Source organism: Bidens hawaiensis, unplaced genomic scaffold (genome assembly GCF_021521415.1).
Source record: "Bidens hawaiensis isolate Kalapana, Puna unplaced genomic scaffold, B.hawaiensis_p1.1 tig00016203_1, whole genome shotgun sequence".
Lineage (NCBI taxonomy): Eukaryota > Viridiplantae > Streptophyta > Magnoliopsida > Asterales > Asteraceae > Bidens > Bidens hawaiensis.
Genome location: NW_027492477.1, coordinates 23,580 through 84,527, shown reverse-complemented (window position 1 = coordinate 84,527; position 60,948 = coordinate 23,580). Strand labels below are relative to the sequence as shown.

At 36.6% G+C, this 60,948-nt stretch overlaps 2 protein-coding genes across 2 annotated transcripts; one reads left to right on the top strand and one right to left on the bottom strand.

Annotated features, from left to right (window-relative positions):
• Window positions 1–17,854: 17,854 nt before the first annotated feature.
• Window positions 17,855–19,809, top strand: LOC143550952 (LRR receptor-like serine/threonine-protein kinase RGI3). The gene is made up of 2 exons (XM_077041499.1): window positions 17,855–18,707; window positions 19,306–19,809. Exons 1-2 carry the CDS (start codon window positions 17,855–17,857, stop codon window positions 19,758–19,760), a joined length of 1,308 nt encoding a protein of 435 aa, XP_076897614.1. The 3' UTR covers window positions 19,761–19,809.
• Window positions 19,810–20,798: 989 nt separating this feature from the next.
• LOC143550935 (kinesin-like protein KIN-14F) lies at window positions 20,799–37,287 on the bottom strand. Its single transcript, XM_077041480.1, has 17 exons — window positions 37,032–37,287; window positions 27,968–28,131; window positions 27,723–27,857; window positions 26,434–26,793; window positions 26,032–26,100; window positions 25,717–25,941; window positions 25,272–25,353; window positions 25,052–25,147; window positions 24,783–24,962; window positions 24,584–24,690; window positions 24,315–24,493; window positions 23,872–24,036; window positions 23,509–23,762; window positions 23,205–23,368; window positions 22,917–23,087; window positions 21,992–22,602; window positions 20,799–21,115 (listed from the first exon to the last, which is right to left on the bottom strand). The coding sequence occupies exons 1-17, from the start codon at window positions 37,177–37,179 to the stop codon at window positions 20,995–20,997; spliced, it is 3,231 nt and encodes a 1,076-aa protein (XP_076897595.1). The 5' UTR covers window positions 37,180–37,287; the 3' UTR covers window positions 20,799–20,994.
• Between the last annotated feature and the right edge of the window lie 23,661 nt (window positions 37,288–60,948).

The window sequence follows — 60,948 nt, the reverse complement described above, 5'->3', positions numbered from 1 at the left end:
CTTGTTAGATCCACGGAGTCCGCTTGTCTGCACCGCGCTTGATGAAAAGCAAATTTTACAAAGTATAAAATGTCCAAGAAAGTTTACACACGTGCGAAGGAAAAACCCGTTTATAACCGCAATCCGGGTATCAACACCCGCGGGTTGGCAACGCCACCCACGGATCATAGCCTCGATCCGCGTATCAACACCTGCGGGTTGGCAATGCCATCAACACCTGCGGGAAGAGAAGTTAACCTCGGACTCCGGCAGGTTAAGTTATTGATGGCGTGTTAATCCCACACACGCATATCGGTGCTCCTCCATCACCACCGGTGCAACTAAAGTTAACAGTCTCGGAAAAACTCCGCCACCACGGAAATATCCATGCTCCGCCATGATGCATGCGCTCCCGCGAGTCATCACTCCGTCGCCACGCATGCGCGCCCGCGGAAACCACCATGCGGGTCGGAAGACGACTCCATGCCTTCGGTTTTACGCAGAAGACTCCGCCTCAATGCATGCGCGCCCGCGAGTAACCGCTCCGCCGCCATGCATGCGCACCGCGGATCAAAACCCCATGCGGGTTGGAAGACGACCCCATGCGGGTCAAAAATAGTACAATATGAGCTTGGAAGACGACAACATTCATGGGCGCCGTGCTCCGACATAACAAACTCTGACCAAGGCGGGTCACCTGCAAGCTCCGCAGGTAAGCACCCGACCACCATTCATGTGCGCCGATGGGTTTCAACAATACGTCACCATGCATGCGAGCTAAGGATCATCGCGTCACCGTGCATGCATGCGTGTCCCGCTGATCAACTCTACGCCGCCATGCGTGCGCTTCCGCAGATGAACAATCCGCCGCCATGCATGCGCGCCATGCACATGTTGCACTCCACCGACATGCTTGCGCGCCGCTGCTGATAGTGCACTACGCCTTCATACATCATGCGTGCAGCTGTGGATCAACACTCCACCACCTGTGGAAGACTTCGCCACGATGCATGCATGCGTCCCCGCGGATGAGCATTTCCACCATCATGCATGCCGGGCCGCGGATAATGCACTACCCCGCCATGCATGCATGCAGCCGCGGATCAACACTCCATGCATGCGCGCTCAACCCTTCGCCATGCATGCGCGCTCAACTCCCGCCATGCATGCGCGCTCAACTCTCAGCCATGCGCGCGCGCTCAACTCTCCGCCATGCGTGCGCGCTCAACTCCCGCCATGCATGCGCGCTCAACTCTCCGCCATGCGTGCGCGCTCAACTCCCGCGGGTGACATAAGCGCTCAGATATTCCAGCCCCGGCACAGTGCCACCATGAAACACTAACGGCGTGTCATCTGGGCACTCACGAGGATCAACTAGCAACCATAAAGAGCCGCATGCGCACTCCCACAAGTTAACTTCAGCCATCATGGATGTATCGCGGGTCATTTCTGGCTCCCGCAGATCACGAGAGAGTTCCATAGCGGGTTGATTCGCGCCATTCCGCGTCCGTAAACAACTTTTGCGGGTTACTACCGGGGCTCGTCACGCTTCCGCATGGATGAAATTCACTCTACCACCATCATCGGGACTGAAGAAGCGATCTGGATGTCTTTCGTATGATGAATGAAGGTGTTTTCTTGATGTATGAGTATATAGGATTTGCATGAAATGGCACAAAAAGTGCTTATATTAATGCAAAATATATGGCTACGCGCCAAACTTAAAGGTTGGGAATCCTAATAAACCCGCTCGGCTACGCGCCGAATATTAGGTTGGGCACACCTCATAATTCGCCTAAGGATGGAAGACATCCGAATATATAGGTTGGGAATCCTTATAAACTCTTACGGCCATGCGCCAAACTTAAAGGTTGGGAATCCTCATAAACCCATAAGGCCACGCGCCAAACATAAAGGTTGGGAGCCTAATAATATCCCACATGGCCACGCGCCAAACATAAAGGTCGGGAGCCTAATAATATCCCACATGGCCACGCGCCAAACATAAAGGTCGGGAGCCTAATAATATCCCACATGGCCACGCGCCAAACTGTAGGTTCCCTGGACGGATCACACGAGATATCCCGATATACACAGGTGCGGAATCCCTGTGTAGATCGTTACGGACGTAGAACACAAACACACGAACACACGAATACGATACGAACAAACACACGTTATATTAATAACTCAACACGTGATATAATCACAGTTACAGGCTCTCGACCTCACGTCACTTGACTCACGAACAATAACTGACTTACACGAACAACTTGAACAACTTCTAAACAATAAGCCGTAACCTATATAAATACACGACAACTTCGCCTCAGGCGAAGTTGTCCATAACTTCGCTTGGTTAACAAGTTCGCCTAAGCGAACTTGTCAACAACTTCGCTTTAAACAAACAAATACATAAACAATATTACAGACTCGATTACAGACATTAGACATATGAACTACTGACATTTATGCACCAACAGACTCCCCCTTGGCAGTAGCTTCATATCTTGATCTTTCAGCTCTTGTCTCGTAATCCTGTAACTTCAAGCGTGCACTCCTTCTCTAACGCACACCGACACAACCCTTTGATATTTCCTTGCTTCATCCTTCCAAGCAGGAATATAAAAGATCTTTTTCTCGTTAAGCATCTTCAGATCAGATTGCGATAAGTTAACAAGATGCATCGGATCGTAAACTCTAAGGATCTCTTGTTCATCCTCATCTTCCATCACTGCCTCCGCTGTCTCACAATCAACGAACCACCACTTTAGGTCTTTGAGCACATCCTTGGGCATAAGCTTCATCGGTACTTCTTTAAGGCACCGGATTGGTTTATACTCCATAACCATCCAAGGCTTTTCATCAGCTCTCAAACCTCTATCCTTGTCTTCAACAAGTTTCCCTTTCTGTGGTTTCAACAGCTCAAACTTCTTTTCCTTTATGCTCTCTTTCCATACGATTTTCCCTATGACTCTAGCCATATTATCATCACTTCGATTGATCAACCCCAATCTGGCTAAGTCTTTAACCTCACATTCAGGCAGTGTGTTTAACGATCTCAACATTCTTCTAAGGTACTGAACTCCATCATACCGTTTAATCACGAAGAGCCGCAACTGCTCATCATAAATCCAGCATATAATCCCTTTCTTTGCTTCAGCATAGCCCTTAATATTGTAACTCTTTTTGAACATGGTAGGGACTGCCGGTTTCTTCGTTTTGACGAACCATTGAGCGTATCCTTCCTTCCACCTCGGCTGCTCTTCCCATTCAGTATCTTCAACTGCCGTCTGATCACCCATATCGGCCTTCTCAACCTCTGGAATGTAATGTTCGACATTTTCCTCTACTATCTCTCCTTCCTCAATCTCATTCTCAATCTCAATCTGCTCACCGATCTTCTCAATCACATCACTCGGCAGCACATCCTCATCAACAATATATCATCGCTGAACATATCATCATCTAGTTCTTTCAACGCATCAATCACGTCATCACCTATATTCTAATCATCAACCAACACCACATCATCACCACCAAAACCACCAACCGCGTCGGCAGACTCCCCCTGAGCTGTGGAAGTACCAAGAGCTAGAGTAGTTCTTGGCAACTCACCACCTGCATCTTTCGATGCATTGGGATCATCGTCTTTGTCATTCCTTCTTTTCGTCCTTAGCTCGTCGCCTTTACAGCTCATCTCCCCCTGAGATGCCAAGAACTCCTTCAACCAGGAGGGATGACTGTAGTTGATTTGCTTCTACTAGGCGTTGAATAGTCTTAGATTGCTCTGCCACGATCCGCTCTAGTGAAGCTATTCTCTCTGAGTCTGAAGTAGGCGTAGGCGAGACATCAGAAGCAGGCGTAACCGCAGGTGGTACCATACCTGATAACCCTGCAGTAGTGACGACCGTTGACTCTACAAATCGTGCAGCAACCACCGACTGAGTAAGCGTTGGAGGTGGTAGAGACACAATCTCCGGAGTCGACATCTGGATAGTAGTGGTAGATGGAATGCCAGCAGATGATGTAGCCACCACGTGAACATCCGCAGTGCTTATACTTGTAACCTGTACAGAAGTAGGAACGATAGACATACCAGACAGTGCGGCCGGAGCGAAACGTACCCTTCTTGAAGTCTCTCCAGCTCCCATACCAGCACCTGTCCTTTCCCGTCTTGATCGTCTTATCAGCTTATGTATATCTTCTTCCTCTTCTGACTCATCATCATCCTCCGTTCTCTTTCTCTTCCCAAACGTTCTCTCTCGAGACACCATCAACCGTCTCCCCTCATTCATGATCTCATCCAAATCTGAGTCAGCCATCGACGTTGCTGCTCTAGTAACACTCACACCCGAACCCTGTGCAGCAGAGACCTGCACCTCTTCCAGCGGATCAACTCGGTCCATATCAAAGTAATCTTGACCACCAAATACTTCATCAAGATCAATATTCTCCTCAGCCGTCACAACAGGCACAGCAGATGCAGCTTGAGTTGCTCTTGCCTGTCGCGGTTGAGGATCTCTGAACTCGTCCCCACCTGCAGGAACATACTCTGGGTTGATTAAAAACCCAAACAGTGGAGTATGCCTTGGACGCAACTCAGGCTTGCTCCTCGCACTCGAAGTGCGGCATTGAGCGAAGATACGCTTGCTCACAGATTCCACGTATCTGATTGGTCGTTTCTGAGGTAGATTCGGAGCCACATGGTTCAATATCATCTGGATGAAACGTGGATACATAATGAACCGCTCACGAGCCATCGCCCTCCTCTGTCTGTCAATCTCGTAAAAGACCATCTGACTAAAACTATAGCGTTTATTGTAAGTCAGTGCAGTCATTGCGGACTGCATGGTCGCACCCATACCGTCAGTGCCCGCCTTCCTCCCAGACATGCAAACTATCATAACGTGCATGAGGAAGCGCCACTGATCAAGCAGAAAACCCTTCCGTCTCTGTGTATCGCCTAATGGACCAGAATAGCCCATTCGGAGAAACGCTCCATCACGAAACGGAGCCACAAACTCAGTTGGGTCGTCCCTCGTCTCTTCTCCAAACCGTAACGCCTCCCGAATCTGTTCAGAATTGAACTGAACCTGTTGATTGTTCACAGTCGCTCGCATGACCGGGGGCTCAATACGACAATCGTATTCTACCGTCTGCCAAAAGTCTTCGATATTTGGTAAGGATATCGGCAGAGTCGTCGTGATAGCATGAAAAATCCTCGAGCGTATGAGGAAAGTAATAATCTCGCGGTAATCCTCAACGCCGCTCGCTTCCGGGTCAAGGGTGATGTACATATTGTGACCCGGGAAAAATTGCCACTGATTGTCACCGTCGTCTCCTCCTGCACCTCCAGCACCAGCTACTGCGGCCATATCTGCAACAAACGAACCATGTTAGTTAAACATTAAGATTTAGCACAAGTTCGCTTTGTTACCATGAGCGAAGTTGTGATAAACTTTTTATAGGCGAAGTTAAAGGTGGGGCGAAGTTGGGAACAACTTCGCTTCAGCTTTAAGTTCGTCTATTTAACATTCAGTAAAATTGATCTAGGCGAAGTTAATGTTAACTTCGCCTCATCACAACATCGCCTCAGGCGAAGTTAATGACAACATCGCCTCAGGCGAAGATAAGCCTCAGGCGAAGTTACGGATAACTTCGCCTAAACCTTAAGTTCCCCTGAATCTGAATCGGTTACAGTAAGGATTATGGAACAACGTGCAGTTGATGATTTCGTGAATAAGGAATCCGGAAAACATGATGTTAAGGTTATCTAGACGATCAAAGTGGTTCTTAACACGTAAAAACAAGTTTTTGAAAATCGGTTGAATGGCCGACGATTCGAGGTTAATAACCGGGTCGAAACGACCTAAGATTAATGCCCTTGTACATTGATGATATGATATAATTGCATCTCGAACCTTGAATCGGTATGAAATCTGGGAAAAAAATAACTCGGAATCGGAATAAACACAAGTTCGCCGGAAAATATTGGATAAGTTCGCCGAAAAAGATGAGTGAATAAGTTCGCTGATTTTGAATAATGAACACTGTTGACCCTTAAAATCCTTTATATAGGGGCGGAGTTATACAGGCGAAGTTACGGATAACTTCGCCTAGGCGAAGTTATTCACAACTTCGCCTGTTTAACAACATCGCCTATATTTACAAAATCAAACCTTATAATTTGAACATTTTTCAGTTAACTCTTTAAAACTTCCCTTTAAGAAATAAATGACATGATCAATTCTAAGTAACCAGTTAAAAAATCATAAAACTATCTAAGTACAAAAACTTTAAAAATTTAAAGTATAAGGGATCAAATTTCAGTCTAGTTAGGGACTACCACGTATTAGAAAAGATCCGAACAGGAATCATACTAATTACGTGACTGTCACATAGATCCGTGTTTAGCTGTATTATGACATATAGAGACAGGTTGTAAGCATGTATAACTTAAAGTGGTTTTCATCGTTTCTGTGATACGAGTTAAGTTCGATTAAGCCTCAAAATTTAAGTGGGCAACAACTCAGAAATAGTGATGCCTTCTATCTATTCTCAAAGCGTATTTGGCTTTCCCCAAGTCACCCCGAATTGACCTCAACCCATAGTGTCTGATTAAACTTGTAAGTATTCTTGATCTGTTTCCCGTTCTTCATCTTACTCTAAGATTGAGAAGTCTTGACACTTGCAGCTATAGAATGTTTCAATAACTCAATTTTTTTTTTATTTTTTTTTAATAACTCACAAATTTACATAGACTTCAGAGTAGTAAACCAACTGCAAGTCCCGAATCTGGATCACTGCAGTTTCTTGAAACGCTATCTCCACGGGAATCAGAACACTTACGGGCTCGTGTATGACTGGGTAATCGCTTTTCTGCCTATCATTCGGAAAGATATATATGAAGACAAGCAAAACTCTTAAGGAGTTTCCACGTAAAATCAAGTAAATTTAGTTTGTATCACGTCTACTTTTACGTACCATAAAAAGTTACCTTGACATACAGTGACTGTCCTAAAGCCTTTTAAGCCTAATAACTTCACTAGTTAAGCACACAAAGTTAGTATATCTATCATTTCCAAGGTTGGATCAATTTTCCGTTTAACATAGCAAACGTACTTCTTACGAAGTAGTAGACTTGAAAAATAATTTCATTTCCCACTTTTTTTTTTTTTTTTTTAAATTTAACATTAATCGCCCCGACCAAAACAAAGTCTTCAGGTAAACGGCTATCCCGAAAATCCAATGGATCAGCTGGACCGACCACATACTAGTATGTGTCCTTATAACTAAGTATGATCGACTAACTTTTCAGCGAAATAATGAAAACTCATCATAAACCGCCCCGGTCACTGTCAGTTATCTGGTTAATGGCTATCCTTATATTCTACATGTAGAAATGAGGACCAAACATATCCTAAGACATGTCCTTCAAACTGAGGTAACCGACATAATTTTAAGCGATAGTGACGTTTTTTTTTTTTTTTTTTTTTTTTTTTTTTTTTTTTTTTTTGCGAACAAAAAGCATGGTTACTCGGGATTGATCATCCCATTTAGTTCAATAAGGTTTTGAAATCTGGATTTGTCAAACGCTTTAGTATATAAATCAGCAAAATTATCAAGCGTATCCACCTTTTCAAGAACAATCAGTTTCTTCTCAGCACAATCCCGTATAAAATGATGACGTATGTCAATATGTTTAGTTTTACTGTGTTTCACGGGATTGTTAGTTACTGAGATAGCAGCTGTGTTATCAATGCAAATAGGAGTAAGTAAGAAATTCAGACCATAGTCGCGCAACTGTTGTTGAATCCAAAGAACCTGAGAGCAGCAGTTGGATGCTGCCATGTATTCTGCCTCACAGGTTGAAATTGCGACTGAAGTCTGCTTCTTGCATTGCCATGACACCAATCTGCCACCAAGAAACTGACATCCTCCAGTTGTAGACTTCCGACTCTGATTGCACCCTCCATAATCAGAATCCGTGTAAGCGACCAGCTCCAAGTCTCCTCCTCTCGGGTACCACAACCCCAGCTTCGGCTTGCCCTTAAGATACCGCAGTATCCTCTTCGCACCCTTCAAATGAGATTCTTTTGGATTTGCCTGAAAACGTGCACAAAGACAAACAACAAACATTATATCAGGCCTAGAAGCAGTTAAGTACATTAAAGAACCTATTATAGCCCGATATTGAGTTGGGTCCACATCTGCATCACCGACTGATTCAGCACCCAATTTGTGATTGACGCAGATTGGAGTTTCATATGGAGAACTGTCCTCCATCTTGAAGCGTTTGAGCACATCATGAACATACTTCGTCTGATGAATGAACATCCCGTCCTTCTTCTGATCAACCTGCAATCCTAGAAAGAAAGTTAGTTCACCCATAGCACTCATTTCAAACCTTTTCTTCATGACGGCCTCAAAATCTTGACACATGGAGACTTTTGATGCAGCAAATATAATGTCATCCACGTAGACTTGCACCAGCAGGAAGTCGCTTCCATCTCTTTTGAAGAACAACGTGCTATCAATTTTCCCTCTTTCAAAACCATTTTCGAGCAAGTAATCTGATAAAGTTGAATACCAGGCACGAGGTGCCTGATGTAATCCATATAACGCCTTGCTCAATTTGTACACGTGATCTGGAAAGTCTGGGTCAGGAAAACCCGGAGGTTGCTCAACATACACAACCTCATCAACTTTCCCATTCAAAAAAGCACTCTTCACATCTAGCTGAAATACCTTCATCTTTTCATAAGCAGCAAACGCCAAAAACAATCTTATGGCTTCCAACCTGGCGACAGGAGCGAACACTTCATTATAATCAATCCCCTCTTGTTGATTAAAACCTTTAACGACTAGCCTCGCCTTATTCCTTATAATGATCCCCTTATCATCTCTCTTGCACTTAAACACCCATTTTGTGCCTATAGCATGCACATTCTTTGGTTTTTCAACCAAAGTCCAAACTTCCATCTTCTCGAATTGAGCCAACTCTTCTTGCATGGCTTCGACCCACGAGCTGTCCTTTAAAGCCATTTGATAATTCTTCGGTTCAATCTGGCTTATAAAGCAGGTGTACAGGTATTCATTGATTATTCCTGTCTCCTTAATGCTTGTATAAACACAGGTGTGCTCATTCAAGCTACTTCTAGTTTGTACACCGGAGGACACATCACCAATCACATTCTCCAAAGGGTGATCTTTATGAATTCTCGTGGTTGGTACAGAACCGACATGCAAATTGTCTTCCAAGTTAGAAGAGAGCTCGTCAATGGTTGTTTCATGCTGAGAGTGAAATGGATTGAAAAATTCTTCTTCAGTCGAGGCAGCAGGGGTACCGATAGTGTTTGATGAGGAAGGTTGACATTTATCAATCAGCTGTCTTTGTAATAGAATGTCTTCCTCATCAAGGATCATCTTCGTTGCAACTCTCTCTTCTTCTTCAGCAATATCCAAAAACGGTACGTTAAAAGACTTGAAGAGTTTAACATAGTCGAAAAACTCAGCAGGTCCGTTGCTTGGTTTTGGCGGTTGGTAACTTGTGATGTCGGTGTTACACACCACCTCAACCTTGCTGGTCGATGTATTGAAGACACGTCTGTTAGGAGTCCCAACAACATAACCGACTAAGATTCCTTCATCGGCTACTTCACCAAATTTAGAATTTGTCTTCAAAATCGAACAAGGGGACCCGAATGGTTCAAGACCACTCAAATTGGGCTTTCTCCCATGCATAAGCTCGTAACACGTTTTATTAAGCCTCTTAACCGTTAAGACTCTGTTCAGGACATAACAGGCTGTAGCAACAGCTTCAGCCCAGAACACCACAGGAAGCCTCGAGTCAGCCAGCATTGTTCTGGCTCCTTCTATTAACGTTCTATTCTTCCTTTCAGCCACTCCATTCTGTTGCGGTGTATACGGAGCGCTGTATTGGTGTTCAATCCCTCTCTGAAGGCAGAAGATCTCCATCTCAAAATTCTTGAACTCGATTCCATTGTCACTCCTGATGAACTTAACTGTTTTACCCATGACGTTCTCAACTTTGGTAATCAAATTCTTCACCATTTGAGCCGTCTCATCTTTCGATTTCAGAAAATATACCCACGAATATCGCGAGTAGTCATCAGTGATCACCAAGCAGTAAAAAGTACCTCCTAGACTTTTTGCATATACGGGACCGAAGAGATCCATGTGAAGCAATTCTAGAGTACTGGCAATAGAGTTGACCTTCTTGGTGAGATGGGATTTCTTGTGTTGCTTTCCCTTCTTGCATGCTATACATTTGTCTTCAAAGTTAAAACTTTTCAAGGGAACGCCCATCACAAGTCCATTCCTGACAATGTGGTTCATCTTCCGAAGATGAATGTGCCCCATCCTCCTGTGCCACAGTTCGGATTCCGATTCGCTTGCTTTCGTCATTAAACATGATTCTTCCGTGGCCATTTCAGTAGACCTCATATCCATCACATAAGTATTTGTATCACGTGGAGCTTTCATCACTATCCACTCGTCTGGTATCTGAAAACCAGGCTTCAACACGATCGCCTCATTCTTCGTGAAATGAACAGTGTACTCCTTATCACAAATCTGCGACACACTCAGCAGATTGTGCTTCAACTCTTCTACAAAGTTCACATTCTCAAGAGTCATTTTTCCATTGGACACCGTTCCTCTTCCAGTAATTTTGCCTCCACTTTCACCGGCAAAGCTAACTCTCGCTCCTTGAACAGGTTTTAAGTCGTGCAACAAGTATTTGTTACCCGTCATGTGCCGGGAACAGCCGCTATCTACAATCCAAAGACTGTGGGCAACCCTGTTCAACTGTTCCTGCACAATAAAGCAAAAGATTAGAATTTTGGGACCCAAGACCAATTGGTCTTGGATCTATACATCCCGAACTTTGGCTTTTCACAGTTAGTATTCGCAAAATTTCTGTAAGCCCTATTAGGAAACCACCTTGGAGATTGAGTGTGGGACCTTCCAAACCTAAGTGAATTGAAAGAATTATATCTTGTGGTTTGGTTATTTGCATTGTAAAACTGAGGTTTGTTTCTGTGAAATCTGAATTAGTTACATTTTGAAATTTTGAATGGTTTTCATTTTTAATAGAATTAGTCTTATTCTCAGTTTTATTAGGCCTCACACCTCTGAATCGCGGCTTCAGAGGGCAATCTGCAACAAGATGTCCTAATTTATTACACCTAAAACAACACCTATGCTCCACTTTCTTTTCAAAGGTTGTTTTGAATCTCGAGGCTGTGTTACCGGCCGTTCGTTTCACATAAGGTGGGACGTACGGGTTTAGTGGAGTACTTTTCTTATTAGTTTTATCTTTTTCTCCACCATTGGGTAACACATTCTCCTCTTTTGTCTTACCTGATTCGGACGACTTCTCCGAATCTGATGAGACTGGACTTGCAACAGAAATTTTCACACTTGAAACAGGCGAACTTGTTTCGCCTTTACTAACAATTGGTTCTTTACTCGAAACCTTGATTGGAACTGTCTGAGGAACTTCAAAATCAACAGATTTCTGAACACTAGGGTTATAAGTATAATTGTGGTTATAAGGTGGTGGAACCTCGTGATAACCAATTCCTCCCCTCTTCGCAGAGGTACCTTGATCACTAACAAGGTGATCAAGAATAGCTGAGGAATTTCTGAACTGCTCAAGTTTTCGGTTCAGTTCCACCACTTTCACCTGGTGGTCAGCAATCTGTTTTTCTCGTTCAGCAATCTGTTTGGTCTTTTCTTCCAAAACCTCATAACTTAGATCTATCACTTCAATTTTTTCAGCAAGTTTTGTTTTTAAGCTTTTAACATCTTTTTCACACGCTTTTATTTTAATTTTGTAACTGTTCTCTCTTGCTTTCATAAAGTGATGATCTTCTTTAAGAGTTTTAAATTCAGCATCTAAACGAACATACTGATCAGTTATGGTAGCAAGTTGCTCAGACAAGTTCTCACATTTAGTACATATAGGTTTAGAACATACCTCGGAGGACTGGTCCTTGAGATCTGCCATGAAAGCTTTTTCCTCTCCAGTAGCTTTCACTTCTCCGGTGACCTTCTCACATTCTTCATTCTCAACCTTAGCCATATTTGCCTGCTCAAAAGTTTCATCCGAATGCAGGTTCCAGTTGTATTCACCTGCTTCTCTAGACATCATGGCACTGATATCTTTACTACTCCCATTGTACTGTGCAGGCCTGCCTTGACCACGTTCAACTCTCTCGTTTCTGCACTCTTTAGCAAAGTGGCCGTTTTGTTGACAGTTATAGCACCTCACCTTAGTCTTGTCGAACCAGGCCTGCCACCAACAAACTTTCTCCCTGTCTTCCTCATAAACCTCTTCATCCTCCTCACAATCATGGCCATCTGCCATTGTAGATCCATCTCTTCCATATCATCAGCATCTATTTGGTCATAGTCTTCATCCAGCATCGCTGGATCAACAACCTTCCCTTGGATATAGTTCTCATATGAAGCAATAAACGAAGCATAGAGGCCAAACTGCTCTTCAGCAGATTTGACGCTGTAAGGCCCCGTCACCGGTAACCCTACTTTCGTGTTGGATTTACTCATAAACACAGTTCTAAATATCAGAGTTAATTAAAACTTTACGCGAAATATAAAACTTTCATAAAACATTACATATCAATTCATAATCATGTCGTAAAACATTCCTTTTGTCTTTCCAAAATTAGAACATAACTTATAAAACATATCAGATCTTCAGATGCCAGGCTTTAGTCTTCTGCCATGTGTCCTCCACTCAAGCCAGCTGTCTCAACCTACTCACCTGCGTGCATACTAAAAGTCAGCTACGCTGAGTGAGTTCTAGTTAATCACATAATCATACAATACATTCTTGCATTTCATACTTTCTTACCTTCATACTTTTATACATTCATATATTCATACTTTTATTCATTCATACTTCTATGCATTCATGTATTCATGCTTTTATTCTTTCATACTTCTATACATTCATGTATTCATACTTTTATTCTTTCATACTTCTATACATTCATATATTCATACGTTTTAAAGAGCCTTTCGCCCTATAACCTCACAGATATTATAAGGGTCTGGTCCCTAACATCACAGATATTATAAGGGTCTGGTCCCTAACATCACAGATATTATAAGGGTCTGGTCCCTAACATCACAGATATTATAAGGGTCTGGTCCCTAACATCACAGATATTATAAGGGTCTGGTCCCTAACATCACAGATATTATAAGGGTCTGGTCCCTAACATCACAGATATTATAAGGGTCTGGTCCCTAACGTCACAGATATTATAAGGGTCTGGTCCCTAACATCACAGATATTATAAGGGTCTGGTCCCTAACATCACAGATATTATAAGGGTCTGGTCCCTAACATCACAGATATTATAAGGGTCTGGTCCCTTGTTTTCGAATATTAGAAGGGTTCGATTCCCTCTTCGTCACCATACAACCATACATCATACCTCGAGTATTAGTAGGGCTCGGTACCCTTTTCGTAACCATACATTATCATTTCTTTCTTCTATTATCTCTATCATGTTCATACACATAAACATACATATCATACTTACCTTACACATAGTGTTACAACCTGACAGTACGTGCAATATCCGAAGATCGTTCACGTACCATCAAGCAATCATTCCTATATATCATATCATTCACATAAGGCATACACTTATCTCTTAGGATAAGCGTATTAACAAACATATCGAGTATGCACACAGCCCCGAAAACATAACACATAAATGGGGCTAGAAACTCACCTGGATACTGTTACGCTCTCCGTTAATAGTTATTCCCCTCTTGAGCTGTGCACGGCTAACTGTATAATATTTACACGTATCAATTAGCTACTACTACTTATGTTGCGTTTCTATCTTTATATTACCCACAACGAACGGGGGTCCGGGGGCAGCGCCCCTGGTAGCGGGGTTCTAGGGGCGGCAGCCCCTAGCGGGGTCCAAGGGGCAGAGCCCCTGGCTGGGGTTAAGCTGCCAGGTCAGCTTGGAAAAATTTTATTTTCGATAACTGCCTTAACACATTTTCCATTAGGTTTTTAATTTATTTTCTAAGCGAACTTCACTTTAGGCGAAGTTAAACCTTAGGCGAACTTGGCTTCAGGCGAAGTTAAACCTTAGGCGAACTTGGCTTCAGGCGAAGTTAAACCTTAGGCGAACTTGGCTTTTAGGCGAAGTTAAACCTCAGGCGAACTTGGCTTTTAGGCGAAGTTAAACCTCAGGCGAACTTGGCTTTTAGGCGAAGTTAAACCTCAGGCGAACTTGGCTTTTAGGCGAAGTTAATCCTTAGGCGAAGTTACCATTTCAGCGAAGTTGCCATCAGGCGAACTTGGTTTCAGGCGAACTTATCATCAGGCGAACTTGGCTTGCAGGCGAAGTTCATCAGGCGAACTTAGCTTGCAGGCGAAGTTCATCGCTTGAAGGCGAAGTTGCCCAGATGAAGGCGAAGTTGTCGCGCTGCAGATCTGTTTGCCCATAACTCCTTCGTTTCTTAGCCAAATAACTCGATTTTGGTACCCACGGAATCGTATGATCGGCGCCTACAAATCCCAACCATCAAATCGGCCTAAAATCGACGTTTTAGGGGTCCGATTTGGGCAGTTGTGTTTCGGGTCCGATTAACCCGTCAAATCCTAACCATTTTCAGTAATATTAGCTTTGCGGGATTAGTTCTTACCTTACCAACGCAGATCTATCAACAAAACCTCGGGTCTCGGCTCCGAATCTTGATCGGTTAGGATGTGTGTGTTTTGAGGGTGTAAGGAGTGTGTGTTAGGGAGTTTGGTGAGAAATGAGATATTTTGGGATTTTGGGGGTATTTATATCCCTGAAATCCCTTTCTCATTTAACCTATCTCAATTAACCCAAGTCCATAACCCACTTCCATTACCCGACACTAGCCCGACCCATACCAACTCCTATTCTTTTATTTATTCCCTGATAACCCGAGTAATCTTTCCCTCTATTGTTAAATAATATAATTAATATTATCTCGAAATTTTGGGATGTTACAGACGCTCATTGGCATCTTAGAGTAGTTATTGCTTGAAGAACTTGAAGAGCCACTACTCTGGCTTGCTGTCTGTTTAGTACCACTTGATCCACCGGCTACAAAGCAAACATCCCCATTTGAGTTTACTGACACATGCCCCTCCTGTGAAGACTTGGCACCCGACTCGCCCTTCGTGTAGTAGGCGGCAGAATCAGTCTTTGAACTTGAATTGGAGTTTACTTTAGCACCGTACATGCCTGGATCTTGAACCTGATCCATAGATGTTTCTTTTCTTACCATATTAAGCTCAAAAGTTCTGAGCTTGTTGACAGTGGTTTCAAGATCATAAGTAGGGAAGTCCTTGTCTTCCCTCATCAGTACAGTATACATCTCCCATTTTGGTGGGAGGGCATCGAGAAGCTTCTCAACTATTTCTTCTTCTCAGTAGGAAATAGAATAGTTGCTCAGCTCAGTCATTAGATGATAATATCGGGTGATAATATCATCTAGAGATTCGTTCTTCAAAAATTTGAAGACGAAAAACTGAGTTGTGAGCAATTTGATTTTTGAAGCGCGAATTCCTACATTCCCTTCAAATCTGTTCTCAAGAGCTTCCCAAAGCTCTCTAGCTGATGTGTATTTTCTGAATGTATGGAGGATCTCCTGTGGAAGAGCCATTGTGATTGCAGCATGGGCCTTGCTCTCGGCCTCATACATTTTCTTCTCTTCCTCTTCCATCGTACTGTACTTTTTGATCTGGTCCCTACCTTCGTACTCCATTACAGGTGGAATATAGCCATCTTGGATGCACACCCACATTTTCGCATCCTGGTACTTTACATATTGGATGAACCGATCATTCCATGCGACAAAATCGGTTCCCTTCAGCAACCTTGGGGCCTTTGTAGCTGACCTCGCTTCAACTTCCATCTTTACAAGCTCCGAGATGTTGATCGACGACATCCTTCTTGAAGAGAAGAAACCTGAAAAATAAATTTTTTTTTTATTTAATAAAGTACTGTAGGCGAAGTTAAGAATAACTTCACTTAAGTAATAACTTCGCTGGATCTTTCTTAAATTTGCGTGACTGGGCGAAGTTGAGAATAACTTCGCTTAGGGTGAGCGAACTTAGGAAGTAGGCGAACTTGAAGAGAACTTCGCTGAGTTAAGCGAACTTGAAAAAGTAGGCGAAGTTGTGAATAACTTCGCCTCTCCCTATATCTTCGCCGAAACCCTACGTATCCTGACGGCAACTTCGCCTGATGAACAACAACTTCGCCTGACGAACAACACAGTTTCTGCAGATCTATAAAACGGATTTTAACGAGGTTTTTGACGGTTTAAAGGTTTGAACACACTGGTAGGAGGTTAGAATGAGCAAAAACACCGAAAACACGTCCCGCGAAAAGTCGAAACGGGACGAATTCTACACCCGCGTGAATATCCCGAACCACACAATCGAGCAAATGCTCTGATACCAATTGTAGGTTCCCTGGACGGATAACACGAGATATCCCGATATACACAGGTGCGGAATCCCTGTGTAGATCGTTACGGACGTAGAACACAAACACACGAACACACGAATACGATACGAACAAACACACGTTATATTAATAACTCAACACGTGATATAATCACAGTTACAGACTCTCGACCTCACGTCACTTGACTCACGAACAATAACTGACTTACACGAACAACTTGAACAACTTCTAAACAATAAGCCGTAACCTATATAAATACACGACAACTTCGCCTCAGGCGAAGTTGTCCATAACTTCGCTTGGTTAACAAGTTCGCCTAAGCGAACTTGTCAACAACTTCGCTTTAAACAAACAAATACATAAACAATATTACAGACTCGATTACAGACATTAGACATATGAACTACTGACATTTATGCACCAACACAAACATAAAGGTCGGGAGCCTAATAATATCCCAAACGGCCACGCGCCAACGTAGGTTAGGCACACCTCATAATTGGCCCGAGGATGGGAACCTTGTAATACATCCACTTTTAGTTGATATGTTTTTGCAGGTTCGGCTACGAGTCGCACAAGCACCTATGACATTATTATTATTATCTGGCCGTTTGTGCCTCCATTATTATTTTGAAGACAAGTCGGGATAGTCATCCTGCGTAGAAGAGGCCCTTGTGGGCCAATCATTATCATCATATTATAGCTCATAAGCCGCAACTCGCGCATGCTTCATTATTTTATAGCTCGACCCGCGCCACTATTGTTATGATGCGTGCTATATCTTATTCATGCCAGTGCACCATTATTATCATAAGGATCACAACATGTCACCATCATGGAGAAAACCTCTCAAAACTCAAAGACAATAAAGACAAGGCCGAAGAAAAGGGAAAAAACCGCCTCATATCCTAACACACCTTATGAAGTCCAGCGCTCCACCTAAACGCTTGCACGCCTAGGAGCAACACTGGACTTGGGGGGCTTGTAGGGGTATGGTACTAAACCCGGCTTACGACCTTAATTTATTATGTTTGGCTTATTTTATTATATGGACTAATACAATATTATTAGACTGAGGGGGTTTTGTGGAGGTAACCCTAACTGGGCTAGGCCCATTAGGGTACCATGATGGTGGCCATGAGGCTCCCTATATAAGGAGGTCTCCACCTCCTTATTAAGGGTTGTTGTTCTCAATAAGAGCCACCACCATAACCATTTTTGTGTCTGTAAACAAGAGATCCTCGAGATTTCTTAGCAGTCACCTCCACACCCCCAAAAGCCATTGCAGATCTGAGCGGAGGAGAGCGAGATTTTGTTACATCATCCTGTAGAAGACGATCCGAACTATGCCTGGTACGTTTCGTGCTTCTTCAACTGGGAAGTTACCGAACACCCAGTTTTTCCGGAACCTTCCAGCTTCTGACCTCGTTGGAAACAATAATCTTTATATTTCCGGCGCGGTAGTGACCTCAGCTGACAAACTGGGGTCCACTGGCCATGCCAGGTCATCAGCCAGACTGGCGATGTCAATCCTAGTCAGCATTAGCGCGGTCCTCACCCTACTTGGAATCTACATTTTGGTCCGAACCCGTTTGGAAAAAAAGAAAATACTAAACGAAAAATGGGAAGTTACATTTTACCAAAAAATGGACGTCTACATCGACGAAATCATTCATTGTCTAACGTCGTCGAACGTTATCGGGACCGGAAGCTCGAGAGTCGTGTATAAAGTTACAACGGTAAAAGGTGAAACATTTGCGGTTAAAAAAATGTGGTCAGGTGACGAATCGGTCCCATTTAGGTCTGAAATCGAGACGTTGGGCTCGATTCGACATAAGAACATTGTTAGATTGTTGGGGTGGGGTTCTAACCAAAGGGTTAAACTTTTGTTTTATGATTATTACTGTAATGGAAGCTTGAGTTCATTACTACATGGTGTTGTGAAACATAAAGTGGAATGGGATACTAGGTATGAGATTGTACTAGGTGTGGCTCATGCTCTTGCTTATTTGCACCATGATTGTGTGCCACCAATTGTGCATGGTGATGTGAAGGCTATGAATGTGTTATTGGGACAAAATATGCAACCTTTTCTTGGTGATTTTGGGCTTGCAAGACTTGTTACAAAGGATGAAAATGATGGGTTGGACCGAGACCGGAGGCCGCAGTTAGCGGGTTCATACGGATATATGGCGCCCGGTAATAAACTCTTTACTTTATTTTAGTGTGTAATATTATGATATGACACGGACCTGTTATAAATAGTGTAGGTTTGAGTTTAATCTAAATGGATACTGGACGAACCGCTTAGCTAAATGGGTTCGGATTAACCTGACGGGTTCATTATTTTGCTTAAATAAGTTGGGTGGGTTTTTTATGTCAAAATTTACATATGTAAATAGAAACTTACATCAACTTTATAATTAAAATGTATTTTTTTATATGTAAGTATTTTTTTGTTATTAATTTTTGAATTTTAAAGTATTTCTATGTGTAATTCGGGTGAAACGGGCTGTGTTTGTGTCAAACAACAAATAATTGTGATGCGTTTAGGTTCTTGTGTCTGATACGATTTTTTTGGTTGGTGTTGGATTTGACTTATGAATTCACAAACATGACCCGGTTATCACCCTTACTTTTACTTCTTGCCTTTTTCGTTTATGTCAACTTTAACCGATATTGTTACTTATATATAGGTCGATTTGAGTTATATTTTACCACATAGTGATGTATCTTACCACCTTAAGTTGTTTTAACTACTATTGCTAACCGGGTATATGTTTTGAATTTTAATCAGAACATGCGTCGGCACAACGTATTACTGAAAAGAGCGATGTATACAGTTTCGGGGTGGTCTTATTAGAGGTATTAACCGGAAGACATCCGCTAGATCCAACTCTACCAGGCGGTGCACACTTGGTTCAATGGGTACGAGACCACCTACACGCTAAAAAAGACCCAATCGACATCCTTGATCACAACCTCAAAGGACGAGCGGATCCTCAAATGCACGAAATGCTCCAAACACTCGCGGTTTCATTTCTTTGTGTAAGCCCACGACCTAATGACCGTCCAACCATGACCGATGTGATTGCAATGCTCAAAGAGATCCGACACGAGGATTTAGTTATACCAGATGCCGATAAAAAAGAGAAACTTTTGGCTAATCCTCCGCCCCCGACTCCCACTACAAAAATGGTTTTACAAGGCTCTTCGAATTGCTCATACGTGTTCTCTGATGAATCCGTCTAACTAATGTTCTAGTTTAGATGTCTGTTTTAGATAACCAACTTACTTTGTACTAGAAAAAAAAATAAAAATATATTAACTTTCAAAAAAAAAAAAAACATTTGTACTATGTTTTTAGCAGTTTATAATATGTACATATTTTAGGTTCTTCTTATCTTCTAATGTCTTTGTTCAAGTATATGTTTGGATGTATATGATATTATTATGATATTATTATTATAAGTTAATGCAAAATGATTTGGATATAATTATGATATTATTAGTCACACTTCAAGTTCAAGGCATATTGGCACATGGGCCCAAGGCTCCTATCACATGCCCATGTGACCTTTACAGGTTACAGCAATGCAATAACTAAAGTTATATACTTATACACACACATGACATATGCATATACATATACATGCATGTATATACTATATAGTTTATGATTCTTTAGCCACATGAATATGGGTTGAGTGTGGATTAATAATAACATTAATTCTTGTTTTAAGTTAAATATGATTCTTGTGTATGACTTTGGAATATCAGGATTTATTATTAACGTAAATAAAAATGTTTGTTTAGATCTTTTAAACACCTATATTGCATTTAAAAAAATAAACACTAGCAAACTAAAACAAAATTGTCATTCAATCGATTTTCTTAACGTTCGTTACGGTACCAAAACTAAAACAAAACGCATTGAGACTACATGAATTTAATCGGTTTCCGTCCCATTCGTTACGGTACCGAAACTAAAACAAAAGAACAAGAAAACAAAATTATCATTCGGTCGGCATTCGTTACGTTCGTTACAATACCTTAAGTAAAACAAAAAAAACAAAAAACTGTCTTTACTAATATGGTGCCGCCAAGTGGCCCAAAGTTCTCAATTGTACTATGTAATAATTTTAGAATTACTTTCACATGTCATTTTACTGCTTTCACTTTTACTTGACTACCATAATAGTTTATAAATACATTATACATATCATAGAAGAGTAAAACATAATTAAACTTTGTTGATGATGCATCAAAATTACAAATGTAATAATATAGGAAAATCAATTACAAATGTAGCATGTTTTATAAAACAAACAACTAGAGAGATTCTCATGCTGCAAATCTCCTCTTGGCGGGCATCCGCGATGGTAGTCGAAAAAAATCAAGCACTATGCTATACAAAAAAAAACTAAAAACAATAATGAAAATGAATGTAGAAATAAACAAGTGTGTATGTAGCGTGTTTGATCACTCAAGGTTGAACCATGAATTTTCCTCGAGGCGTAGAACGACTCCTTATAAACTTACGAACCGAGGCGTTGCTACCTTCGTTCGCATTCTTTGAGGATTTATTTTCATTTTTTCCAGGCTCCCTGTAGTAGACAAACATAGAGGTCAGGCGGGTTGAGCTGCACGTGACTTACTCGAGCTTGGAAATTGGCTCGCTACACTTGAACCAGACCAAGCTTAAACAAGCTCGAGCCCGAGGTGGAGCATTTATTGAGGCTCATCTAATAAATGGGCTCGAGTAGCTAGCAAGCCTAAACGGGCCTATTATTTATAGAAATTTTATTTAATATATTTATATAACAGCTATTATTATATATAAAACTATGATAAAACTTTTCAAATAATATATATTATATTATATATATAAAATTTATAATTGTAAATATATAAATAAAGTAACATAAAAATTAATAAATAACAAAACAGCCGACCTCGAGCTTGAGAAATAAAATATAAAACGAGCCAAGCCCAAGCCCTCTTAAGTTAAATGAGCTGAGCTCGAGCCTAAACGAACTCGGGTTCGGGTCAGCTCGTTTACACTTCTAGGTTGAACAATCTGTCAAAACAAATAATTAATATATTTATATAATAGCTATTACTATATACAAAACTATGATAAAAAATAATAAATACTATATATCTAAAATTTATAATTGTAAATATATAAATAAAGTAATATAATAAATAATAGATAATAAAAGAGCCGACCTCGAGCTTGAGAAATAATATATTAAACGAGCCGAGCTCGAGCCTAAACGCACTTGGGTTCGGGTCAGCTCGCTTACACTTCTAGGTTGAACAATATGTCAAAACAAATAACTCAAAAGTATGTCAAGTGCTTAAAAAAGTTTGACATGTTTAACTTGTTATAGATAAAACATAATAACCCGCATAATCCATTTATATAAAAACGGGTCAAAAGCGACACCTTTAAGGCTCGAGATTATTAATTAAAGTACCTGATTTCCACAGTATGCAAATTTCTTGATGAGCTTCGTTGAAGCTTTTTAGGCCCGACTGGAATATGCAACCTAACTGAACAATGCTCGTTTTCTGGCTCCGAAAAATCACTTCTTTGACCTTCTTCAACAGTTTGACCAGCATCAATATCAGATAACACTGTCTGCTTAACTGAGTGTTGACCTTTTGTTTTGACTTGACTATTCTTGACCTTAAGCATTTGCTTAAACTGCTCTTCTTCTTGCTCTTGATTATTAACTTTCCTAGAACTAACTCTTGGATAATTATGTAATGCGTCAGAAAAGTTATCCTGTGAACTTAAATACCCTTTTTTGTTATCGGTTGAGGGTAAAATCGGTAATGTGGCTAGAGACCTGTTGACGAAAGCCCGTGTAGGATATTGTGGTTTTGTGATTGGAGGATTGGCACTAGTTTCGGGCTTATTCTTGGTTTTTATGCGGGCCCCTCTATCGGTCGATATTGATCTTCTTAAAGGAGGAGATGGTGATCTTTCTTCGGCTAGTAGGGGCATTTTTGGAATATAATCTTTGTCTGTGAACTTCAAGGGAAAACGAGCTCGCCTTTGCTTACCAGATGAACAGCTTCTAACCTGCTATGAATATTTAAAAACAGATTAATATTACACAAATGAAACTGAAACATAACAATATTAACATCTAAAACTATGGGAGGTAATGTGCACAACAACAAAAATGTAGTGTATTGTGTAAAGGGTAAAACAGTCAAAAAAAAATAATATTTTGATGGTGTACACGTCAGAAACTATGATGGGTTGGATTTTGCTTCAAATGGGCCAGATAAAAAATAGCTGAAAAGGGAACGGGTCAAACGGGTTGAAAGTCAGCACGACCAGCTTGTAGCCTTGTTTCGACGCATATTGTAAAAATGACCTTTAGAACTAACCTCAGGAAGCTTATTATCATCAACAAAGCTTTGACTATTATCGGGTCTCAAATTGTTTGTATGATTAAATCTTGGCATGTGAACGGGTGAAACTGCTCGTCTTGCATTCCCGCTTCTTAACTGTTCCAGCTCAGCCTCTTTTTTCTCCAACATTAGTTTCATATTAGATATCTGAGTGAACAAACAAAACGGTCATAATAACACGATTTAGCAAGTTAAAACATGATGATCATCCCACCAACTTAAGTATGCCGATATAAAAGAATAGATTAAAAGTAAATGTTAAACCTCTTCTTTCATCTCTCTGATTTCACCGGTTTCTTTATTAGATTTAGCAGCACCTAATTCTATCGAGGCAACCCTTTCAGCAAACTTTAAGGTGCTAATTGTCTCTCCAAGTGCATTACTCTCGGGATTTATATGCACGAACATAAGCGTTTTAGCATGTCCACCTGCAAAAGAGGTATAGTATAATTAACGCGTTAACTATTATTACTAAAAAAACTTATTACATTTATAATATGAACATACTAGTATGCATAAAACTAGACTTTGGCCCGTTTAATTAAGTAGACTGAAAGTAAACTCTTACCCAAAGAATCTTGCAACACTTGAGTAAGTTTACTATTTCTGTAAGGAATGTGTGTGCTCTTTTGTGCAAGAGCCGAGATGACGTCTCCAAGTGCAGAGAGAGATTTATTAATATGTTGAGCTTCTTTTAGTCGGTCTCCAGTGGCTTCTGATTTGTCCACGCGTTCACTGCCAGCTAGATCTACTAAATGAAGGCAACCCTTTAAGGTCGATCCAGAAACTAGTTCTTTTCCTCGGATATAACCGGTTAAAACACTGTTAGGAAATTAAGAAACTTATTAAACCTGATATTTTTGAGATGCAAACAAATGAGTATAAAATGTCATCTGTGATTCTGTGAAATAGAAGAAAAAAAATGCATTACCTGTGAGAACGACTACTTCGTTCGTTTAAAGCAGTAGCACCCACCGCGCGATTTCTTTGGCCAATTTTCATTAGATCAAGAACATCTTGAGTGCATTTTACAGAAACTAAAGATGCTACAGGCACATTGAGACCGTTTAGCTGCGAATTATTTCGTATGTCTAACGTGTTAGTTGTCAAGGCGTAACAAGGGACAATTTAGTAAATTCACAAGGAGATGCACTTGCATCGGTCTAAAGAAGCATTCTATCACAAGACATGTCAAATTGGGTTACTTTATGTCAAAAAAAAAACTATCGATTTGAATAAAACTATTAGGCGTTTATGCTTTATAACTACATTTTGGGCGACTTGCAACTCATTTGACCCGTTAGAGAAAGACAACAACAACAACAACAACAACAACAACAATAATAATAATAATAATAATAATAATAAGGATATCTTCTGTTGGAGCCATCAACCACCAACAGATCTCTCACTTGTTCATTATATATTTCAATCATTTGAACTCCAACTTCATACTTTATAAAATCCTTCCTTGTTTCCGTTAACTGAAACAGATCTCGTAGGGCCCGGTAGTTCACGCCCCATGTTTCCTTTGTTGCTATGTCAGGGCCACTCTACACTAAGAAAAAGATAACATGTTAATGTATCTCAAGTAAATGCAAAAACATGAAAATGTTAGCAAACTTAACCAACTATTATCTTACCATTGTGTATGTCTTCCCTGAGCCAGTCTGACCATATGCAAAGATACAAACATTATAACCGTCCAGCACGGATCTAACCAATGGCTGTGTGTCAACATATATTTGCTCTGCATTTAAGGAAATACACTAAAAGTTATATTTGGCCACTTTTATATAAGTTGAATATACATTAGCAATTAGCATATGATGATTAACTTACCTTGAGTTGTGTTCCCTCCAAAAACCTTATCAAAAGCGAACATTTTCCTAGCATCTTTGCCTTGCTTATTACGGTTAACAATCATTATATTTCCATTTTCTCCTATATAATCAACCGTCAATTGTTCATCAGATTGCTCAGGCTGAAATGGCTTCACTCTACAGTATACTCTTATTGCTCCTGCAATTAAAAAAATTAAAGTTGACTTGTTTACTTATAAATGCTTGAGATTATAACCTCTAATGCTGACTAAGAACAAAATAACTGACCTTTTAAATCTTGAACTTGATTGTAAAGCTGTCGGTTTTCTTCCAAAACCTTGTGGTATGAAGAAGATGCCACTTCAAGATCCTTAGTGTGATGAACTGAGAAAGATAAAAATGTTAGTTTTTCCTGGTTCTAAGAATAAAAATGTAGGAGCTTTAAAATAATAATAATAATAATAATTTATAACAATAATAATAAGTAGAAAGTAGTCGAAGAACGCACCAAGTTTCTTAAGTTCTTGTTCCCAAGCTAAATGAGCTTGTTGAACTTCAATTTTGGTCAAATGAAAGCTAGCTTTTAACTCCTGTGAAACATTCAAGACATATATTTTATGGCACATAATAAGATCAAAATTCAAAATTATAACTTTAATCCTTCACTTACATCATGAAGTCCCTCCTTCATTAATATAGTTTATATCACATCATGAAGTCCCTCCTTCATTAATATTGACAGGTTTCATATTTTTTGTTATAACTAAACGAATTGAAAACGTTTTAAGGGCATTTTTGTCTTTTTGCCTTCCAACACTCGTTTTCTTCAACATCATTTTCATGTTCTTAAAGAACTAATTTTTGAAAAATATCAAAAATGAAAACCAAGACATGTTAAACGCTAACAATGACTTTTTAAACATGTCAAAATTAATACTAAGAGTGGTGTTTACCTCAAGTTGCTTTTGTTGAAAATCCAATACATTTATATTCTCACATGAGTAATCAATATTATTCCACATGCTTTTACCCTTGCCACCACATATGCAAAACTTTGAGAAATCATTTGATACAAAACCAGATCTTTGGTCTATATATTTCGAAATGGCTTCTAGAAATTCATGCTTTAGTAACGGCTTGCAGTTTCCCTTTAACATGTTCTTCAAAAAACTACCAAGCTGAAAAAAATATAAAATACATTTAGTGAATGATTAATATTTAATAATCAAAATTTTGGTTTCACTATAAATCAAATTTTTGTATGTTACCTGATTTCCTTGAGAAATAAGCAGTCCCGAAAGATCTTTAACGGCCTTCTTGAGTACTATATCGATAACCTATAATAAATTACCAAACAAATCAAACATTACCCAAGAAAAATACTACAAAGAAATAGAAAGAACCGTTTCAACTATTTGAAAGTCGCGCAAAGTGTATTAATCCGTAGAACTCCTAAACCAAATTATTTTAAAAATACTATTATTGGCATAGTATAACTTTTAGTAGACTATAACTTATGCTTCAAAATCTTGTTTATGAAAACAGGCTCTTGATTCCTAACTAGTGCCATGTCATATGCATTTTAGGTCAGCCCGAACTGACCCGTAGCAAAAGTTGACGACGTCTAAAATAAATATAGAATAAACAAATACATAATGAAGCTTACCTACCATTGAATTCAAAGGGAAATCATCAAGTTCATTAGTCTCGGTTAGATACGCTTGTAAAAGCCCGATACCAAACCGGTCAAACAGGAAACTAAATGCAGTCAACACTTTCGACTCCTCAAGAGCTACTTCACTTGATAAATGCAAATACTCGAGTAATTCTTCAAACTGTGACGACTCGGACTCGTCTAACGATTCATCAGCACTTTCACTGCCAATTAAAGAAGAAGGTGATCCTTTTGGAAAGGACGTGATTCTCACGGTCCCACCGTATTTCCATACACCAACCCCGCCTGATTCCCGCCACTCGTGATAACCTTTTAAACATAAAATGCAGTCTACAACTTTGCCAGATGAGCCACCCTACAAAAAGTTTGTTAATTTAGTTACAAAGATATCTCAAATGAGCCAAATAAACAAACTTAGCCCTGTTGTAAGAATATGTCAAATGGTTTGAAAGTCACCCAAAAATTATATTTGATGTATACAGCTATATTAGATGCATGTAAGCCTCCTTAACTCTATTTGTGCAAAGTTTAGCTTAAGATAGTAATAATTTTATTTTTGTAATCATAATTTACACATTAATTATGTCCAACATTTTTCTTTATATTGGGTAGTTTTTACCATTTTTTGCTACTTAAATTTAAAAGTTGGTTACATTTTTTTAAATTAAAGTACATTTTAAAAGTATTAAGTATAAACTACAACTGAAAAAGGAATCCTAGGCAAGTAGAGGGTGTAAACAAGCCCGGGATCAAGCTTTTATTAAGGCTCGTTAATAAACGAGCTTGAGCCAGCTTGTGAACCTAAACGAGCTTTTAATTTGATCATTTTTATCTAATATATTTATATAATAACTTTTAACTATATGCATAAACATATGATATAAAAAACACATACTATATATAAAAATTATAATTACAAGCATATACTTAATAATTATAAAAATACGTAAATCAAATAATCAAATAATAAACGAGCCCACCCCAAGCTCAAGCTATAGAATACAACTCTAAACGAGCAGATCTCGATCTTGAGATTTACAACTCCAAACGAGCTTATCTTGAGCTTTAGAAATACAACTCTAAACAAGCCAAGCTTGAGCTCGAGCCTAAACGAGCTCGGGCTCGGCTGGTTCGGCTCGTTTACACCCCCTTAAATATGATATAAATATGAAATTAAATTATAATTCATGTGTTATACTGTTATTAAATATTAATCCTCTTAGAACAAGGAAGAATTCAAGAAAATAATAAAAGACAGAAATAACAGATTAAAAGACAAACAACCTTTTCAAGATCAGAAACCTCAAAGGTAAGAAGCTTCATTCTCCCAACAGCAACTAAAAAATTCCTCATATTCTCAAAATACTGTATTGCTGTTTGGGCTGCCCCCTCTGTATCTATTCCCGGAATCTCCACCACCTTAACAAGATTTCCACAAATCATAAATAAATAATAATAATAATAACAATAATTCCTTAACTATTATCTGTTAATAATAATGTAACAAAAAAAATGAGAGAGTAACTGACCTTTGGTATTGCACCAGGGTTGACTTTGTTGAGGACATTGCAGAGGATGAGACCGTGGCGAAGTGACTGACAAAAGTGTTCCTCGGAGGGTTCGGTTGGTAACAGCTCTGCTGCACCATGGTCCATTTGTCTTAGCCATTCTGCTGCTTGGTTCCTCCTAGCAGCTGTAACAACAGATGTTTACAGATTTTGAATATAACTAGTATATAAAGATTTGCATTAACAAGTTTTATCTCTTTTAGTTGTATTTAGTTATAATTAGGGTTTTAGCCCATGTAGTTGGTTAAAGCCCATGTGCCTTTTATGGGTTGAAAGCTAGGGTTTGTTTGTGTATAATAAACATTACTTTCATTACAACCATCTTATTCTTTACATGGTATCAGAGCTAAGGCTCTCGATCCAAACCCTTGCCGTCTGACCCGAACCTGAATCTGATCAACAGCCATCAGATCTGAAACAAGCTCCGGTCTCGTTGAACCTGCTGCCCTATCACGGAATCTTTTTTCAGACACCCCCTACCATCACCGCCGCCACCATCGTAACCAGAAACCCCCGAAATATCATCTGTCAAAAATCCGTCGCCAGCCGCCGCCGCACGCGCCGCCACGCGCCGCCCGATCACCGTCACTGACGCCCACGCGCCACCGCGTGACGGCGCGTGACCCTGTTTCCGGCCACCGTCCTTTTTTTTCAGATTTATTATTTTTCTTGTCCGAAGCTCCCCGTGCTGTTAGTTTTTCGAACCGACGACTTTCTGTTTGCTGTTGTCTACCGTTATCGGTCTGCCGCTGCCAAAATCTGTTTCCAGCCACTACCTGCACTCGTTTTCTGGTTAAACACATTCTTATCTCAGAGTTACTATTCACAATCTGAAGATTACCATTTTCAGTTCGGTGTATTACTATGGGCGACAATAAATACACGTATACATTTACCAAGGAGGAGCATGATCTTATTCAACGGTTTCTTGCCTCGCAATTGCCTCATCCTCAAACCAACTCGGCACATCCAGGTAAATCTTCTAGTCTTGACTCATCATGAGTGATTGATTCTGGAGCCACACATCACATGTCTGGGAATCGGGGTATTTTCTCTAGTCTTCAAAATGTTTCCCATGCACCAGTACGTCTTGCCGATGGATCTTCATGTCCCGTTCTCGGCATAGGATCCATCAGTAACTCGGAAAACCTAAAACTGTCTTCTATCCTATTTGTTCCTAAATTTCCTACCAGTCTTTGTTCAGTGAGTCAGATTACCAAACAAAACAACTGTTCTGTGACCTTTTACCCAACTCACTGCGTTTTTCATGAACTAGGAACAAACCGGGTAATTGGTACTGGTTTTGAATCAGGAGGTCTCTATCGTATATCCCCGTTTTCGCATCCTGTAGCAAACTTATGTGATTCCGCTATCAGGGAGGCTCACTGTCGGTTAGGTCATCCCTCTACAGCGGTTCTGAGGCAAATGCGACCAGATTTACCACTTTCGTCTTTTAATTTTCATTGTGAGTCATGTCAACTTGGTAAACATACCAGGCGTCCCTATCCCCCTAGGGTGCCCAATCGAGTCAGTTCTTGTTTTGAACTGTTGCATTCTGATGTATGGGGTCCTTGCCCTATCAAATCTACGTTGGGTTTTGAATATTTTATTACCTTTATTGATGACTATTCTCGCACTACTTGGGTTTATTTGTTGAGATCTCGTAGTGAGGTATTTTCCATATTTCGAGAATTTAATGCTTATGTTCAAAACCAATTTAACACCACCATTAAAACTTTACGATCTGATAATGCTAAAGAATATTTTTCCACCGACTTTTCTTCATACTTAAAAACCAACGACATTATTTATGAATCATCGTGTGCTTATACATCTCAACAAAATGGTGTGTCCGAACGCAAAAATCGTCACATATTGGATGTTGCTCGCACAATCATGATCCAATCATGTGTTCCTCATCGTTTTTGGGGAGATGTCATTCTCTTTGCCACATATCTGATTAACCGCATGCCCTCAACCGTTCTTCATGGTAAAACACCTTTTTCTGTACTATTTCCCAACGATGATCCATTTCCTCTCGCACCTAAAGTATTTGGTTGTGTCGCCTATGTTCATGACCATCGTCCGAAAACCATCAAACTTGATCCCCGAGCCATTCGTTGTGTCTTTCTTGGTTACTCACGGGTTCAAAAAGGGTATCGATGCTATAGCCCATCACTTCACCGATACTTTACTAGTGCCGATGTCACTTTTCACGAGTCTCCTTAGTTTCCCGAGTGTTCCACTCCTGTTTCTGACCCGTTTCCCGACCTCGATATACCCACACTCCCTTCCTCCCCACCATTCCTGTGTCGATTCCCTCTACCGATCCAATCTCTGCTGATTCTGACCCACCGACAGAACCTCCGCCACTGCTTTTCACATATGCTAGGCGAGGTAAGGGTCAAATATCAGAGACACTTGATTCACATTCAGGCCACAACCCCGAAATACCCTCAGATCCTCCGTCTGCATCCGAACAATCTACACCTCTCACTGATACATCCTTACCCGATCCGACACCTTTACCAGAAGCTACCCCTGATACACCTGTTTATGATCCTCCTGGTGCACCATTACCCGATATACCTATTTCTTTTCGCAAAGAACCCCGGAAATGCACTCGTTACCCAATTCAGGACTATGTTGCCTACACCCACCTATCTCCTGAATCTCATGCGTACACCACTACTCTTGATTCCTACCCGATTCCCAAAAATGTGACGAGCGCTCTCGCTCACCCAGGATGGCGAAAGGCTATGGAAGACGAAATTGGGGCTCTAAAGTCCAATCATACATGGGATCTTGAAACACTTCCTAAAGGGAAGCGTATTGTTGGTTGTCGTTAGGTGTTTACGGTTAAACTACACCCGGACGGCTCCTTACACCACTTGAAGGCTCGGTTGGTCGCAAAAGGGTATTCTCAGGCATATGGCATTGATTATGATAAAACCTTCCCACCAGTTGCTAAAATGCCATCTGTCCGTATTTGTATTGCTCTTGCTGCCATTAATCATTGGCCGCTCCACCAGCTTGATGTCAAGAACGCCTTTCTTAATGGTGTTCTTGAGGAGGAGGTATATATGGAGTAGCCCCCAGGGTTCGTCGTTGAGGAGGAGGCCTCGAAAGTTTGTAGACTACGTCATTCTCTATATGGTCTTAAACAGTCTCCCAGAGCATGGTTTGGTCGATTCTCTAGTGTTATGGGACAGTTTGGGATGACGCGGAGTGCCTACGATCACTCTGTCTTCTTTAGACACCAGAAAGGGAAGAGGATTATCGTAGTTGTTTATGTGGATGACATTATAATCACAGGTGATGACGAGGTCGGGATTTCCGAACTCAAGCAGTTTCTTCAGTCTCAGTTTCAGGTAAGCGACTTAGGTCGACTGAGGTATTTCCTTGGCATAGAAGTATCCCGCTCTCCACAAGGAATACTTCTCTCCCAACGAAAGTATGTTCTTGATATGTTAACTGAATGTGGCTTACTGGGTTGTAAACCTGTTGATACCCCAATGCTTCCGACAAAGAAACTCCTCCCAAAGGAAGGAGATCCAATGAAAGATCCTGAGCGATACAGACGGTTGGTTGGTAAACTTAATTATTTAACCGTCACACGACCGGATATCTCCTTTACTGTTAGTGTTCTGAGCCAATTTATGGCTGCGCCATACACCGGTCACTGGGATGCTGCCATTCGTGTCTTAAGATATCTTAAGACCTCACCTGGTTTGGGTATATTATACTCTGATCAGGGTTATTGTCGTGTGCGTGCCTTCACGGAAGAAGGAGATGGTCGGATATCAGGTTCCTCAGATGCAGATTGGGCAGGTTGTCCGATTTCTCGACGATCTACCACCGGATATTGTTTGTTTGTTGGAGGAAATCTTGTATCATGGAAGAGTAAGAAGCAACACACGGTTTCCCTGTCGAGTGCCGAATCGGAGTATAGAGCCATGGCAGATGTAACATCAGAGATGACATGGGTACGTCGTCTTCTCATAGAACCCGGGGTTGTTTCTAATGACTTGATGCGGTTATACTGTGATAGTCAATCAGCCATTCACATAGCCAAGAATCAAGTTTTTCATGAGAGGACAAAACATATTGAGGTTGACTGCCATCTTATCAGAGATCGAGTAGTAGGCACACAAACTGATCCTCCATCTATTCAACCAGTTCATGTGAAGACAAATTTTCAGCTAGCAGACATTCTAACTAAACCGCTCCGGAAAGCTCAGATAGATTTTATTTGTAACAAGTTGGGCATGATTAACATCTATGCTCCAACTTGAGGAGGAGTGTTAGTTGTATTTAGTTATAATTAGGGTTTTAGCCCATGTAGTTGGTTAAAGCCCATGGGCCTTTTATAGGTTGAAAGCTAGGGTTTGTTTGTGTATAAATAGATGTAGTTGTCTTTGTATTATTCACACCTTTAAGTAATAAACAATACTTTCATTACAACCATCTTATTCTTTACAATCTCAACTAATTTAAAACTTATAACTTTTACATTAAAAACCAAGTCATAGCTGTGATAAATGTTTAACTGACTGGTAGATTTATTTTGGAATGATCAACAAAGCCCGGTCATCCGGCCATCCGGGTACACACACTCATTGGCAAAAGGCCACCCTTGTCTGTGATCGCAGACCGCGCTGATGACCCGGCCCGCCATCAATTTCAAGGGAACACACTGCCTAAAGGCTCATTTTGGTAAAACCCATGGCTCGCGCATGACAATTTGTTAACAAGACTCGAACCAACAACCTCCTTTAAAAGCCATGGGGCTACCACTGGTTACGAAAATAAAAAGGTAGAAAGGCCACGAAAGTGGTTAGTCCGTTGGTGAGTTGTTTGTTAACGGGAAGGCGTGGGTTCTAACTTCTGAGTCCGGTTTTTGTCTTTTTTTTAAAAGCCTTGTAATCTTTTTGAGTTAGCAGTTTTTTCGTCTGTTTCGTTGATAGTCTTCGGGTTCTACGTAGAAGTGATAGTTTTCGAGATATGTTTTTGTCTTCGCGTTAAGGTTTTGGTCTTTTCAAATATTTCAAGCATGTTAATATTTTTACCGATTTAATGCGTCGCAAAGGGCACGGGTGAAGATCTTTGTTTATAGTAAGTAAAAATTACATATAAGATAAAATCATGAAATAATAATATCATCATTAGTAACTCTCAAATTTTAATAAAGCTCTAAAATGTTATATTATTATGTCGTTTTTATAAATCATTAAACTGAATAAAACACTCATTATCATTTAATAATTTTGTTCCGTTTATGGTTAAATGTAGAGAAATAATCATGAAATAGTAATTTTATTTTAACGGTAATATGAAATAGTAACTAACATTTTATTTTTATTTTGTTCATATTTAGAAAAAGGAATATTGGATTTTAATAATCCCTATTAGTGAGAATTGGCCGATAATAATCCCTATTCGCTTTATCGCCACTGGCGGTCCCAAATTAAAAAAAGTTGGCCCTCAATGGCCCCCCGTTAAAAATGACTTAACGGCGTTATAGTTTTTTCTGAATTTCAACCCAATGTTTTAGGGCTTTTGATCGTTAGGAGGATACGTGTTGATTGGTATAAAACTTAGCTCGAAACAATGATCAAAACGACTCGATTTTGGTTAATTGTAAGTTCAAATACCCGAATTAAAGCATTGTTTCGTCATTTTGAAGCACTATTTCAAACTAAATTTTACACCAATCGACTCGTATACTCCTAACGATTAAAGCCCTAAAACATTGGTTTGAAATTCAGAAAAAACTATAACGCCGTTAAGTCATTTTTAACGGGGAACCATTGGGGGCCAACTTTTTTAAATTTGGGACTGCCAATAGCGATAAAATGAATATGGATTATTATCGGCCAATTCCCATTATTAAGGATTACTAAAATCCAATATATATTTTAGTAAATAAGAACTATGACACCTTTTTACCAATAACTTATATACTTTCAATATATATAATTATCCATTTATATATTTTATATTAATAATAAAACATTAATATAAAATATTTGATAATAATAATAATAATAATAATAATATATTGGCTATGTGTTTTTGGAAGAAAATATAATAAGGCTATATTTTGGTGAACGACTGAATGTTATTAATATATATATTAATAAGAGGATTTTATCTTCCTCACAAATACACTATTCAGTTTACTATTCAAATTTTAATATTTTATTAATTATTATAACTACTAAATCACTAATAATAGTTTCATAAACAAAATAAAGGTTTTTATTTTCTTTAATTATGTTTAACTAACAAAAATATTTAAAAAACTATATTTATAAATACAAAACTTTGGTAATTGTCAGCTTTACATGTTTTACTTTCCGGTTAAACGATTTATTTATTTTATATAGTTCGTCTTTACAATGACCGAAACTTTTTTAATGATTTAAAATATCTCAGTGTTGCACGGTTTTATATCCGCATTTCAATGTTTGATCCCTCGCATTTATAATATTTTTATTGGCTTACTAATATATGTTTACGAATTTGTGTTGGTAACGCAAATACTAACCAAATTTGTATGCGTTCGCAAATGTAATGTACCGGTTTTTTTGTTTCTACATATGATAATTTGTGGTATTTTGGCATTGACAAGTTTATTTCTTTTGTTCAGTTTCAATGTCGTAACTAGATACAAACTGACTTCGCGTCAACTAGCAGCAAGTTTATGGTTTAACGTTTTTAGTTATGTTTTTTGTTCGATTGAGCATCCCGCCGCGAAGCGCGGGTTCCTAAAAACTAGTTACGATTTAAAAGTCTAGTATTGGGCCTCTTGATGGAAATCACAAACGGGCCAGGCCTCGTTGGAGTGTCGGGAGCGGAACAAAATAATTCAAGATTTTTTTAATAAGCAAAACTACATTGTCAATATGGGCTTGGCCCACTGTCATACTTTTCTATTATTTTTCCAAAGAAATTGTGAAACAACAACAATAATAATAATAATTCTTATTTGTAATTTGATAGTCATTCTTGTCTTGTGATTATCCAATATAAATTAGAAGCTTAATTCCAATAATTTTATGATTTAACAAATTAGTTTTAGTTTATTACAAAATATTTAATTCACATGGGTTTAAAATTGTAAATGCTACTAAATTGGATTGTACCACAAAAGTTATTTAAAAAAGCAATCAAATCAACAATATGGTGGGTTTTTTTGACACATTAAAAAAAAATACTAGAATTTGACACCACCGAAGAGTTTGTTCTTTTATAAAAATGTAAAATATAGTTTACATTTTAATTTAGTTAATCCATTATATCAAATAACAAATAAGATAAAAAAGCACTAAACGAGCCTACAATGCGTTGACGATTAGGCTTTTCTACTTAAAAATGAGCATCACAACGACATGATCACGAATCCGCATCACACATACTCATGTGTAGCAAACTTAAATTATGTTCACTCTGAATAAATTACGTTCATTATATATATTTATTTACATAAAGATATCTATAACACATGTCTAAAAAACACATTGAATTATTGAAACATACATACAAGTTAACACAAGTGAACATATACAAATGTGTTATTAAGATAATTTGTTACTTTAGACTGATAATACAAGATTAAGATAAAAAATAATAAAAATATGTTTATAATTCAGAAAAAAAATATTCTTAAGGCACCCTTTTAGAAATATTACCGTTATATATTTACATTTAATATCATAATGATTAGCTGTCCATTAAAAGAGACAAACTTTTTCTTTTAAATTTATTCTGGACCTGGTCTAACGGGTATTTTTATTTTCCCCTAAATGTTAATTTTTGACTTTATTAAAGTAGTGATCATTATGAAAATTGGTCCTCTTAAGCAATAAGCATCATCTAATCAAGTGTGTTTTGCTACTTTAATACAAAGAGTGTTTAGTGATGGGCCTGGGTTGGGCCCACTATTAGAATGATCACCTTCTAACTCATAATGTGGAATACCCATTCTTTTACCATTGTTATATGAATTTTGTAGTTTAATTAATAGCATAAACATGTATAATGCTTCAATAACATATGTATATATAATATATGCACTCAAATAAAATGCTATTAATACTATATTTTATTAAAATTAAATCTCAACCATACTGATACTTGTGTTCACTCTAATCGGTTTATATAACAAACAGTATACGTGTTAAAATGATATTTGTAGTTTTTAACATAACATTGATTCTTTAAATAAACGTCCCTCTTATATATTATTTTATTTTTTATTCAATTCATTAGTTAAACCATTATACGTATAAGAATGTAGTTTTATTTTTATGCAATGCAACTTTATTAAATGGGAAAAACGAACGATTACATTTTTTATGATTTGTATAGCTACATAAATACATTTTATGTCACTAATTATAATATATAAATAAATAATATTTAAGACTGACAGGATCTGTGATTTTCTGCTAATATATACTTTTTAATGTCCGTCCAATAATTTTGTTTTATATAAGCAACAAGAACGATTAAAAACAAAAAGAAAATTAAGTTTCATGTTATCATCGATCTAATATATTAAAATATTATCGAACAATTAAACAAATTATTGTTGGCAGGCTCTGCATTTTTTATGGTTTCCACAATGGCAATTCAGATATGCCGAAAAAAATCGCAAAATAATAATAATAATAATAACAATATTAAGGGGCGGGTTATTGTGCAACGCTTAACGTACAAAGTCTTAAATATAAGTTGTATAATTATTAACATTGGTTGCGTAATTATCATATATAAGCTGTAATTTTTTTGTTGCATAATTCATTTACTTCATGTGCAGTTATTTTACTTTATCGTGAATATGGCGCAAAAGGCATCTGTACACTTTGTACGACAATAAGTCTTTGTATCAGATCATTTACCGTAATAATCATCATCATCATCATCGTACTCAGTATATCCCACCAATAGCAAAGCTATGGTAGGGTCTGAGGAGGGTAAGATGTAGACAGCCTTACCTCTACAATAAATAAATACTTACCGGATTCTTCGGCTTTTCGTTGTGCTAATTCACGATCATCAATAAACTCGTCATTGCCATTTGTGAAGGAATTTAAAGCTTTAAGCCCTCTTGAATTCTTGCTAGGTGTGTTTAATATAACAGAATTTGAACTAATTTCCTGTGGCATTATATCCGTCTGCACACCGAAACTTCAAATTACAGAGAATTAGAGAAATAGGGTATACACGAGCCAAGTCGCTTATGGAACAAGCTCGAATTAAGCTTATAAATAAGTTTACTTTAGTAAATGAGCCCGAGCTCAAGCCTGCTTGGGAACCTAAAGAGCCTATTATTTTATTTAAATTCATTTAATATTGATTTATTTAAAAATCACTATTATGTAAAAAAGAATTATGACAAAAAACTAAATATATAATTGCTATATATAAATTTATACTTTTAACGTATATATATATATAATTTAAAATAAATATTAAATAATTAATAAATAGAAAATGAAAGCCCGAGCTTGAGCTTGAATAATTTCTCACATGTCAAGTTCGAGCTCGAGAAATGAAACTCAAGCTCTCTGTAAGTTAAACGAGCCGAGCTCAAGTTCGTTTACAGAGTTACGTTAATTGAAAGGAAAGAACGATGATCAGTTACGGTAAAACATCCATAAACAATGGGAGTCGAGAGCTCGAGCTTGTAAAACTACTCACAAACTGAGCTCGAGCTCTCTATAAGTTAAACAAGCCGAGCTCAAGCCTGGTCAAGCTCGGCTCGTTTACATCCGAAAATGAAAAAAAAAACGATGATCAATTTCAATTATGGTCAAATCAAGAAATGAAGCTCAAGCTCGAGCTCTCTGTAAGTTAAATCAGCCGAGCTCAAGTTCATTTACATAACTACAAAGAATTACATCAATTGAAAGGAAAGAACGATGATCAGTTACCGTAAAACCGTCATAAACAATGCGATTCATTAATAAATAGGAAACGAGCCGAGAGCTTAAGCTTGTAAAACTACTTATAAACCGAGCTCGAGCTCTCCATAAGTTAAACAAACCGAGCTCAATCCTAGTCGAGCTCGGATCAGCTCAATTACATCCGAAAAGGAAAAAAAACGAAGATCAGATACGGTAAAACCGACCCGACGTAAACAATGTCATTAATTAGGTCAAACAGAAATTAACAGTATCCTCACCGGAAATTGAACCAGATCGGATTGAGGCTCGCCGGAAACTTGTAACGGCGATCGGCGGCAGTACGACGGTGTGATCGATTGATGAAAGTGATGTGAATTGAATGAAGGTGAAACGAGAAACTCGTGTGTTGGTGAATTGAATGAATAACTGCTTCTGCTTCAGATTCCGGTTAGTTATGAACGAATGAACGAATGAGAAAGTGGAAAGTGTGAATGAACGAATGAATGAATGAATGAATAATAATATTTGAAGAAGCAGAGGCAACCGTTGCATAGGGAAAAAAAGGAGTAATGTGTCTTTTTTTAAAAATTATTATTATAGATTTTTTTTTAATAATCTTGATATTATCTTAAATATATATAAACGAAACCTTAATCTCTCTGGTTGTTACTCACATTCTCTCAAGTTACCATATTATTTTATTTGTAAATATAATTTCTCATTAGTTTTACCTGAATTCACGGGTATGAGTCTAACCAAACTCAGATAGCCTTTAAACGGGTTATTACATTTCATTAAATTAAAAATTAATCTTACTAAATATTTTATACAAAAATCCAATAAAATCCGGATATACTAAGAATTAATAACCGATTAAAAAAATATATTATTTATAACTAAGAAACAATTTTATAGTAAAAAAATAAACGGATCATGAGTCTCATCAAACCCATATAGTTTTTAAATAGGGTATAATATCTCATTTATTTATTAAAAACTCTTTCAGCATCAAACCTTAAGTATATTATTAACTTTTAATTAAAATTAAAATACAAAAAAAAATATTTATATCTTACTATATATAAAATAGGAGTCAAGTACCTCTTAAATGTTAAGAGGTACCACTCTTGTTGCATATCGTACAAGTAACGATGCATAAAATTTTAAGAATGTATGGGTAAAATAGTCTTTGGTCGTTCAAAAATAATTTACAATAATTGTCCTTCAACTTCAATCAAGTTTTGTCAATTTATTAAATGGTTACACATTTCCCTGCTCACTCTAAACCAACTACCCCAAGACATTTTAACTAGGGGTGAGCAATAACCGAATCGTTAACCAAAACTGAATCGAAAACCGACGAGACTGAACCGATATAACCGAAAACCGAATTAACCGAAATTAACCGAACCGAACTCTTCATTTTTTAATATTTTCAAGCCTTTTTCCTTCTATTTCACGTATTATATGCATTAATAATTTAATACTATCATTTTTATATATTTATATCTCCAAAACATTATTTAATATCTCAATTTCATATGTTTAAACCTTTATTTCATGTAGTTATGCATTCATTTCATATATTTAAACATTCATTTAATGTTTTTAAGCAAAATTTTAGCCCAAGTTTGATACTGGCTATTAACTGAACCGAACCGAACCGAGCGGTTAGGTTGGGTTAATGCTAATAACCGAACCGAACCGTGTACACCCCTAATTTTAACGGCCACAACTCTTTCAAACGTTAATATTTTTTCTAAAAAAGTACACCATAAAAATGATCATTTTTTTCTCTTTAATTTAAGTATGCTATTGTTATAGTTTATTATTTAAAAAAAAACTAACATGCTACGTGATTCTCAGTTATTACCAGTAACGGGTTGGACATGTTCGGTCAATGGTGTCAGGACGGGTTAAGGTTGAAACAAGTTAATACAAAAAGGGTTAATTTAGTTCATGTCGGGATGGGTTTAGATCGAAAGGGTCCATGTCAAAACTGGCTTCGGGTTAAAATGTTTTTGGGTCGGAACAGGTCCATCAAAACATATTGGGTTAAAAAGTAGTTTATTTAAAAATACTGTGCATTTCATATTTGATTCTTGATTGTTGCCACTAGTTACGCTCGTACAAGCATCAGTTACGCGGATGACATTGTTTTATACATACTGGGGTGCTCGTGTATAGGTGTTATATGGCACGCTTATTGGCACCAGTTATACATCCGATGCTACGTTAAATGCATACCACGGTTGGGTTACGCACGCACCGTTGCGAGGTTACAAACGTACTAACACCGGTTGCATTTGCGCGTACATCGCTGCATCTCGCGGGCATCTGACTAGTATAACTATTATAAACGAGAAATGTAAAATAACCTCGTAATACATGGAGATAAAAGCTAGTATATAAATATAATATACGTACACCAAATTTTTTCCACCATAAAATGTAACATTCGTTACTTTTCAAACCCGAAAACCCGGACTCATTTTAAATTTTCGGTTTTGTTCTACTTAAATTTATATATTTTTATAATATTATTAATTAATCTCAATTTTTGTTTCATGTATTTTATGTGATCATTTCTATGCAAATATATTTTTTACCACCCTTGTAGTATTGCATACTCATTTAATGCATTCATACTCAAGATAATTTATTCATGAACTTTTCCCATGTAAATCATTATAATAAATCTTGGATTATTATTATTACCATCTTATTCATATTATGTTTTTTTTAATTAACTAATAAAAATAAAGCAATGAATGTTTTAATTAAATAAAATTTATTAAAAGAGTTAAACACTTTGAAAACATTTTAAATTATTTTTAATTTGTGTTTTAATTATATTAAACATGATTTAATTTATTAAATTCTATAATCCATAACTACTCTAAAAAATTCACTATAAAAGGAGGACTAATCCTCCATCTTTTTCACAACTCAATACATTCTTTTTTTAAGTTTAAGCCCACCAACAAGTAAGTTTTTTACCATTTCATGCATTTTATAGCTTTTGTTTTGATATTACCTTGAATGTTCATATTTGTTCATAAGTTGTTCTTCATGATCATGTTACTTTTATCATAAAAATATTATATTTATTATATTTTGGTTTTAAGAATCATTATGGTCATGGATATCCAAGATAAACACTTTGATTTTTCTAAATCTTGGATCAAACCTAGTTATTTTGCAAGAACAAGCATAAAATATATATTTATCTAAATCTTATGATCCGTTGATCATCATAACTTATAAACTTTCTTTTAAATAAGATGATTCATAAAAATTTCTTTTATTTAAAATATTTTCCAATAGATATAATATACTTCATATCTTTAAATTAATTATTGAGTAAATTAATTATTGTTTATTTTATTTCAACATAACTAATATATTTTTATTTCTTTAAAAGAATTCATGCAAAACATTTAAGTTAATTAATTAGTAAATTAATTAATTATGTTACTAAATAAAATAAAACATTTAATCATTAATTGTTATTAATATTGATATTTAATCTTATATTAACAAGTTAGAATTATTTATCTACAAATCATCTTCAACTAATAAACATCAAATGTATAAACTTTATTTATTTTTGTTAAATCATTAAAAATCCTCAAGTCCCCATTTGTCATAAGTTAATGAAATAGATATTTCAATAATACATAATTTCTAAAACTAATATTATTTAACTTTTATAATCCCGATAGTTAGTCTTTAAATTTTGTATTTCCTTTTTAATTATAGTTTGTGAGGTTCGATCGTTTCAATTTCCTTAAACGCGCTTTTGGTTATTATTTCAAGTTGTCTTCAATCTCAAAGGTGAGTTTCTCACACCCTCTTTTTACCCTTTTTAACTATTTTGGGGGTAGCATATATATTCTATCAATAATTCAATTTCGTTTATTCATTATTTACAAACTACAATTCGCTACATGGACTTGTGTGTTTATTTGCTTACTTGCTCAAAGATTACGTGCTCATGGTTTCCTCATTAAGTATGATCATACGCCCTCTATGCACTCAGGACCTCGATGTTATGAGTGGAATAGGGACCTCCGATCCGAGTACGTTGGTTGTTACCAACGGAAAGGACACTTACTTGCGCTATTATCCGAGTACATTGGTGCACAATCCCAACTGCAAAGGACCTTACTTGCTCATTTACACTTGTTCATGGAATAGTAGTTTTCTATGTACTTATATCAAAACTTGTGTGAACTCATCAACTATTCAATTAGTTGACTTTATTTTATATATATGCTACAGGTACTTTCATTAGAGGATGAAATGACGAAGATAATAGAAGTTAGGTTATTTAAATAATAAACAAGAAGATGTTTGTTTTGTTCAATTTCCATTGTGTTTGTTCATTTGGAATAACTTGTGTACTTGATGCTTTGAAATGAATTAATGATAATATTGTCACTTAATAGTGTCACATGTGTTTTGAGCAATCTGTACGTCACACTCAAGCATTTCCGCTGTAGCCGGGGTGTTACATAAAACCTCTCAAATCTTGCACTTACAAGAATTTTAGTCCACTAACTTACCTTTATAAAGGGATACTATACCCAAAAAAGTTAAAATACAAATGTAGAACAAAATAAGAAGTGTGAGAAGAATTTATGATCACAAAAATAATGGAAAATTCTCAAAATAGTTCTTTAATGGTGAGAGATTCCAAATTTGTCACCTCAAAAACGTTTTTCTATATTTGTCTCTCGTTTAACGCATCGCTGACGATGTGTCAGGTAGACCCATCGACGAGTTAGCTAACACGTAGTCAACGATGTGTTAGGTCTCCAAATACACACACATGGTTAAAGTTGTGTTTAGCCTCTTGTTTGTTTGTTTTTATAATATTATATTATCATAACTAATTTTACTTATATTTAGTTTTCTTTATAATTTTTAATATATAAAGTTTTATAATTTCAAATATACCGTTAAGACGTCTATTTTATCTACATATATGGTGTTTTTTTACAAAAAAAAAGTTGTTAATAATCATATTTATGGTGTTTTTGCTTTGTTATTTATATGTATTAATAGTTTATAACAACATAATAATAGTTGTATGCCTTAAATTAGTTATGACCTTTGTTTTTTAAGCTTTACGATAAAGTAGTTGTTTGTAGTTTATAAACGCTTAATAGCTAGTGATCTTAGGTAAAAACACCCTCAACGTCATCTTGTATAGCGCTAAACACCGTTACAAAGAGTGAAGGTGGGATGCCAAGGGGCATTGGCACCATGCTGTTGGCTGTATAGCGTTAAACTGTACTCCGTCATCAGTTCACCAATCATATGCGTGTTTTTTTTACTTCAATTTTATTTTTTTAATTAATTAGTTAAGCCATTATATGTGTATGATGATTTAGTTAATAAATGTTCATCCGTCTACTTGATAGTGATATTACACAAAGACTATTGTCTTCATAATGTTGTGTGTATCTCTTATGCTAAAATAAAAGATCCTCTTAGCATAGTACTAGCACCTGAAGGTGTACCTTAAAGAAGAAAACCGAGTACGATAATCAAAAAATTATTTGGAAAGAGATTTCGTGTATTCTACGTTCTGATTTATCAAGAGTTAAACAAAAAAAAAAATGCATTGAACGTCTCACATGCATTGTATTTTGTTTAAATGTCTTTTATAAAACTAGTTTTTCTTTAATCTTAAGAACAGTGTATCGGTGGAACTAAGTGGTAGAAACCCAACATATTAATGAGAACGCTTGACTGACTCGCAGATATCAATGTAAACCCACGACCTTATCTACTGACCCAAATTCAAAAATATAAAAGCGACTTGCAACGATGAGAAGTACGCTATCTAAGCGTCACATTGAACAAATCACCCAAGAAACATGTGGTAAGATGGGTGGTGGTGTATGGTTTAGGTTTGGGTTTTGTGAACTAGGGAAAAGAGTTAAAAGAGGTTTCCCAAAGAATTGGAAGATACGCAAAGTAAAGAAATTATTATAAAATTTGAAAAAATTGTCCAGCAATTATTTAAAATTTTTGTGTGATGGCTTTTATGATAAAAACAATGCCATATCACATCCAATGGTAAGAAGTATACGTTTGTAAAAGTTTAATATTCTATAAACTTTTAAATTGCGTCATAGAAACAATTATACACTTCATCTACCAAATGATTTTTATCTAGCGGCATGAATATGTTGGATACTATTTTGTCTTTTTAATATATAACTGTGTTGTAAAATGTGTAATAATTTAGGAGTACAGTTTAATCTATTATTTTTTTTAAAAAAATATACACCTGATCTCAAATCTGGATGATATTTTGATGTGTTTCTTTATATGCGAAAAGACAAAAAAATATATATATGACCCGTTTATAGATGAGATGCAAAGAGTGAAAAAAAGACTTGTAGATCGAAGTTCCAAATTTGTGGGTCGAAGACATTCACAAGGTGTTACACAATAACTCGTCGCAGATTTCCGCTTTATGGGTGGCATAACACATGTATAATGTATAATTCAGGTTGTTAGAAGTTAGAACTGTTTTGTTAGTTAATCATAAGAGGCCATTATAAGAAGCTTATCAACCTTGCTACTGTTGGAAGTAATTTCGGACTCCAAGTCACAAGTCCGTGAACTTGAGTGGCCAATAATGACAAGTCGGTCATAGTTGGTTATGTTTCATAATTATAGCATGTTTCCTAATTGTATTGTAATTATAATAGGTAATGTCTTGGCTATCAAGTTAGGTTAGTCCTATATAAACCGATGTATGGTTAGACATTATAGGTGTGTGGTGTGAGATGTAACCGAGTTAGGGTTCATCTTAGAGATACACACGAGATGCAACCGAGTTAGTGTTCATCTAGAAACACACACGAGATGTAACCGAGTTAGGGTTCATTAGAGTCAAACCAGGTTAGGGTTTGAGAGAGATTGTAATAAGTTTTTTAAGTTAAATTTTCTGATTAATATAAACAAGAGTTATTTTTGTTTACGTCGTTTTTTATTATCAATCCGGGACTTGAATACAACTAACCAAGAGTGTAAATTTAAGACTACTTCATTTGGAAATATATATTTTGATATTATTTATTCAAACATGTTATAGACTTTTTCGTAAATATTTGACTAAATTTAAAGAAAATGATTTAATATAAAATAAATATAGAGTTGTGTAGGCGTATTATTTTGTCTTTGAACAACCAACAAAGACTTTTTTTGTTAAGATAAAGCAACAACCGGGACTAGAAAGTTACTAGACCCGATCGAGTACACCCAATTGCAATAACATACCATCACCAACCCGCTTACTAGTCTAATACAGTGCAAAATCAAAGTCACACCACCTCTCCCACGACAGACGTAGCTGCGTCGATCAATAACGGACCCACAAGAAGCTCAATGCTTTAACTTTCCCAACCACATTGTACACTTGGGCCAGTTTCCTTTCATTTCAAATACACCAAATCGTAGTTAAAAGAAACATACTTATGTAAATCAAATACATCCCGGATCGAAAAGGCAAACAAAGCCGGGACCTTAAATCAAATTAAAATATGTGTTTAACCTATAGATAACATGAAATGATCAAATGTGTTCATAACTTTATTTCTTTTTGTCTTTATTTTTGTCACATGACAGAATTCACAATCAGATTATTTTGAAGTAATTAAACATAAATATATATAAATTATAATGGTTTTCTTTATCTTCTTAATAAGTTTGGATATAACCATAGATGGTAGAACTATTAAGTGAGAAACTTGATTTCAAAATGCTTGTGTATTGCCACGTGGCACATAAACCAGACATACAATACACGGGACGGACGAAACTCCAACGTATCCATTAAGGGGGCTGTGTTTTATTTCTTTTTAATTTGATCACTTATATTTGACATGTTACTTTGTTAGTTTGTTTATATACGAGTAAATTGTTTAACGGGGCCACAATATCTGTTACGATACATATTGCTTAATAAGAAAAGAAGAAATAATCTCAATTCATCGATAGTTCATCCGTTCTTCCCATCGTGTTCAAAGTCAGATTAACAGTTAGGTTAGTTACATGTACAACATTGACCCTTGAACTATTAAAACTGGACCTTCTTAGCTAAACTTATTATAACCTAACAATATCTATATTCTAATAAATAATAAAAACAAGAACACTTGTCATTTTCACATTTCACCTCAATCTATTTTTATTGTCCAAATTCTTATATACTTTATCGGGTTAGTATGTGGAGCCTTCCTTTAACGTTCGTAAATGAAACCAGTTTATATTGAACATTCTTAAATCGATTCAAACCGAAGACGCGACTACATTTCGAACCATAACGATGTGGTTGTCGTTGCTGACACAATGCGGTTCATAACTAAAGGCAATAATCGAAATGCAAAATGCCTTGTGTTAATTAATGAAAGAATCTTTCATGTTCGTTTGTTATGTTGTTGATTTATGGCAAATTGTGCGGAAGTCGAAGATCGTAACAACAATAAATGTGATGTTCGAAAACTAGTTTTTTTAATGACAAATTTAAAAAAAAAACTGACGGGAAAATAAAAAAAATGTTAATAAACAACCAACGAAACAAAAACGAGACAGACTAAACGCCATAATAAACCCACACCAAGTAAACGTTGAGGTAGGTTAATTTAAAAATAAAACTAAAAATTTAATTATATATTTATTAAACAAACAAAAAAGTGACTTTGGATCCTTCATTACTTCACATTCAAATGATTTGGGAGGCAACCTTTGTATGTCTTTTACAACGTTTGTGCCCCGTATAGGACCACCACGTATTTAAAGAATATTTAATATTTGCTTTTCTTTTTATTTGTATTTATAATATTTCGTTAATAAATATCCAAAATTTAAATAAATTAGTTAAAAAAAACGAACTGAATTGAACCAATTTCATAATTTAAATATATTGGAAAAATCGTTAAGATTTTATATACACTACTAATAAATATATTACTTAAATTTGTAACACATTATTTTAATTTATAAATTCTTTATTTAAAAACGTTTCTTCTATCAAGTAAAAAACAATGTTAAGTGTTATTCGGTAAATTTCCACTTCTATGAAAATACATAAGGACCAATGGTTTTGTGACTGGTTTGGGTTGAAATCGGTTTGATTTGGTCAATAAAAGTCAAAACCGGTTTATGATCAGTTTCGATTCGGGTTGAAACCAGTTTCTTGACCAGATTACGATCGGTTTCGGTTTGGGTTTTGATCGGTTCCGGTTCAGTTTTGACCAGTTTTGGCCGGTTCCGGTTCGGCTAACAAGTTGGAACCGGTTTCGGTGAAGAAAATTACAAACCGTTTCCGAGACTACGGTTTCAAACCAGTTTCTAAATAATTAGTTTCAAATCGGTTCAATTTCGGTCCAACTATCAAATCGATTCGAACCAGTTCTTTTACCCACCTCTAAATACCATGCATGATGCATATCTCAGCCTATTAAATAGATAACATAAATAATATATCAGCATTATACTTTAATATATATATGCATGTTAAGTTTAGTTAGATTCACTCATCAATCTTTTTTGTTCTTATGTATTTTATAAACAAGTAAGGTTAAAACTTTGTGAAAGGAGATATGATTGCACTCACTAAGTCACTAGGTTTTTCACAACTTTATACTACGTATATGTACATATACATGCATACATACAGAGTGGTGTATCCGCATTTTTCGTAGAAAACATGTCGGGTCAAAACAAATCAGAACTATTTTCATAAGACAAACCGTGCTAAGACGTTTTTTACATCATCAATACCAACACTTCTACCTAATAAAAATTCACGCATAGCAAAATCATTGGTAGAGTTTGAAAAGAATAAGATGCAGACAAACCATACATTTTATCTTAGAGGATAGAGTTGCTACTTACAAGAAAGATCCCGGCTCCAAAAACGATGTATGGACATAAAAATTATATTAGAAACGCAAAGTGCATGTAAATAACATGGATCTTCTTTTTGAACTATTTGTCTAGTGGTATGATGCTTACTTCCCACAAATATAATAGTGAGTTCAAATTTTTTCAACTGTAAGGTAATATAGAATTTAGGTATTAAAAAATTAATGTTCATATTATATAACATGAATCTAAACAGCAAAAGCGACATGTACATGAAAAGTACTAAAAATATAGTGACAGATAAAACAAAAGAAAGGCGACAAAACGAAGGTAACAAGCAAAGGCTACCAATGGTCGTTAAACTTAATACTACGTCTTTACAAAGTCCAATCTCATATCATATCTTCTAACAATCATGCATAATCCATCCATCGTAAGTCAGTTTGGGTCTGCCTATTCTTCTCCACCATTCCAAAGTGAGAAATTCCATGACTCTCATTGGGCGTCGTCGTCGATCTCCTCTTCACGTGTTCAAACCATCTCGATCTCTCATCCTTTATTTTATCCCATATACTAGCAACCTTTAACGGGACATTACGGCTAGGGCGATTTTAGGCTTTAGTTGGTCGAAATTCATTCAAGTTTGTCAAGCTACTAACACCCGTGTAAATTGCGTACCTTACCAAAAAAACGTTATTATGAACAAAGTTTTCAATAAATGACAAATATATTTTGTTAAATCACAAAATTAATAGTTTTTTCTATTATTTAAAATCTAACTAATTAATAATTTTCCCCTAATTTTTAGAAGTTTATCTATGCATTGTATTTATTTGGCTAATTTACCTGTTAATCTAATCTATCTAAATTAAGATACTTTACCCTATTAAATACCCAAACCAAGCTTTCTAACTTTGTATATAATAGTAATTATCTAGTCATTTAGATATGATAAGAATGTCTATTAGATTAGCTCAAATTGTGTTTATACCTTTACTTTTCAGGTTAATAAAGAAAAGGATCATGGCATTTAAAATTATAAATTCTCTTTTAAATGCCGGTTTATACCTTCATTTTAGCATAAATCAATCTCTTTCTATTTGCTAATAATTTCAGTTTTTGTTAACTCCAAAATCATATACAAAATAAATGCATTCAGAAATCACAATAATGATGGTATTACAACACGATCATTCATTGTCCCTTATTGATTTGAATCCAAGATATCCGTATGATGAAGTGGTATACGATGACGAGGAAGATTTGATAATCAAACAAGCCTTTCAAAGTTTTTGTGATTGTTGTCATCAAGAAATCACCTATTATCACAGGTATTACTATAAATGTGATCAATGTGATTACTCATTGCACAAATTATGTGGAGAGATTCCAAGAGAATTGCAGCATGCTTCACATAGTGCACATATTCTCACCCTCTTTCTAGACGAGTCGCAAGGCGATGTGCAAAAGTATTTCTCAATATAATAAACTCCGATATCATTGTTCTAGATGTATGTTTAACATATGCTTAGATTGTGCTATGGATGTGGTACAATACCATCTTATTTATCACCCTAGCCACCAACACCCTATAACTCCCGGTTGTAGGCACATACATATTCTAGCACAATGTGATGCATGTGGAGAGAAACATGATGGGGTTTTCTATGAATGCTCCACTTGTTTTCGTTTTCTTATCCACATTGATTGTGTTTTCCAGCAGAAAAGATTGCTAATTCAAAATGTCACAAGTGGACACTTCTTTCATATTCATCCACTTATCATTGGGTATTCATTTCCAAGAGCATACCAAAAGGAAAAATTTGATCCTACGTGTATGGTATGCGACAATTCTTTTATCGACGGTGAAAGTCTTTGGGTTTATAAATACGAGAAATGCAGATATTATGTTCATCTTAAATGTATGGATTTAAGATGTACACCCTCTTATTGAGGTAAATATTGTCTAGTTTTTTTGATAATTGTGTTCCATTTTTAATCTAGGTGAAGCTTTTTTACTTATTTTTATCCTACGTGAATTTAGACTTGATATTTCTACTTGGTCTTGTTTGCATTTTTATGTACTTTTAACTATATTAAAAGAATGCGAACAATAAATTAGCACAAAAGATTTTCTAACTTATTGTTGTTATTGTTTCATCTTAGACACACTTAAATCTAATCTACTATATAAACTTGTTTAACACACTTTATTTCATAAAAGAAAAAAAAACACAAGAGTTGCGAGTTTTATTTATCTTTTAGCACACAAGAAATGTTTGTCTTCGTTCTACCCTTCCCAATCATTTGAGTGGGATCATATTGGGTATGTTTATATATTTTTCTTTAACATTGTGAAATCATTTGATATGCTAAAATTCTTTTTAAAGTATTTGATCGAAATTCAACTTAAGTTATTTAATACGATACTGTATTATTTTAAATTTCAAATGGTTTATATATTTCTTCCATTGATTTCTTTGGTTCCTTGATGTAGTTAACTGTTTTCATAATTAATAAACTATGATATAGCCCGTAAAATACATAGATGGTTAATAAAATGCAACAAAAAAGTTTTAATAATATACGTAATAACATATCTTATGAATCATATCTTATGGATTCATAAGATATAAATAATTATAAATAAAATTTTATAATTCATAAATATCTAAAACCTCATTTAATATAATATTTAAAGTTACATTTGTAACTTAGTTAGTAATTCTATAAATGATAATAACATTATTTGACATTCTAGTTGACTACTCTAATTGAATGACATGTGGAAGAATGATTTTGTTTTAATAATGTAGATAGATAAGAATTACATTTTTTATGTTGTTAATTGTTTTCATATCCGTTTGTTATGGTTCATAAGCAGTTCGAACCTCAGAAAAAAAGTATCAAGGGGACAACCCTAGTATGATTTTACGTCTCTCCCGTTCTTTGATCAAACGCAAAATATGTTCACAAAGCTCTTTTCCGAAGCAACTAATTCGAAAAGCATAACTCATGAGAGTCATCAACATCCACTCGTTCTTGTGGATACAATGAGTAAGGTTAAATTTTAATGCGATGGGTGTTTGAGACCAATCATGGACGTGCCTTTTTACAAGTGCAACATACACAAATGCGATTTTTTTCTCCATGAGTTGTGCACCCGGTTGCCCGAAAGACTAGAAGGCCACACAGATTATACAGAACACACCCTTCGTCTCTTGCAAGAGGCAAATCGTCCTAACGCGTTCTGTCGTGTCTGCAGCCATTTTTGCAAAGGATTATTTTACAGTTGTACACATTGTATTTATTATACAGTGGATGTTTCTTGTGCTCTCAGAATTGAAACAATCAAACACAAATCTCATTCAACTCACCTACTTTCAAGAGCTGAGAAAAGACTGCACAAAGATTATTGTCGTATGTGTTTGTCTGGTTTCAAGTCCAAGGAAGAATCTTCATTTAGTTGCGACATTTGTAATTTTCATCTACATCGCGAGTGTGCCTTGTTATTACCAGAGACAATTAGGCACAAGTATGACAAGCACCCGATGACCCTAAGTTGCTTCCCAGTAGAAAACCACGAGGGCGATTATTTTTGTGAAGTTTGCGAGGAGGAGCTTAATCCATATATTTCTTTCTATCATTGTCATGAATGTGTGCAATCCATACATTCAACTTGTGTACAGTTGGAACCTCTACCGAAATCATATAACTTGTATGGCTTGAATGAGAAAAGTGAATCTAAAGAAACTCATGAGAATTTTTTTCACGAGCACCCTCTTTCGTTTTTCGAAGGGACTTTAAGTAATCGTGGTTGCTCGGAGTGTTGTGTCAGCATGGAGGGCGATTTCATCTTGATGTGTCTACAATGTAAATATGCAATGCACGCGGATCACCTTAACCCGATAGCTGGTTCTATATATGACACTCGTTTGTTAATGGATCCTCGATATCACCATCACTTTCTTTCGTTATCTTATAATAGGGCTAAAGGTTTTCATTGCTCACAATGCTTACTTGAAATTGGTTCAGACGAATATACGTACAGTTGTTTGACATGTAGATTTGCATTGCATGCATATCATGTTAATCGTAGCAGTCTAACATACCATCGTTTTCTTTAGTTGTCGTAATTCATGAGCTTAGTGATCATACAAGATTGTTACTAGCAATGCCATAAAAAGGTAGGTGTATGTATGTATGTATGTATATGTGTGTTTCAATAAAAGTGTATGTATTGATTCTTTATATGCATATAGTTGAAGTTGATTATTCATAAAGAGTTTAAAAAAACAATATGATCCACATTGATACATTTCTATGAGCATCTACAATAGTTTTAAAGATGTTATTTTTAAGGAGAGAGAGGACATGATCCAAATTAAATATGAACTAGGTTTTATAACCCGCACAACGCGCGGGTGTATGTCTATAACGTAGTTGAGTGTAAGTAAATAATGGTAAAATTAACGAAGACCGTAATGGGGATGTAGACTTGATTCGTCTAGAATTGCTTCCTCACATACTAAACATAAAATAAAAGAGATGAATTTAAGAAAAAAGAAAAAAAAATAAAATTACAATCTATTTTCACCGTAGTGTTGAAGGAATAAAAGAGAAAAGATTACAATTAGATTTCACCATAGTTATTGTGGAGTTCTTTTCCACGCATTCGAAAACTATAACTGCAAACCCATCAAAATCAAAAGACACCATGTTGATTTTTGAATCCCACCCTGCAATTCAAAAATTAACAATTTTTCCTAACTATAACTAAACAAAAAAGATCATATTTAGTAATTTAACTATTAACTCAATACATATAATGTGTAGAGTTAACCACTCACAATTGTTTTGGATATTGTCAAGGACTTCAACCCTGCGGTGCACGCATGAGCCTCAGCCAATGTTGAAAAGTCATTAGCTGCTAATCATTGCATTTTATAATCAATCACCTAAAAGGTAAAACAAAAATATACAAAATTTAAATTGCTTCATACAATGAATAATACTGTAACATTAATATGACAAAAACATAATCTTGTTTTAATAGAAACGTATGTCTCGGGCCCACCATTACGTCAACCAAATTGTCTTCCAAGTTCCAACAACACGATATCTTGTCGCACCACGACCATCACACCACTACCACCTAGGTTTTCAGATAAAGCCAGCAACCATAGGTGGTCATACGGTTGAGGACGACGATCACAATAGAAGTACCAGATGTCTGACGATGGCAGCGTTAAAAGTGGTGTTACCAAAGCACTAATACGTTCGACCCCTAATTTCCAGAAACAAACTGTCCTCCTCACCTTGATTGTTATTGTTGCTAGAAGCATTTTGTAATTGAGCTCTACACAAAATTTTGAAATTAATCATGCAAAAATACCAAGTTATGTTTATATCGACTAAACTATATTGGGGATTTTTGTATGAAAACTATAACTGTCCACCTCGACCTCTCTTTCCATCACCAACATCGACAGATCCAGCTTCACTCGAGTCACCCTTCCCTCCCTCACCATCCTTCCTACCATTCTCTCCTGATCCTTCAGCAATTCTTCCAGCAGATCCTTCGGGATTCCCAGTCTTCATGGCAGTTGCCACAGCTTGGGCAATGGCAGCTAGAATAGCAGGGTCAAGTTGATGTTCTTCGTTGTTGCTCGAGTTTCCTCCAGCTGCGCCTCCTTCGTCTCCGGTGTTGGAAGCTTCTTCTACCGAGGGTTGCCGGACAAGACGAGGCCTGCCACGACGTCCAGTGCGACCTCCAGTTCCAACAATTTCTCCAGCTCCAGCCATTAGTATTCTAAAAGGGGAAAACACAAACGTCATCACTCTAGGAATTATTTAGCACATGATTTGTAAAGTAAGTAGTTAATGACGTTGATCAAGTGTAATTAACTATTTGCGTTACTCCTCAGGTTCTACATACTTCCCTTCATGATTTCACTTGTGCTTGTTTAGCACTTGTGCTTCCTATCCCTAACCTGCACTCATTCTTCATTTAGCAAATAAGCCAACATTAACATACACCATTTACCATACACTTTAACTTTACTGAGCTTGCTTGAGTGACACATGGCTATCTTGAACTGACATCTTCTTTCTTTCTCATTTTAAATCTCATTCTCTGTTCGAGTCAAAGCATGTAGGATGCTTAAATCTCTCGAACTCATGCTCTGATACCAACTTGTAAGGCCCCGAACCCGGTAGCCTTACTTTAGCGTCGGATTTACTCATAAACACAGTTCTTACAAATCAGAGTTCATTAAAACTTTCGCGGAAACGTTTACTTGAAGCATTCTTTACAAAACATTCAATCTCTTCTTTGATATTATAAAACAAATCATTATATTTAAAACATCTTTTCTTCCATTCTTAAGATGCCAGCCGTTCAATCCATGCCATGTGCCATCCTTATGCTAGTTCTTTGGTCTGATCACCTGCGTGCATACTAAAAGTCAGCTACGCTGAGTGAGTTCTAGTTAATCAAGCAACTTATCATACAACCACTACATGCATCATACGTATCCGAAGACACGTAGTCCACTATCTAACCTGCTTACCTTACCACTTAGCCTCTTATTTACACCTACCACCTTGCCACTTTGCCACTTTAATAACGTATAACGTTATGCCACTTTGCCACTTTAATAACGTATAACGTTATGCCACTTTGCCACTTTAATGACGTAGTCACGTATAGGCTTACCCTACCACGTACTATCGTCATGCCACTAACACTTTTACTACACTCTTGCCACTTCTAACGCGCTCTACCTCTACTTGTCTACAACACGCTTCGTATCATTTACATAATAAGCAAGTCACATCATAGCATTCATACACACTAATAACCACTTGGCAATCACTATCCTTGGCGATGCGTGCAATATCCGAAGATCGTTCACGCACCAACAAGTATTATATAATAGCTACCTCGTATAATATCTATAGCATACACTTACCACTTAAGGTAAGTGTATTCACACTTCACATCGAGTATGCACACAGCCCCGAAAACATAACAAGGAAATGGGGCTAGAAACTCACCTGAACTCTGCTTCTTCCTCCGATAGTTGTAAATCCATTCTTTAACTGAGCTCGGCTGACTATATAAGTTACACGTATCAATTAACTACTACTACTCATGTTGTAATTCTATCTTTATATGACCCACAACGAACGGGGGTCCGGGGGCAGCGCCCCTGGCAGCGGGGTCTAGGGGCGGCAGCTCCTAGCAGGGTCCAAGGGGCAGAGCCCCTGGCTGGTGTCGAGCTGCCATGTCAGCTTGGAAAAATTTTATTTCCATTAACTGTCTTAACACATTTTTCATTAGGTTTTTAATTTATTTTCTAATCGAACTTGACTTTAGGCGAAGTTAAACCTTAGGCGAACTTAGCTTTAGGCGAAGTTAAACCTTAGGCGAACTTAGCTTTAGGCGAAGTTGTCATCAGGCGAACTTAGCTTTAGGCGAAGTTGTCATCAGGCGAACTTAGCTTTAGGCGAAGTTGTCATCAGGCGAACTTAGCTTTGCAGGCGAAGTTCATCAGGCGAACTTAGCTTGCAGGCGAAGTTCATCAGCTGCAGGTACTGTTCGCTCTTAAATCCTTCGTTTCTTAACCAAATAACTCGATTTAGGTATCCACGGAATCGTCTGACCAGCGCCTACAAACCCCAACCATCAAATCGACCTAACATCGATGTTTAAAGGGTGCGATTTAGGCATATAGGTTACGGGTTCTTTTTATCAATCGATTAACCCATCAAATCATAACCATTTTCAGTAAGTTTAGCTTTGTTGGATTCGTTTTTACCATACAAACACAGATCTATCATTTCTATACTAATCCAAACCTAAACGAACAAGTTCTCGATATAAACGTACCGTAAATGAGTCGAACTACGAACACGAGCTGGTCTTGTTGCTTTGGTTCGTCACGACGATCTAGCACCAACAAGCTCGGGTCCTCGCCTTTGGATCTTGGTTCGGGTTGTGTGTGTTTTGGGGTGTGTGGAGATTAGGATGGATAAATGGATGGAATGGAAATGATTGGGGTTTAAGGGGGTATTTATACTCCCTTAAGCCCATGGACCGAAGGCCAATATTTCCTTTTTGGTCCCTATCTAATCCCATCTAATTATCCTACTAAGTCTTCATATTTTGCTATTATTATTATCGTTCCACTAACTCGTTTATTTCACCCGACAAAATAATGTATTATATATTACTTTAGAAATTTCGGGATGTTACATTGTAACAGGTAGTAAACATATAGATAACTTGACTACAAATTACCATCAATAAATATGAACTTTACTCAAACAAAGAACTTGTAATCATCAATTCATCATACAAAGAGCTTACAATAGCAAACATCATTACATTTGAAACATCAAGGCTGATAATCCATTAAAACTTTTTAGGGAAAAAAAAAACAAAAAGTCATCAATCAAAGTGTGTCATACCTTCCTAAACCTCTTTGTCATAGGCATGTTCTTCATCCACCCAACTTCTTTACTAATGTTTGATTCCCCCTCTACCTTAATTGTGCCTTTTTAATTTTTATCCTCATATTCATCTACAAATAAATTCATCAAATAAACATCAAAACCCACAAATAAGATAAACAAAAACCAAATAAGAAGTACAAACAAACACGAAAGTTCACAAAATATCATATGCACCTTGATAGCGTAACCATTCCTTGGAATGCAATGATACCATTATCATTTAATATATTAAATGTGTTTACTTTTTCTAAAAGCAGATTGTATAATAACATGGTGCATTATGCATTATATTTATATGTATAGTAACCATACAAACCTCTTTGCAAACATTCACTTCTTAGTGTTAATAATATGCATGGTGAAGTTATGCATTATATACACCTTAATATTGCAGTTAACTTTTTAAAGTCAAACGATCGAAATGGTGCATTATTAGTATACTATGCATTATATGAATCGTTTGAAACATTAAGTATAATGTATGGCAATCGATCATAAAAGACTCGTAACCGTATAATGGCTGCAACAAAAGTTGCTACGCCAAAAACCGACTCATCATCATAGCCATAAACCAATCTATCAATTCAGATTACCCCCGATCTAATTTAGAAGGTCCGCCAACGCCATAGAATGGCGGAAATGTCTGCGGCCAGCAACAGAACAACATCGTAACCCTAAAAAAATGGGTTTTTATCAGACAACAGATCAAGATATTTATATGATAAGAAACCGTCTATCAACGTTTTAAAAAAGTGGTAGAACTTGAAAAAAAAAATAATAGTTGTGTTCCCGTATTTACAATTAGTCCATCACCATAAATCAATGGTCAGAACTCATAATACTCTTGTAAACTTTGTATGATAATAAATTATTGTATTATATAAATCAAACATATCTCTTTGTATGTTTGCCATGGCACGGGCTCAGGACCGGGGCGAGGAATGATCTGCGTAATGTGGCCTCGGTCCGGTTTCTAGTCATTTAAGATTGTCAAGAATTCAAGATTCAAAAATTGGTCAAACACCACGGTATGAATCAAGTTTTGTTCATATGTCGTACCTATTTCATTTTGATTTTCGCTTAGATATGTATACGATACATGTACTACAATTTCTTAAATGTATAAAGAGAGTATCTTTAATCATTATTCGAATACATTTCTAACAAAATTCATTATTTGTAAATATTTGGCTTTGTGAAGTTTTATGTAGTACAATCAAATAAGGATTTGCAATTGGAGTACAATCCAAATATGGATATCGTGTTAGAAAATGAGTCATTTTATTTGCTCGTTAAATTAAAACGATTCCGGTAACCGTTTTAGTTATAACATGTGTGTTAAATCTAATAACATTCGTTCTTGCGAACGTTAATACTCCAACGCGCTTGTTAGATTGTGTTGAATTTAGAAACGATGGGTTTTTGTAACCGTTTCATCTCCTAACACGTGTTTTAAAATTGATGAAATATTATGGTCTATACGACTCGTTTCCTAAACATGAGTGTTAGAACAGTTATTTTATATAATTTAAAAATGCTTTGTAAACGTTAAGCCATCTAACATGCGGGTTGGATGAGGTTTATTATGTAACCAAAAGGTTTTAACGATTGTGTTATAAACCAAATTTTGTAAAACGATAAGATTCTTTTCCTAGCATGCGTGTTGGAAATGATTCTTTTACAAATAGGTGTTTTGCGGACGTTTAAGTTATCTAACATGCGTGTTGAAAAAACCAAAGGTTTCAAAACGATTTATTCGAAACATTATAACTTCTAACATTTATGTGAAAAGTTATTATTTTGTATACTAATATGTCTAGAAAATGTATAATCTTCTAACGAGTGTGTTAGAATTATTATTTTCATAAAATAATATGCTTTAGAAATTTAATTTTCTAATGAGCAATTTTGAAATTGTGGGTTTCTAAACCTATAGAAAACCTTGGGATGTTTAAGTCATTTAAAGAATGTGGTAGAAATAATTATTTTGGTAAAATAGTAATGTTTAATTTTCTAAAAAGCATGCTAGATACGTCTTATATATAACCAAATGCTATAAATATTTGTGTCTAAATGTTTAAGATTTCTAACGAGCGTATCAGTGAATAATATTGCTTGGAGATCATCAAGACGACTTCCAAGGAACGTGTTTTTTTGACATATTGTGATACACACCCACTGTTAAGTCAGGATCAATCTGGGTCAGGTTAGACTTGCTATGATTTTTTACCACGAAGGATTCTTACCACTTTAAACAAACCAAACCGGTGGTTTGTTTAACTTGCTATGAACAACACGGGTTCGATTTGACTTGCTTTGAACCAAAAAGGTTCGATTCTTGCTACGAACCACCACATGGGTGGTTTGTTTTACTTGCAATTTCAAAGAACCACAAGCAATTCGGAACTTGCTCTTGCTATACTCAATGAACAAAAAACGTTAGGAGTTTCTTGCTTTACGAATCGTTGAGATTCGATTTCTTGATATGAATCACAAACAAAATGTTGTTTTTAAACATGAGTTTTAATCACAAAGAACTAAACAAACAAAATGTTGTTTTTAAACAAGAGTTTCTCAAACAGAGAGTCAAAGAAGGAAAGAAATCCCATCTTGAGGTAAACAATCCATAATCCATATGATTTATTATTAATGCATGTTACCTTACCTAGGGGTGTAATCAATGTTTTAAAAACTGGTATTTTAGTTGTATCGGATTATACTAAAAAATGATATAACCTGTTGAACCGGTTTATACTGGGAGGTTCAACCGGTTGAATAATTTACCTTAATTTTCTATAATGTAACTTCAATCCAAAAATAACTCAAAACTAAATGATTTTTACAACAAAAAATAATCCAAAAGTTAATCCATATTAAAAAATAATACAATAGCACTCAATTTTAAAAAAGTAGTCCGAAAGTTTACACGTTTGAATGTTAATTGTTGGGTTAAAAATAATTTTGAAAAAAATACAGGAAGCAAATATCAAAAATTTCTCGGGCTTAAAACCGGTTTGCCGGTAAAAACCGGTATTTTAGACAAAAACCGCCGGTACGATGTTCTAGCAAACCGGTCAAAAATACCGGACTCAAAATACCGGCCTAGTGTGCGAAATCCGGTTTAAACGGTTCAACCGGGCGGTTTGAACCGGTTTTTAAAACACTGGGTGTAATGCATGGGGCGGTTCGGTGTGGGTTTGGGCTAAAACCGAACCAAAAACTAAAACTGCGGTTTTTGAAATTTTAAAACCGTTTGATTTCGATGTTTTCGGTTTTCGTTTTTGTTTCAGTTAGGTTTCGGTTTTTTCGGTTTTTCCATTTGAGCCTTGAAAATTTTAGGCCGAAAAGAAAGTTTGTCGAAAATAATAAATCTAGGTAGAAATAATTTTGTTAATTTTTAACTAATAGACTATTATATATTCGGTCAATATATATATATATTGAATCCTTATAAAATACTAAAAATAAAGACTAAAAAAATAAAAATCTAGAATTTCGGTTCGGTTCGGTTTTTTCGGTTTTTGTTACATGCAAAACCAAAACCGAACCGTTAGTTCGGTTTTTAAAAAACATAAAACCAAACCATCGGTTTTTATTCGGTTCGGTTTTTTCGGTTTTGAATCAGTTTTTTTTTCGTTTCTTACAAAAACATAATTTATGTTATAATAAATACAAATTATCAATATGTTTTTCAAGATCATAATACATTCAAGGGTATTTTGTCAACAAAAAAGGAAGGATGTATTCAAGGGTATAAACAAGCTTACAAGCCAAGTCGAGCTAAGCTTGGCTCGTTTTAACATATGAGAGCTCGAGCCTGACTCGTTTCAAGCTTAAGCTTGGCCCGTGTGTTTTTTAAGCACGAACTCAGCTTATTTATTATCTATTGATTAATTTATATACATTTTTAATTCTTTTTTATATTATTAGAAATAACTTAAACAAGCCAAAGCTTGGCTCGAGCGGTGTACAATATGATAAACATACTTTTTTTTTTTTTTTTTTTTTTTGAAACAACAAATTTTTTCACCTAAAATCCCTCTAACCTTGCACTTGCAAGGATTTGAACCCACCACCTCCACTTTAAAAGGTGGACACCATACCACTAGACCATTAGGTCATGGGTAATATGATAAACATACTAATCTATCAACCCATGGCAAAAGTTTTAACGTTTCGTTCCCGAGGTTAACAATAATTTTAAATCATTAGTGATACTAGAATAGAATCAAGAGGCTAACAATAACTTAAAGCCAGTCTTGTTTAGCATTTCTCTACATACATATCGATATAGTTTATCACTTTATGCGATCCGTAGTCGGTTGGTTTGACATATAAACTTCTTAGTTAAAGGTTCGTTTTTGATGATTTGTCGGTTTCATTATCGGTTTCTACGCATGACTGACATATGACAAAAAAAAAGCTTTTTGCATCCTACACGACCGTAAAGGCCTATACGAGCCGTATAGGTGTTTAATGGCTCCTATTGCTCCCTGACACACCACAAAAACTATACGGTCGTATAAGGCCATACAACCATATATAAAACATTTGCAGAAAAAGTCATCCTGCTTTTGAACACTGTTAAGCGCTGCCAGAAAACGACTATATGAGTCA

Bases quoted from the DNA above. Each gene is read 5' to 3' on its own strand.
- LOC143550952 (XM_077041499.1), top strand. From the start codon at position 17,855: ATGCCTGGTACGTTTCGTGCTTCTTCAACTGGGAAGTTACCGAACACC. The intron at 18,708-19,305 runs GTAATAAACTCT...AATTTTAATCAG, and splicing joins ATACGGATATATGGCGCCCG to AACATGCGTCGGCACAACGT.
- LOC143550935 (XM_077041480.1), bottom strand. From the start codon at position 37,179: ATGCCACAGGAAATTAGTTCAAATTCTGTTATATTAAACACACCTAGC. The intron at 26,101-26,433 runs GTAGGTAAGCTT...AATTTATTATAG, and splicing joins ATTTCCCTTTGAATTCAATG to GTTATCGATATAGTACTCAA. The intron at 24,037-24,314 runs ATATCCTTATTA...GACAACTAACAC, and splicing joins GTTGATGGCTCCAACAGAAG to GTTAGACATACGAAATAATT.